Source organism: Hyperolius riggenbachi, chromosome 4 (genome assembly GCF_040937935.1).
Source record: "Hyperolius riggenbachi isolate aHypRig1 chromosome 4, aHypRig1.pri, whole genome shotgun sequence".
NCBI lineage: Eukaryota > Metazoa > Chordata > Amphibia > Anura > Hyperoliidae > Hyperolius > Hyperolius riggenbachi.
Genome location: NC_090649.1, coordinates 276,951,855 through 277,023,943, shown reverse-complemented (window position 1 = coordinate 277,023,943; position 72,089 = coordinate 276,951,855). Strand labels below are relative to the sequence as shown.

The following is a 72,089-nucleotide window of genomic DNA, read 5'->3' as shown; positions in this document are numbered from 1 at the left end:
GACTAAGACGGTGAAACCGCCGTCTAATAGGGTAGTACAGCGCTGCGATCAGCACGGCTGTCCCCCTGGGACATTAGAGAGCGATTGGCTCTCATAGGCAGAAGTCTATGACAGCCGATCGCCATGATTAGCCGGCTACGGGGCGGGAGGGAGGGGACATAATAAAAAAAAACAACAATATTTATAATAAAAAATAAAGCAATACATCTTTATAAAAAACAAACAAACACATCTGGGGGACGATCAGAGAGCTCTGTTGGTGGGGAGAGAGGGGGGGGGGCGGAAATCACTTGTGTGCCGTGTTATACAGCACTGCAGCTTAGCCTTAAAGCTGCAGTGGCCTATTTTACTAAAACTGGCCTGGTCACTAGAGGGGTTTAACACTGCGGTCCTCAAGTGGTTAATAAAAAGTTTCTCCCTGTATAGTCCTTAGCCCCACGTTTGCTGGTAGAGAATAGTCCACTTAACTCAAGGTCAAAAGGGATAGCAACAGAATTTAATAAATATTACACAAACTTTGATGTCACATGAGTGAGGCAGTTAATATTATTGTATTTTGTAGGTGTATCTCCCCTGTGTTCTGCAAACCAAGAAAAGGTATGTGGGATACATGTATGAAACGCTTGATCAGAAGGATCCAGTATTTGATGCAAAAGGCATAGAGACTGTACGGAGAGATGCCTGCCCTGCTGTTGGTAAGGTAAGCAAAATGATTGTTTCTTTGCTTAATGTGGATCTATCACTATATCAATAGGATATGTGTCTGACTTAATAAATAGTATTTTTCTTCTGTACAATCTTTTTTCTTCATGCGTTAGACACTTTAACTTAGAATTTCTACCTACTGATATGTGTGGAGGAAGGAGTTTTCTGATGTTAATTTATTTCCTGTATTTTGAATTGTATTTTATTGTGCTTTTCTAATCTCACTTAGCCCTAGAACATACTAGAACGCACAATGCGCTATCGCTAGCTATTTGTGATAGCGTTTTACAAGCGATTTTCCTGCACCTATACAATTCATTAGAATGGAAACGCTCCCAAAATGCTGCATGTCCTGCGATTGCGATTTACTTAATCGCAATCGCCCTAGTGGAATCTGTCCCATCCATTTACATTGGCAGAGCATTTAGGGATATCGCTAGTGATTGAAAGCGCTCCCTAAATGCTCAAAAAAATGCTCTAGTGGGTTCCAGGCCTTAACCACTTGAGGACCACAGTGGTAAACCCCCCTAAAGACAAGCCACATTTGTACTAAAACGGCCTTCAGCTTTAAGGCAAAGCTGCAGTGCTGCACAACACAGCACACTAGTGATCGTCCCCCCTCCCCCCCACACACACACACACACCACCACCACCAACAACAACAGAGCTGTCTGTTGGTGGGGTCTTATCGCCCCCAAGTTGTTGTTTTTTTTTTATAAATATTTGTTTGCTTTTGACAATTTTTTTTTTTATTTTTCAACCCCCCCCCCCCTCCCCAGCCAGCCAATCCTGGCGATCGGCTGTCATAGGCTTCTGCCTATGAGAGCCGATCGCTCTCTTGTCCCCCAGGGACAGCCGTGTCATTGCAGCGCTGTATTAACTGTGAAGACGGCGGTTTCGCCGTCTAACAGTCTCCCGAGCGGCGACAGCCGGCGAGCAGGAGATGCATGCAGCCTATGCGCGATCTCCTGCAAAATGGAACCCCTGGACTTGACACCAATCGGTGTTAGGCAGTCCTGGGGCTGCAGCCACGCCCATGAGCGTGGAGCGGTCTTCAGGTACTTAAACTGTATTACTTAAGCCTCGTACACATGCATGATTAAAGTAGACTGAGGTGGGCAATAACCACTACCTTAGCAGATAATCCAGCAAGTATACAGAGGCCCGTTGACGAGCAACCGCCACACTGGCTAAGCCCAGTGACGGACGATTGATTTGTGCACATCGCTTCCCAACCCGGGTCCAGATTCTCGAGAGGCGACATCCGTCATCCGTGTGTATGCATCTTTATGATACCCATAGATAGATGTAGCCAATGATAGTTCTCATCTTCAGCTACTTATACAGACACACGCCTAGCTTATCACTCTTGTTGGAACTTGGAGGAGCAGAGGAAAGCCAGTCAGCCATGTGAGATTTTTCTAGACAGTCTCTGGTGCTCCTGAGTAGTATTTCCTGTGTTCAGGCTGTCTGTTGAATGCATAAACACGAACAATCGACCTGTACTAGTGTGCATGTCTGGTGCCTATATTAAAACATTGTCTAGCGGTCAGCTTTTAAAGTCACTTTTTTCTTTTTTGACATCAGATACTTGAACGCTCAATTAAGCTGCTATTTGAAACAAGAGATATAAGTCAGATCAAACAGTATGTCCAGAGACAGTGCCTGAAGCTCCTGGAAGGGAAAGCCAGCATGCAGGACCTTATTTTTGCCAAGGAGTACAGAGGAAGCTTCTCTTACAGACCAGGAGCCTGCGTGCCTGCACTAGAACTAACCAGGTAGGTGAGGGTTCCGGAAACATCTTCACAATCTGGGAATATAGCCATTGAATTTCACAGTGAAAGCCTGTTTCTTGTAGTTCCTGATATCTTTTTAAATATTTTAATAAAAAAAACAAAAACAGTCAAATATACTTACCTTAGTAGAGAGAAGGCTCTGCATAGTCCTGAGGCTTTCCCCATCGTCTTCCACACCACCGATTCAGAGCTGGGCCCCTCTAAGCAAATGATCGGATTTGCTCTTGCGTCCATGTTCCCCTCCATGTACGAGGACAGCCACACTCTGCCTGCAGAGTCCTGCCAACACAGTAGCTCCATGCTCCTGTGCCAGTGGGGGTGCTTGGGCTTAAATACTTACCTGATCTGATGTCATTGGCTCACAGGTGACGCTCATCCCTCCTCATCAGCAATGCAGTCATAGCCATGTTTCTGAAGTCTGACAAAGCTCTTCGGAAACCTCTACCTGCTTTGCCATGGCCCAACCCCAGCTGGGAGTGGGCTGCGGCAATGGAGATGCTTGCTGCCAAAGCCTCTGCAGAATTTTTTCAAATTTGCCACAGTCTCAATATTAATGGGACGGAGTGATCACCTATCTGGAGGGACTTCTGAACAGGTAAGTATTTAATTCCCACCAATCCTCCTTCCCAATCTTTTTTTCTTAAAGAGGAACTGTAACGACAAAACGGCCCCTGGGGGGTACTCACCTCGGGTGGGGGAAGCCTCCGGATCCTAATGAGGCTTCCCACGCCGTCCTCCATCCGTCAGGGGTCTCGCTGTAGCCCTCCGTGCAGCGGTGACGTAATATTTACCTTCCTGGCTCCTGCGCAGGCGCTCTGACGGCTGTCGGCGCCGAAGTAAGCGGAAATACCCGATCTCCGTCGGGTCTGCTCTACTGCGCAGGCGCAAGTTTCCGGCGCCTGCGCAGTAGAGCGGACCCGACGGAGATCGGGTATTTCCGTGTAGTTCGGAGCCGAAAGCAGCCACAGCGCCCCCGCTGGAGCCAGCAAAGGTAAATATTGAACTGACAGTCGGCACAGTCGCCGGCTGTTCGGAGGGCTGCAGCGAGACCCCCGTGGGACAGAGGACGGCGTGGGAAGCCTCATTAGGATCCGGAGGCTTCCCCCACCCGAGGTGAGTACCCCCCAGGGGATCTTTTTGATGTTACGGTGTCTCTTTAAGTTTACAGCTCTCATATAGACAGATCTTGAACTTTTGACCCTTTTCATCCATTCCATTCATACTGAAAAAATGCCATGCCATGCAGGAGTTTTGTCATTGCAGGTACCCTGTACACTGTACCAGGTACAGTGTTTAGAAACTGTTCCAGACTCTCTTGCATTAGTGGTATCACAGGATTGTTGATTGTAGGTGCCTTTTTTTTTTTTTCCTCCTTCACCCTGTTTGTTATTCCTTTCAACAGAAAAATGGTAGCCTATGACCGCCGATCTGAACCCCGTGTTGGAGAAAGAGTGCCATATGTGATAGTGTATGGGACCCCGGGATTACCACTTATCCAGCTTGTACGGCGGCCCATTGATGTCCTGCAAGATCCCAATCTGAGATTAAATGCAACCTACTACATTACAAAGCAGATACTGCCACCACTAAGCAGGATCTTCTCACTCATCGGAGTGGATGTCTTCAGCTGGTATGATGAGCTACCCAGGGTAAGCATGCCTTACGGATGTCATGTTGCTCTGTGAATGGGGGTTATGGACAATGAGAGGAAAATTCTACTCTTGTAAAGGCAAGCTGAGAGCCTTCAGCTCAGTTTCTTGCAATGATTGATAGAGAGAGATAAGTGTGTCAAATTGCTTCCAGTCAATGGATTAGTCCAGGTGTTGTAAATGTGTAACAATGGCTGCTGCTGCTGCTTTGTGCAGCTAAGTACTTCGGGGCAGTTACATGAAAATATCAGATAGGAAAAATTGGAAACAATGGAAAAAATGAAAATTCTGCAAGAAATGTTTGTGTGAGGAAGTCACACAGATGTTCTTATCACAGCCGCGTTTCTGGCAATATATAGAATCCTCAGAGTCCTAAGGATATCAATTAACAGAACATAGCGGGTAACTTCCAAGCTACAGTACACCCTGTGCTCTATCACACACTGTGCCGGGATCAGTACTCCACCACATGCAGGAAGGGGGTTCACACACTCCCCCACCAATCCCCTGCTCACCAGATAGATTCTTGCAATGAGCGTGTCACAATACTTGCTGGTATGTACACTAAAAGTAAGCACAAACACCGCTCCTCATAGTGTAAAACTGTAAAAATGTTAATATGGCTTGCCAGCCCTGCTAAAAGGTATGCGTACCAGATAAACAATTAAAACAAGCGTATCTCACATAGCTGGCGGCTGCAGCTCTTTCCACGCTTCTCCAGCCGTCCTTCCGTCCTGTGTATCGTTCTATCCAGGCAGCGTGCGTCTCCCAGGCTCGGCCCCTGGAGCTGCAGCCGCCCGTCTTCGGGAGCACTCAGGCTCCTGAAGACTTTCCGAAGCCTCCTTTGATGTCTGAACAAGCAGTATTTGACCAAATTGGTTGAATACTGCTACTAGGAAGCCAGCACTGGAATGGGGACAGAGAGAGGCGCGGGAAGGCTCTATAGGACGCAGAGCCTTCTCTCTCCTTAGGTAAGTATCTGCTTCCATTTTTATCTATTTTTTTAACGTATCTCATTCACTTTAATGTCCATTTACTTTACATTTAGTTTTCATGTATGTCATGCTAGGTTTAAACAATGTTTATGGAGCTACTCTATATTTAAAGAATGGTTCTTATATGTCACAAAATACATAAAATGAAACCTTTTGAAACATTCCGCACTGCTTAGGCGCAAGTATGGGTTGCGTAGTAGCATGTAGCACCTTGTGCATGGAGGAAAAAAATTGTGCATAAGCAGCTATGTGTCAGCAGCTTTGTGCCACTGCGCGGGTGTGGGCTGTACTTGCCCAAGTGGAGTGCAGCTGCGAAAACCTATTTGACAAGCCCTTGTTGAATGTGTTCAGAGGGTCTCGGGGCTGGGATGATGAGGTTGGGTAGGATTAGGTGAGCTTCTGGACTATCCAGAGGCTTCTTTCTACTGAGGTGTCGGTTCCCATTTTTTTCCTACAGGAACCCTTTAAATGAATTCACCTATAGTGTAGGTCAGTCAGCTTCTGCTTTTTACTGACCGTTTTGGACTGTACCTTTTGAACTTCACCCTATTGCATCTCTTACCACTCTGATGTAACTCACACAGAGAGATTTAGAGACCGTCCACATGCCCCATAGTCGTCTTCCATACTAGTGCTTTAATCACATGACATGGTAGTCACATGACGTTTGGAACAATGTAAAAGTTTACAATCGCATATGTGATAGAAGTCTAATAACCATGTCTCTACTAGCATGCCCAAATTTAGACTGTGGAGACTCCCCTGCACCTATCAGGCCAGCAAGCAAGGATGGGCAATTGTGTAAGGAAGTCCAGGGACAATGTCAGGCCAAATGGGCACATAGAGCAGATTGGTTGTGGTGATAGGGTTCAGAGACAGGCACATCAGTAGCTAGGAAAATTGACCATCCGTGAATGGTTTGGGGATTAACATAAGTCTTTTTTTTTTTTTTCTCTTCTAGATCCAGAAAGTTTGCTCAATGGCAAGGAATGATTTGGAAGCGAGAAAAGGCACAATATCTCAGTATTTTACAACTCTTCATTGTCCAATCTGTGATGAACTAACTCAGCATGGGATCTGTGGTAACTGTAGGAGTCAACCCCAACATGTAGTAGTGATTCTTAATCAAGAAATACGAGAATTGGAATACAGGCAAGACCAGTTAGTCAAGGTATGTACAGCTCAAGATTCTGGACATTTTCTTTATATTCTAAATCAATCTTTGTACACCACTTTCCACCCAGTAAGGGTTTTGGGGTTTGTTTTTTTGGAAGGGTAGGGGTGGCATCATCTCAAACATCGCTCAGCTTCTCATCTGCTGTGTCCAGGTTGTCAATCTCTGAACCTAGAATTATCATATTATATTTCTCACATTGAGTTTTGCCCTAGAATCACTACATTTATTAACCGCTTGTTGCCCGCATCACGCCGACGGGCGTGGCCGCGGCGGCAGCCCCAGGACCAGCTAACGCCGATTGGCGTAAAGTCCTGGGGCAGCAGTTTACGGGAGATTGCGCGCATCTCCCACTTGGTGGGCTCCGCCTTCGCTCGGAAGACTGTTACACGGCGAAACCGCCGTGTATTTACATGTACAGTGCTGCGATCAGCAGCAGCGCTGTACTGGGGACAGCCGTGTGACACGGCTGTCCCCCTGGGGGACAAGAGAGCGATCGGCTCTCATAGGCAGAAGCCTATGACATCCGATCGCCGTGATTGGCCGGCTCGGGGGAGGGAGGGGATTTAGAAAAAAAAAAATAGCAAAAAATATTAAAAAAAAAACCCCAAACAAATATTTATTAAAAAAAAATAAACACAGGGGGGCGATCAGACCTCACCAACAGAGAGCTCTGTTGGTGGGGAGAAAAGGGAGGGGGGGTTACTTGTGTGCAGAGTTATACGGCCCTGCAGCTTGGCCTTAAAGCTGCAGTGGCCAATTAAGGTTACATTAGCCTGGTCACTAGGGGGGTTTAACACCATGGTCCTCAAGAGGTTAAGTGCTCAAGTTGTCTCCATAGAACTGTCAACTACCATAGTGACATAAAAATTGAGCCAGTGAGCCAATCTTCTTACACCTCTATCAAACAGTCCAGACAGTAATTTGATGGAAGAATGTAGTACTGTATAATATATACATAATTAATAGTGTATAATGTAGAAGCAAACACACTAATATTGCTAAGACTAACAGAGCAATGGAACAGTGTGAGATGAAGGTTGGGGAGAAGCTTTGTGTATACCACATGTCTCAAGACCTTCACATTACACTTTCTGTGTAGTTCCCAGCAAGGTTAGATTCCTGGAAAAGCCACAAAAGGCTTGAGCTTAGTACTGCTGCTGCCCTAGAAGGCGACTGCACATGGAACAGGGCAGCTGTATAGAACAGGAGACTGCAAATTGGGGGAGCAACACCTGGTAGAGGGAAGCTGCTGCACATGAGAGTAACGGACTGCTGCACACAGAGGGGACTGCTACACATGGAAGGGAATTCATATGAAAATTGGCCTCGGGTCAGAAAAAGTATAAATCCACCCTTGGTTCCTGGCCCTACTGACCTATTTCTGTACCTGCTCTCCCCAGGTGTTAGGTTGGTGATATCATATGGATAATCTCAATACTATATTTGCTTTATTGTTTTACCAGTCTTCATTTACTATCTACTGTAAATAGTACAGTTGCATTGTTTTACTGACCATTTGATAAAATAATAATTTAATTGAAACCATAAAATCTTAGTTGTATCTAATGCTACCTTAAAAGGGAAGGTCCAAGCAAAATAAAAAAATGAGTTTCACTTACCTTACCTACCATCCCCATGCAGCCATCCTGTGCCCTCGTAGTCACTCACTGCTGCTCCAGTCCCCCGCTGGCAGCTTGCCGACCTCGGAGGTCGGGGGCCGCATTGCGTACATTTTTACGCATTCCCGCTAGTGCAGGAACATTAAAACATATATTTTACGCGTTACTGGTTCTATGTGTAAATTTTTACGCGTTGAACTACTAACGCGTAAAAATGTATGTGTTAATGTTCCTGCACTAGAGGGAATGCGTAAAAATGTACGCAATGCGGCTTGCCGACCTCTGAGGTCGCAAGCTGCCAGCGGGGGACTGGAGCAGCAGTGAGTGACTACGAGAGCACAGGATGGCTGCATGGGGCTGGAAGAAGCCCCAGGTAAGTGAAACTCATTTTTTTATTTTGCTTGGACCTTCCCTTTAAGCCAAAAAGTGCAGACATACAGTACATGAAACTTTGTGTGCTGATAATGAATGTAAATGTATTATTGTGTATTATGACGATAGTCATGTAAGCATTCAGTACACACAAGCTTGTCGGTGTGAATCTGTCTCTCAGCTTAATGCACGAGCATAAAAGGCTTGCATATGGAGACCCACCCCCCAGCAACGTGAGCACAGCTGCGTCCCGCTCGCCTGTCCACCACCGCTGTCTGCAGTATATGCACACAGGGAGATGTTACTTACATGGCAGTTGGAAAAAGCTGTTATTTACCACAATGCAATGAGGTTCACAGACAGCAAACTGTCAGGTCTGGAAGCACGGGGACACACACACACAGGGACAGGACGCAGAGACACAGGGGGTTTTATTATATAGGATAAGCTAAAGAAGTTAATTAAAAGGGGAGAGAATAGAAAAAAAATAAGCAGTAAAGTTAAAAACAGTTATTACAGGCGATAAGGTGTTCTGTGTTTTACATTTAGATTTAGTATTATTATTCAGCTTTATGTATAACTGCAGGTTCACTTTAGTCTGTGAAAATACATAAATGCATTTCTACCTGTGATCAATAGGAGGCAGAACATCCATGTTTGGCATCCCAGGAATCTAGAGAATGTTGGTGCCAAAACAAAATCTGAAAGCAGTTTAAAAAATTGCAAATGTATTCAAAATGCCTGCCTTGAAGGCAGTGTTTACCTCCCTCCCCCCCCCCCCCTTCCTTAAAAAAAAAAAAATGTGTTAACATAGTAAAGCTATGCACACCAGTTTGGGGGGGAAAATAACAAGTTTAGCCTAAAATAAGAACACCAGACCTGAAGGAGTTGAAGGAAGTCAGTTTGCTATATTTTTTTTCTCTTTATATAAGATTAGTGACCTTAGCCCATTTAAAAATGGGCTAGGTCTGTCTCTGCGCGCCTGCTGTGCGCATGCGTGCACCCGCCACGCACGTCCGCCTCTTCAGTGTCTCTGCGTCCCTCCCTGCACATGTGAAGTGCTACAAAACACACACACAGGGACATGGGACGCAGAGACACTTGGGTTTTATTATAGAGGATTATTTAGAAAAAAAATATGATCTTTATTAGATTTAGATTTCAATTACAAGTTGCAGATGTTTGTTTTGATCGCCACCTGCTGGCTTTATTGGCACTAGAACTGCTTCCTATGTTACTTCCTATAAAAAAAAAAACCGGTTCACCAATTGTGGATTATACTAAACTCAATTCAGCGTCAGCTTTCCTAGGGTCAGTCAGGTGGGCAAGGTCATGCTTAACAGTATGTATGTGTAACTAGAGTATTGCAAAAATATCTAGCAACATAATGTTCTTTCTAATGACAATAGCAAGTTATATAATATCCGCACATACCACGCTGAGAAGTACAATAAATGGGATATGCAGCTAGCTGCCTGTTCTGCCTCTGAGCTTATAATTATATATAAGTCTTGGTAGAGAAACTCCTCTAATGCATGTGAAATTCACATGATTGTCCGTCGCATCCGCAGAGAGACACGCGTTTTCCTGCTGTAGATGAATGCTTATTTTTCCATTTTTTTTTAAATCCCCTATTATTGGCAAATCAGGAGTCATGCAAGAATGCAGACTGTATCTAATTATAGTACATTAACCTTATGCTGGGTACACACTATGAGATTGTATGGTCAATTTACTGTCAGATCGATTATTTCCAACATGTCCGATTTGCTTTCCAATCGATTTCCGAGCATTTTACAATTGATTTCCTATTAGTTAACGGAAATCGATCGGAAAGCAAAGCGGACATGTTGGAAATAATCGGTCTGACAGTAAATCGACCATAAAATCTCAGTGTGTACCCAGCATCACAGTTACTTGAGGTTAAATAATGACAGCTTGATTATAAAGCTATGACACCTATTGCTGCAGTGGAAAAAAAAAACCCATAAAAGATGGGTTTGGAAATAAAATGCAGGTGTGTTTCTCAGCCACCAAGTCTGAGGACTTATTTTTTTTGTTTCATTGCTGATTTTTTTTTCCTGCAGTATTGAAATATGAACCCCTTATTTGTGATAATTCATACGGTTTAAATTAAAATATTTTGTCGTTAGCTATTCCCACTGAGGTTTTTTACAGTGCTGTATAAATATAATGGATTGTATTTGTGTTAATATCTGCCCTGTCTTGTTTTAGTTATGCAAGAATTGCACAGGCTGCTGGGATCAACAGATCCAGTGTGTGTCCCTCAACTGTCCAGTACTTTTCAAGCTCTCCAGAGTAAGCCGTGAGCTCTCTAAGGCTCCATATCTACGTCAGCTTCTTGACCAGTTCTAAATTGTGCCAGGAGGTGATTGGTGCTATATTGCCTACTTCTTTATTACAATACAGACTTTTGTGCATGGTGCTGTTTTTTTTTTTCATTGTTTCACATTTTTAATGATTTACTTTTATTCAAGGTAACACTCATCTCCATCTGTGCCAGGGGGGTTAACCTACGTATTACTATCTTTATACAATGTACATAGTATTTTTTTCTTTTGTTTGAAATTTGTAACATACAGTTTTATACTTGGAAGTGTTGAACTAGTTAGAGGAATCATTGTGTAAATGCTTTTCTTACAATAGGCTTTGGTTACTTCCTGACCCATGGCTTAGGAAGGGGCACTGAAATCTGATCAGCAGAATGCTCATAGTTCTTGGTACATCCGTATCAAACCTGGATTTCATTCTAGAACACCTGTATTATTTCTAAGTTTAAGTGCAAAATATTTTGTAAATAGATCTTTTTTACTTTTGAAACAACTGAGTAAAATAATGTGCAATGGGATTTTATACAGTTGGTTGGTGTATGTCCTCCATGTTTGGCTCCACTCATAAAACATCTTTTGTTATATTGATCGGAAGGTGCAAATTGTATCTTTATGTAGCGTTTCAGAACATCATTTTCTTATAAAAAAAAAATATGAAAAAGGAGAAAAATATTACTGTCTTGCTTTAGCTGTTAATGGGGCATTGTGAGGAACTGTGCAAAGACATTTTCTTTGTTATAAAACAGTGGGACTGTTGCAATACTTTAAATATAAAAAATTTATTCCATTTTGCTTGTTTTGTATAGACATTTCTATGGTTTCTAAATATGCTTAAAATATTTTTTTTCTTTCTTATGTACAGTTAAATCTTATTTGCCATCATCTTGAACACAGCATTGTATTTAGAATATTTGTATAACTGTAAGAAAATACGATAAAAAAAAATGTGGTCAGTGTATTGTTTTCTAAACTGGAAATTGTTTGAAAAGTTTAAATGAAAACAATATTAAACAAGAATAAAATATAAAATAATGTTGTTGCTTAGATTTGTGTGTGGATGTTTCGAGACTAAAAATGATTTGAAAATGAACTATCCAGTATTCATAAATGCTTATGGTGGTGTTTTTTTTTTATTTTTAAAGTGGACTTTTAACCACTTAACGGCCAGCTAACGCCGATAGGCGGTAGCTGGTCGTTTGTGGTTTTGCATGGAAACGGCCGCTCGTTCAAGCGGCCTTTCCATGCCAGTTCACGGAGACTGTCTCCGTGAATAGTGTGCGAGCCACCGATCGCGGCTCGCACGCATAATGCAAACGCGGGGAAGAAATCCCCGCTGTTGACATCAAGACGGGCGCCGTGACAGAGATCGGCGATCCCCCGCCTCTGATTGGCCGGGGATCGCCGTCATTTGATAGGCTGAAGCCTATCCTATCAGGCGCAGGACGGATATCCGTCATGCGCAACTCACGCGGGAAGAGAGAGGGAGGTAGGGGGAGGGAGCGCGCAATATCGCTGCGGAGGGGGGCTTTGAGCCCCTGCTCGGCCACACGGAGCGGCGGCGATCAGACCCTACCAGCAGGTCATCCCCCTAGTGAGGAAAAAAGGGGGGAAGCCTGATCGCCCTGCTGTAATAACGATCTGTGCTGCAGGCTGGAGGGCCCACGCAGCACAGATAATGCAAAGTCTGCCCGGTCTTTAAGTGGTTAAATTATATTAAAATCAGTTCTTCACCCACTATACTGCAACAGTGGGTTGCAAAAGTATTCGGCCCCCTTGAAGTTTTCCACATTTTGTCACATTACTGCCACAAACATGCATCAATTTTATTGGAATTCCACGTGAAAGACCAACACAAAGTGGTGTACACGTGAGAAGTGGAACAAAAATCATACATGATTCCAAACAATTTTAACAAATAACTGCAAAGTGGTGTGTGCATAATTATTCGGCCCCCTTGATCTGAGTGCAGTCAGTTGCCCATAGACATTGCCTGATGAGTGCTAATGACTAAATAGAGTGCACCTGTGTGTAATCTAATGTCAGTACAAATACAGCTGCTTTGTGAGGGCCTCAGAGGTTGTCTAAGAGAATATTGGGAGCAACAACACCGTGAAGTCCAAAGAACACACAAGACAGGTCAGGGATCAAGTTATTAAGAAATTTAAAGCAGGCTAAAGGCTCATACACACACAGATGCTGTACAGACACAAAAGATCAGTATCTGCAAAAGATCTGTTCCTGCCAAAAATCCATTCCTGCAAATTGCAATGATAGTCTATGAGATCTGCAGATCATCATACACACATGATTCAACTGACATTCATCTGCAGATCAGATCCACCAGGATGGATTTTCAGATCTGCGGATGATTGCTTGATCTGCAGATGAATGTCAGTTAAATCATGTGTGTATGATGATCTGCAGATCTCATAGGGTATCATTGCAATTTGCAGGAACGGATCTTTGGCAGGAACAGATCTTTTGCAGATACTGATCTTTTGTGTCTGTACAGCATCTGTGTGTGCAGCATCTTGCAAAGATTTTTTTCTGATGTGGAGTATAGCTCCATAGAAAAGACTGTGTAGAGTATGGCTCTCATACTACATGAAGGGTGGTAAGATTGTTCTGTGATCTTTCATTTTCCAAAGACTATAGTCTGATGTGTGTATGAGCCTTTAGGCTACAAAAAGATTTCCAAAGCCTTGAACATCCCACGGAGCACTGTTCAAGCGATCATTCAGAAATGGAAGGAGTATGGCACAACTGTAAACCTACCAAGACAAGGCCATCCACCTAAACTCACAGGCGAACAAGGAGAGCGCTGATCAGAAATGCAGTCAAGAGGCCCATGGTGACTCGACAAGCTGCAGAGATCTACAGCTCAGGTGGGAGACTCTGTCCATAGGACAACTATTAGTCATGCACTGTACAAAGTTGGCCTTTATGGAGGAGTGGCAAGAAGAAAGACATTGTTAACAGAAAGCATAAGAAGTCCCGTTTGCAGTTTGCCACAAGCCATGTGGGGGACACAGCAACCATGTGGAAGAAGGTGCTCTGGTCAGATGAGACCAAAATGGAACTTTTTGGCCAGAATACAAAACGCTATGTGTGGTGGAAAACTAACACTGCACATCACTCTGAACACACCATCCCCACTGTCAAATATGGTGGTGGCAGCATCATGCTCGGGGGGTGCATCTCTTCAGCAGGGACAGGGATGCTGGTCAGAGTTGATGGGAAGATGAATAGAGCCAAATACAGGGCAAACTTGGAAGAAAACCTCTTGGAGACTGCAAAAGATTTTAGACTGGGGCGGAGGTTCACCTTCCAGCAGGACAATGACCCTAAACATAAAGCCAGGGCAACAATGGAATGGTTTAAAACAAAACATATCTATGTGTTAGAATGGCCCAGTCAAAGTCCAGATCTAAATCCAATCGAGAATCTGTGGCAAGATCTGAAAACTGCTGTTCACAAACGCTGTCCATCTAATCTGACTGAGCTGGAGCTGTTTCGCAAAGAAGAATGGGCAAGGATTTCAGTCTTTAGATATGCAAAGCTGGTAGAGACATACCCTAAAAGACTGGCAGTTGTAATTGCAGCAAAAGGTGGTTCTACAAAGTGTTGACTCAGGGGGCCGAAAAATTACACACACCCCACTTTGCAGTTATTTGTAAAAAAATGTTTGGAATTATGTATGATTTTCGATCCACTTCTCACGTGTACACCACTTTGTGTTGGTCTTTCACGTGGAATTCCAATAAAATTGATGCATGTTTGTGGCAGTAATGTGACAAAATGTGGAAAACTTCAAGGGGCCTGAATACTTTTGCAACCCACTGTATTTTGTAAGACTCCAACTTGAAGCTGTGAATGGGTTAGAAATTAAAAACATTCAAACAAAATGCTTAATTTGAAGACTGCTGTGCACACTAAAGCTCTGCCGGAAAATTTAATTTGGCTGCTTAGTGCAGCTAAACAAGAGGGAGGCAGTGAGCAGTTATAGTTACCTGTTCCAGACAGCTGCTTCTTTTCCTCTACCCATAGCTTTGAACTTCCAATGGGCCTTCTGGGTCCCGATCACATGATATGACGTGATCGGGATCTAGGAGACTTACACTGCCACCCGGTAGTGAAAGGCTTCCACCACTGGGAAAGACCTGTTAGGTTTAGATAGCGCTGTGGTGGATAGGTAACTGTAAAAAATCTCACTCTGCACACTTCCCCAGGGGAAGGAAAAAATCAGCCAAATAGGGTTTTACTTTATATAGCTCTGCTAAAGGGTTAATACAGATCTCAATTAATTCAAGAAGATAATTAGTAATTCCTGACCAGTTAGTTGTTGGTGCTTGTAAGGAATAATGGGTTTGAGGTGATGAGGCTTTTCTTGTTCGCGGGGTCATCCACAAAGAAAAGGTGCAACTAATGCCAGGCAACCATGGTGTTTAACCACTTGAGGACCTAGCCTTTACCCCCCCTTAAGGACCAGCGCTGTTTTTTCAGATTTGTGCTGGGTGGGCTCTACAGCCCCCAGCACAGATCAAGTGACAGGCAGAGCGACCAGATCGCCCCCCCTTTTTTCCCCACTAGGGGGATGATGTGCTGGGGGGGGGTCTGATCGCTCCTGCATGCTGTGGGTGGGGGGGGGCACCTCAAAGCCCCCTCCACCGCAAGATTCCCCCTCTCCCTCTCCTCCCTCCCTGCCCGAGAGATCGGAGGGTGCACAGGAAGGATCTGTCCTGTGCAGCCTCTAACAGGCTCCCCGCTGTCATGTGACAGCGATCCCCGGCCGCTGATTGGCCGGGGATCGCTGATCTACTACAACGCTGCTACTGTTGCAGCGTTGTAAAAATGTAAACAAAGCGGATTATTTCCGCTTGTGTTTACATTTAGCCTGCGAGCCGCGATCGGCGGCCCGCAGGCTATTCACGGAGCCCCCCGCCGTGAAATGACAGGAAACAGCCGCTCGCGCGAGCGGCTGTTTCCTGATTAATTAGCCTGCAGCGTCGCTGGTTCTGCAGCTGCCACTTTGCCGACGCGTGTTATGAGTGCGCGGTCGGCAAGTGGTTAAAATGCTTGCTAAGTTTTAAAGTTAACCACTTGAGGACCCACCCTTTACCCCCCCTTAAGGACCAGCGTTATTTTTTGTGATCTGTGCTGGGTGGGCTCTGCAGCCCCCAACACAGATCATGTTTCATGCAGAGCGATCAGATCGCCCCCCTTTTTTCCCCCCTATGGGGATGATGTGTAGGGGGGGTCTGATCGCTCTGGTGGGCAGGCATGTTGCAGGGGGGGGGGCACCTCAAAGCCCCCCTCCGCGGCGAAATTCCCCCCTCCCTTTCCTACCTGCTCATCCCCAGTGATCGGGGCTGCACAGGACGCTATCCGTCCTGTGCAGCCAGTGACGGGCTATCCCCTGTCACATGGCGGCGATCCCCGGCCGCTGATTGGCCGGGGATCGCCGATCTGCCTTACGGCGCTGCTGCGCAGCAGCACCGTACAATGTAAACAAAGGAGACAAATGTCTCCTACGTTTACATTTAGTCTGCGAGCCGCAATCAGCGGCTCGCAGGCTATTCACGGAGACCCGCTCCGTGATCTAACAGGAAACGGCCGCTCGCGCGAGCGGCCTTTCCTGATTAATTAGGGAGGCACCTGGCGACGCACAGTTGCGTCGCTGGTCCTCCAGCTACCACTTTGCTGCCGCACGGTATGAGTGTGCGGTCGGCAAGTGGTTAAATATGGTATTGTACACATAAATCATTTAAGAGCCAAAATAATTGTTCATGACAGCCCTTTGTAAGTACAGGCACCCCATCTTATGTGCCTATGAATAATATTTGCAGCTGTTTTATGAAAGAGAATTTTTGGTTAAATGCTTTGTCTGCAGACAAAGAAGGAAAGCTCATTATCCTCCCCCCAGAACAGTACCTGCAGGATAAAGATAGCCATACATCTGGCGATGTATGGGCAGATTCGACCAAGAGACAAATCTCGCTTATTGATTCTGATAAGATCAGCTGCCCATACACCACAGGCAGATTCCCAATCAATTTCAGCATGAAATTTCTCAGGTATCAGCGTTGTGGTTAGTGCTTTGATTGCCTACTTTGTCCTGGAGGAATTGTAAAGAGAACAGAGGCGCCAAAAGGATAAAAGCATGTAATTAAAAGTTTTAAAATTCCTCAGGAGGTGGTGGTGGACTCACCTCCCTGAAGTAGACAAAAAAATACCGTGGGTAAAGGTACAAGCACATTTATTCATATACTCCAACAAAAAGTGCAACGCATTTCGCAGGTATATTCCCGCTTCTCCAGGAAATAACCATAACTGAGTACACGCAGTAACGTCTCAAGGTCACGTGTAGCGCCTCTGTAGAGACTCTGCGAAACGAGTTGCACTTTTTGTTGGAGTATATGAATACATTTGCTTGTACCTTTACCCATGGTATTTTTGTCTATTTCACGGAGGTGAGTCCACCACCGCCTCCTGAGGAATTTTAAAATTTTAAGTACATGCTTTTATCCTTTTGGCGCCTCTGTTCTCTTTACAATACTAGCATCCACCCCTGGTGGAGGAGTTGAATCCCCTTCTTTTCTCCTATCTACCGAGAGTGACATCTTATTCCTGAGTGAGGACAGGTTTAATCTCACCTGCCTACACAGTCAGGGTCGGACTGGGACACTGGGGGCCCACCAAAGAAATTTCAACCTGGGGCCCACACATCCCATGATTGCTGTGAAAAAAGGGCGTGACCATGCACCGGAAGGTGGGCGTGGTCATTATGTATTATGGACACGGCCAAATGTACATGATCTTAGCAGCATTGTAATTCAGAGACACTGCTGCCCAGCAAAACTTTGCATAGAGTTCCCTCCTTCAATATAAAGTAATGTCCCACTTTGCAGAGGTTGCGACCGCAGAGGTTGTGACCGCGTCGGGGCCCTTGGGCCAAAGGGGCCCCGAAGGGCCCTCCCTCAACTACAGTATTACCTCTCTATTGGTTCTGTGCTCATAATAATCACTTCTATAGATACTTTGAACAGTGGTAATCATTAACGAGCTCTTCCCCATCCCCTTCTTGCACCTCTGACACTGTAGTTGCCATTGGCAGGTTTTGGTGCGTCGTATCAATTGTTATGTATAGAGTGCTTGGGGGGCCCCATTGTAAAATTTGCATAAAGGCCTATAGCTCCTTAGCTACGCCACTGCTCTCAGCATGAGTGATTACAGCACTGAGAAGAGAATTTTTGTGCTCCAGGCAGCAATTGGAGCTCTGTCAGACAAGGAGGGGAGGCCCACCAGAGACCTAGAGGGGGGCCCACCGAGGGAAAAAACTGTACTACTGTGGCCCAGTCCGACTCTGTACACAGTGGTTGCCTATGAGGTGACCCTGACTTGAGTATATTCATTATATACTTTGGTCCTTTACCCATTTCTTAAATTACTACACTACATGGGGCTCTGTGTCCCCATTTTTCTTTTGTCCTGGAGGAACTTTGCTTAACTGGTGCCTCAAACTGCATTCCCTATACCCCCCCTCCCAAAAAAAAACTTACCACCATTGACATGCATTTCAGCTGGCAACTGTCATTTGAAAAGTGAGGATTGTCTGCAGACTGGGGAAAAAAGTTTTGAAAATTAAGAATGCCACTTGCTTCAGTAGAGAAGCGGAGTGTTTGCTAAATAGTGTTCACTACATTGAAGCTGTGAAGAAAGACTTGTTTTAGTTGATAATCAGCCTTGTGTGCCACATATGTCTGCCTCAACAATGTGCCCCTCTAATGTAAATGTGTCCCGTGTATACATTACCTCTCCACTGCCTGTGTTTGTCCTCCGCTGGCTTCTAGGATTCCTCCGCATACACTCCCCACATGGCTTCCTAGTAAGAGCGTGTGTGATGTCACTTGCGCGTCCTTACTAGGAAGCCATGTGGGGAGTGTATGCAGAGGAATCCTAGAAGCCAGCGGAGGACAAACACAGGCAGTGGAGAGGTAATGTATACACGGGACACATTTACATTATGGTGAGCAGTATCGGCGGTTTTGTCACGTTAGTCTGGAAACTGTACACTGTTACCGCCGCAGACCCGATTGAGCAACATCTTCCAGTATGTGTGTTTGAGAATGCGACCAATTGTTGGTCATGCACTTGGCAGAACAGATTTTCATCCAATTTGATTATCGAATTGGATAGTCGATTGGCCATCAAGTCGCCTGATGCATGACCACCTTAACTGATCCATGTCAACCAACACAACTATTGCAGCTGATCACTGTTTCTATGATGGCTGTAGTGGAATAGCGCACTGGCAGATTGTTTCCTTAATGTCCCTGCATTCATTTTTTTTTTCCACCCAAGCTTAACACCTGAGTGTTTACAGAATGAATACAAACCTGTAGTGGGCAGGGGTGGAGAGTTAGATACCATAGTAGTTGGAAACCTTTAGATGGTCCAGTGACTTCCCACGTCCTCAAAGAGCCCACTGTTCGGGCCGGGTCCGTTTTAAACTTCTGACCATGGATGAGCCCGTCCAGACTGGGCAAGTGTGAGTAAGTAGAAGGGTGCATTTTTTCCACCTGCATGCAAGCACTTCATTGCACTGGGCTAGCACGGACTGTACTCAGGCATGCCCACTCCAAATGCTCTTGTTCACAGCCAGGAGTGTGGCCAAAAGAAACAAACAACTTTTATTGAATAAGTATAGAGGGAGCCTGGGCTTGGTGGGCTGCAGGAGGATCCAGGAAACCTCTGGACCATCCAGTGCCTTCCTGGTTCAGAGGTAATTTTTTCCCCTTGCTCATCTGCGATGGCCTTTAAAATGCTTGCAGCACTTTTGTCCTCCAAAAGTTAACAGATATACATTTAAAAAAAAAAAAAATGTTCAGTGTCCAAATTAAGGAGACATGAAGTTTTTATCCAATCGCTATGAATCAAACACTTCTGACTCCACTGGCTGCCTCCAGTTTTATGTGACTCAAATTACTGACACCAAAAGATCAGCCCAATAGACAAGTTACGGTTAGTTTTAAAAGGCAGAATAAATGTCAGCTTGCACAGTTCTACAAATTTGGGACAGTAAAGAAGATAAATAAAACCAAAAATACAAAAAACTTTATTAACAACCTTCAACGTGACACTTGATCATCACACTAAATAAAAAAACAATAGCGGACTGCACAACCTCTCACACACCATCCGTCAGGGATTTCCACCTTCACATACACACATAGGGCCCATAAATTGCATGCGCTGTGTGAGTAGCTATGAATACTACGCTGCAGCTGTGCTATGCACCAGTTTTGCTGATAGAACTACTGTTAGCTTCTTAGCATTAGTCCACGAGACCTCCAATCATCATAGATATTATAGATCCTGATCGATGCATCTGTGTGTAGTCAAGCACAATACTCTTAGATAGACTGCAAGTAATTCCTGTAGTTGCCAGTAGCAGATAGATTAGATTAAAGCAGCCAGGTAGTAGCAGCGGAAAGCCAGTTGGTTAGTTCAGCCACATGTCAGTGTAAAGTTTGCAGTCTAATGGTGGCCATACAAGGGAAAATAAAAACGTTCAATTATCCTGTTTTTTCGATCTAAATGATCGAATGAAAGTAGAAAATATTTTTTTTTTCGATCAAGAAATTCGAACAATTATCCCGTTTTTTTCAAAAAAAATCTGATCGGACATGACGGAAAAAAAAATCTTTATATTCGATCTAACTGAATAATCGAACTAAATTATCTAATCGAAAAAAAATGAAAAATTGTATCATGTATGGCCACCATTAGAGTGGCCACAACAGCGATGCTGCAGCACCTCAAAGCAGCAGTTACACACATGGGTCCACTGTGAGTGCTGGGTCAGTCCAAGCGTCTTTGATCCTGTGCCCACCGCAACTCAATCAGCCGCCCCCACAGTCTTGCTCAAGTACTCACAACTTGCAGGTCTCTTTGGGCACCTGTGTGTAATAAAGGGATCCCCAGATGGTCACGGTCTGTCCCGTGATCTAGCCGCACTCACAGAGTTAATCAGCGGGGATCAGCAAGGTACTATACAGCAGGATAAGTTTGGTGTCCTTAGCTCCACCTACCGCCAATCACAGCCTTTCTCAAGGTGTGGGGCGGGGCTGGAAGGCTCCAATCATATACCATATGACCAGGCTTGCCAGCGCCATTTTAAATCCTGGAAAAGCTGCCCATACTCAGCATTATTACACATATCTTTCACAGAATTGTTATTCAATTGCAAAATTCTTCTTTCAAGGTGTATATTGAAATATATCTTCCTTGGAGGAGGTTTAGGGTGCATTTGTGCTATTTTTCAATCATTTCACATCTATTCTGGTGCATTACTATATGATGCTTTTTCTGAGACTCGCAGATTGATATGCAAGATATTTTAGCTATAAAACACATTCGTAAGTGGATTTCTATTGTCACAGTATAAACCAGAGCAGTGTATAACATGGTCTGAATCATTCATCTGTGTATCCATCACTGTCATTCATATCCTACTCTTTTTTTTTTTTTTCTCCTTACTTGAGGACCCACCCTTTACCCCCCCCCCCCCTTAAGGACCAGCGCTGTTTGTTTGGATCTGTGCTGGGTGGGCTCTGCAGCCCCCAGCACAGATCCGCGGCCACACAGAGCGATCAGATCGCCCCCCTTTTTTTCCCCCTATGGGGATGATGTGCAGGGGGGGTCTGATCGCTCCTACCTGCAGGCATGTTGCGGGGGGGGGCACCTCAAAGCCCCCCTCCGCGGCGACATTCTCCCCCCTCCCTCTCCTACCTGCTCCCCCGGGAGATCTGGGCTGCACAGGACGCTATCCGTCCTGTGCAGCCAGTGACAGGACGTCCCGTCACATGGCGGCGATCCCCGGCCGCTGATTGGCCGGGGATCGCCAATCTGCCTTACGGCGCTGCTGCGCAGCAGCGCCGTACAAATGTAAACAAAGCGGATTATTTCCGCTTGTGTTTACATTTAGCCTGCGAGCCGCCATCGGCGGCCCGCAGGCTATTCACGGAGCCCCCCGCCGTGAATTGACAGGAAGCAGCCGCTCGCACGAGCGGCTGCTTCATGATTAATCAGCCTGCAGCTGGCGACGCAGTACTGCGTCGCTGGTCCTGCAGCTGCCACTTTGCCGACGCACGGTATAAGCGTGCGGTCGGCAAGTGGTTAAAGGGGAATACACATCTTTACACAATGTGACCCACAATGGATTGCAGGTGTATCAGAGAGGGCCACTACATTACTCATCATATACACTCTTGCCCAGAACCTGAGCACATTCCTGGGCATTTAACGGGCAACATGCCATATATAGATCACCAGTCACATCTGACCATCATGGTGAAGCTCAATCCAGGCACACTGAATAATCAATCTCTCAATTCAATCCACTTGGTGATAATGTGTTCAATCTGTATATCCACATTGTTTCAGCACGTCTTCATTCTCTTTCCACATTTAGTTTTCTCACACCCTTTTTGATGGACATTAGCACAAGCACCTTACTACCCCTAAATCTACCCCAATGATACTGTTTGTAATGCTCTCTTTAGAGGGCCATTATTTTCATTCTTGCGATTTACATTGGTCATATGTTCCATAATTCTGGTTTTGAAGGCTCGTGTAGTCATACCTACATAATGTAACCCTCAGGGGCATTTCACCTTGTAGACCACCCCCGTTGTTTCACAGTTCATAAAGTCTCCTATCCTATATTCCTTCTCACACTTTGTATCCCAGAAACTTTTAGTTTTATCCACATGGGGCATACTTTACATCTCCCACACCTATACATTCCCTTTGGTGGGGGTGTAACTGCTAACCAAGTCCTTCTTTCATCTCCCTCTTTTGTATTTCTGAATTCAGATGAGACCAAATGATCTTTTAGATTCTTAGCTCTCCTGGCTGCTATCGTGGGATAAGGTCCCACAATTTCAGCAATCTCAGGAGACGCCGTTAACACATACCATAATTTGGTCAGAGTTCCCCCTTAGCATTTCCCAATGTGAACCAAACTGTCACAATTCTTTCCCTTGGGGGCGGGCTCAATCCATCTCTCTTTTGGACCCAGGAGGGATTCACAGTCTCGATTGTTGGCTCCACGCCAGGACCTCCTTAGTAGCCTGTGAGGGTACCCTCGATCTCCAACTCATCTGAGCAGTTCCTTCTTAACCACTTGCCAACCGCACACTCATATCGTGCAGCGGCAAAGTGGAAGCTGGAGGACCAGCGACGCAGATCTGCGTCGCCAGGTGCCTCCCTAATTAATCAGGAAAGGCCGCTCGCGTGAGCGGCCATTTCCTGTTAGATCACGGTGCGGGTCTCCGTGAATAGCCTGCGAGCCGCTGATCACGGCTCGCAGACTAAATGTAAACGTAGGAGACATATGTCTCCTTTGTTAACATTGAATTGTGCTGCTGCGCAGTAGCGCCGTAAGGCAGATCAGCGCTCCCCGGCCAATCAGCAGCCGGGGATCGCCGCCATGTGCCCCCCAAACCTCAGGCAGGCAGGAGCGATCAGACCCCCCTGCACATCATCCCCATAGGGGGGAAAAAAGGGGGGCAATCTGATCGCTCTGCATGCACCCTGATCTGTGCTGGGGGCTGCAGAGCCCACCCAGCACAGATCACAAAAACCAGCACTGGTCCTTAAGGGGGGGGGGGGGGGGGAGTAAAGGCTGGGTCATCAAGTTGGTAAACAAAGGAACTGCCCATAGGGGATATTCCTCACCAGGTGACCGGGGTGATGGCTGGTGGTGTGGAGGATCATATTGCCTGCTGTTGGTGTTCTATATGTGGAACTTACCAGAGAAAGGATGTGACATGGAGCATGAGACACAGTTCCAACTGTCCTGTGTCCTGATCACCTATCCCAGTTGCTAGGCAACGTGAACAACAACATAGGAAATCCCATCATGCTCTGCACAGCATCAGGGGAAAAAGCCCAGGCTTTTTTCCTTTGATGGGTGGAGCTTAGATAAAAATGAGACTTTGGTAAGAAAAACAAAGTTCTGATGCTGTGAAACTGTTAAAGAAACGCCAAGCCTTTTCAGTTCTGCTGAGTAGATTTTTAGTCCGGAGGTTCACTTTAAGTACATCCCTGGAATCCAGGACATATGATGGAAGATTTGACCGATTAGCTCTGTGGGACCTCCCATTACCGAAATGATCGGGTGTCCCAGAGGCTTTTGTTTCTATGTAGTTTAGGGACAAAGTACAAGGTTGGTCTCACATAATCATAGATTTTCATGTATTCCTACTCCCCTTTTGAGATCAGATCTTCTCCATATGCAGCATCAAGTTTTTTTGTTGATTTTGTCAACTGGGGGGGGGGAGGAAAACGGGTCCCAGGAGAGGCATCTATACACATTTTCATTTGTTAGATGGCGATTTGCCCCCCCTTGTCACTCAGTTTTATAATTATTCCCCTGGCTTCTCTCAATTCTCATAAGGCAGTTTTCTCTTCTTTTGTTAGATTCTGTGCCACCACCGGGTCAATATCAATTGTCTTCAACTCTTTCCTACATGTTTCCATGAAGACTGGTATATACCTGTTTGATCCAAGTGGAGGCATGAATCTCGATTTTTCCTTAGTTTTGTGAATTAATATGTACGAACAGAGGCGCCAAGCAGAGTAAAACAATGTTCTAAAAATGATAAAAAGAGAGAAGTCGAGGTGGACTTACCTCCCTCTGGTAGTGGACATATACTCAAATGCAGAGTAAAAAATATACAATTTATTCACAGCTCCATAAAATCGCAACGCGTTTCGCGGTCAACAATCCCGCTTCATCAGGCAGTACAGGAGCATATAAAACTGGTTCAGGTCCATAAAGCGTGTGAGCGCCTCACACCCTTTATGGACCTGAACCAGTTTTATATGCTCCTGTACTGCCTGATGAAGCGGGATTGTTGACCGCGAAACGCGTTGCAATTTTATGGAGCGGTGAATAAATTGTATATTTTTTACTCTGCATTTGAGTATATGTCCACTACCAGAGGGAGGTAAGTCCACCTCGACTTCCCTCTTTTTATCATTTTTAGAACATTGTTTTACTCTGCTTGGCGCCTCTGTTTGTACATATTACAGCACGATTAAGTCCACCCCTGGTGGAGGGGTTCTTTCCCCATTTTCCTATCTACAGAGAGCGACTTTTATACCTGAGTGGAGTCAGGTACTAATACTCCCCACCTGCCTGTCAAGTGGTTACCTGATGGTAACCCACCTTTGTGAGTATAAGAACCTTTGACATTACATTATATATTGAGCTTACCAGACAATATTGCACTATTGGGCTCTTGGTTTCCTCTGTTTTGTTTTTACAATTAGTTTTGTGGATGGTATTTTGACAGCATCATCATTCTCTCCTCCCACTTTGTTGCCCCCTTCCATTTCTACAAGTCCTTCATCCCAAGGCTTTCAAGGAGTATTAGGGCCTCCCTTTCCTCCAGATTCAAACATTCATATTTAGTATTATCGTCATCCATTCCCTTCCCCTCCAAGGGGCCCTTGTTCTTAAACATTAATCTTAATTGGACCCGCCTCAAAAAAGGAGGACGTCCTTATCTATTGTAAACTCATCTCCCCTTTGGATGGGTGCAAAGGTAAGTCCCTTTGATAATAGGAAAATGTGGCGTTGCTCAAGTCTGAAATCTGTAAGGTTGACCTCATCAACTCCTAATTGCCCTTGAGCTTCCACAGTTCTCCCAGGTTAATATTCATAATTCTGTGAACTTTTTTTTTTTTTTTTCTGAAAAGTGCACCAAATGTTTTGAATGCTGATCCAACACCTCAAATCTTTTCAAATAAACAAAAACACATACAAGTTTAATTACAACAATTCAAATGTATTGTATTCAATAAATCTTACAACACAAAAAAACCAACAGGTAAAACAAAACAAAAAAATCCCAAGGTGCTAAGCAATAGAGCCATAATCTCTTCAGATTGTTGTGGGTTATTACAGATTGCTTAATGATGGAATATAAAACTGGCAGTACACCTGAAAGTGGTACCACCAAAAAAAAAATCACAGTGACATCATAGCACAATGTACAAACAGAATCTGCAATGAAAATCACAGCAACTGTTCCTAAAACTGACTGTAAGCAAAGCAGGTTCAGAACAAGTAAATTGAGAAAAGGGTAGTAGCATATAATGCTGATAACTGCTACATGTAATGGACTAGGGGAAATGCAAGACTTCCAAAGGACAAATCCTCTTTGCCACAAACTGAACACATGGAGATTGATGTAACCAGTACTTTGCCATTATTTTATTGTGTTGACAGCTGTAAACTGAAAATAAGCTCAACTCGTTACCCAGAGATACTGCACATCATCTTATTTGATACTCTAACAATTTTCTATTACATAAATCATCCACTTAAATTACATCATAAAAATAAATATTTTACTCTGTTACAAATTAGCAGTGCAAAAAAGTCATTTCCACACAGATGCCATCTCTGGTGCTTTAAGGGTTAGGAATTTATATACTGTATAAAGTGGTGGCAGTTTAAAAAATCAATGAGATGCTAATCCTTACAGCATGCATACAAATTGTAGGCAGTGCGGAATTGGGCCAATCAAATGCAGTTGCTGCAGGTTCTGAGTGACCTCATTCCAAAAAATTAGCATGTCAATAATAATCCCCACTGGCAATCAGATTGCTGTTGCCATATTCACAACGAGGCAATCTTTTGGTTAGTGCTTTGATTGCCTACTTTGTCCTGGAGGAACTTTGCATAACTGGTGCCTCAAACTGCATTTACAAAAAAAAGAAAAAAACCTTTGCATTGACATGCATTTCAGCTGTCAACAGTCACTTATCAAAAATGAGGATGGTCTGCAGACTGGAAAAAAAGTGTGTTTGAAAATGGAGAATGTCACTTGCTTCAGTAGAGAACTGGAGTGTTTGCCAAATAGTGTTAGTGGGAAGAGGCAGTTGCTGCTATTAGTCCTTCCGGCACAGCTAATTGCCACATCTGTGTTCTAGTAAGGTGCTGGACAGAAATATGCCAAAACGCAACATTTTTCTTCCAATCAATTGATCACCACCATTATAAATAATGCTTTAAGTGCATTAAAGGACAACCGAGGTGACATGTGACAAAATGAGATATACATGTGTATGCACAGTGCCAAGCACACAAATAACTATGGTAGGCTTGAAAGAGTTGCATCAGGTATGGAAGTAACAGTTTCTGTGTGGGTCAAACTATAGTGTGACCCTCACTGTTGAGGCATTACAGCCATATAACATTTTCCTGGCAGTAAATGGCTTCTGAGACCAGGAAAGAGATAAAAAGGGTGAATAGTTTTTAGCTCTGGCATACTTCAATGAATGTGTCATTGAGCAGAGACAATGAAACAGTAATAACTTAAAAAGTAGATTCACATTTAAAATAAAACCATGGGATGTCTTAAAAGTCATTTTTAGGAGAAGGAGGATAGATACAAATGTTTATCTCATCATTTTATTTTCACCTCAGATGTCTTAAAAACTGTGGGACTAACAGGCTCTGGCCCTATAAGGACCAGAGGTTTTTTGTTTACTCAGATCAGGGTGAATCGCTCACAGCAATCAGAGGTTCAGAAGCCAATGAAATGGACTCCTGGTTGGTGCACAGAACTCACCTGTCATTTGACAGCAGTTTAGCAGCTCTATTGAAATCTACATTCCTGGTGGGCAAAACAAACTGAGGGGAAATTGTTCTGCTATCGCTGCCAGGGTGTAGCTTTCAACTACTCCCACTGTATGGAGCTGACATTCTCACTGATCTAGCGTCATTGCAGCCCACTCACTCTGCCAAAATGACAGCAGAGCTCCGTGGACTGGTCAGGAGTCGCTTTCATTGGCTCCTGACCCAGAAATCACTGTTGGCCAATTACAGTGATCACAGCTTTAAAGCGAACCTGAACTCAGAACTTCCTCTCTGCTCTAAAAGATACGCAACAACAAAACAACCTTTGCAGAAAAACATTTCTTACAGCTGATACAAATCCTGCAATAAATTGGCAGTGTATCTACTTCCTGCTTGCATGGAAGTAGACATATTGTTAACATCTTGTTAACTAATTAGCTCTCTGCTGTGGCAGTCAGCTGACACAGCTGAGGGCTCAAGTTAAAACTTGTGATTACTCACAGATGTGGGGGAAATTAGACAGGCTAAACTCTCTTAAATACATACAGGGTGCATTTCTGTCATGTTTTCCTTCTGACCTGTGCAAGTGGTCAGGACCTCTTTAAGTCTCTGGTCCTGAAGGAGCAAGAGACTGCCAGTATGCAAACTGTTAAGGACAATGGTTTTATCTTTCAATAGAAGCTATTTAACCTATGTACACACTTTCGGTAATGGTCCCCTGTGGGGATTGGGACACAAGCGATGTGTTCTGTTGCTATGTAGAGGGGAAGAGCGACAACTGCACGGCAAATAAAGTGGCTTCTGGTGGGCTGTGTAAGGAGGGGACCAATGCGCTGGGTCGTTACGATCAATTGAAGATCCAACTTGTCAGCTCTTTAAGTGACGTCAGTGGAGACCTGTACACAAGCTGCAGTCTGGCCCGAGATGGTCCTGAACTGCTGCCTTGATTAAGTTCAATCTAGCTTGTGTACTAAGCTTCAGGGTACATTCACACTATGCAGGTTGCTTTGTGCGTCCAGAAAAATAGGATTGCAATGGTGTTGAAAAGTTGCACCGTGCATTATGAGTGCAATGTGATACATACAGTACATAATATGTCACACTGCATCTGTAATCACACATGTTGTCCGATAAACCCACAGCATCCCAACGGAATCCATCACTAACACCCAAATGAGCCATTACAATATAAGTCAATTATGTTGCAAGGCGATTATATTGCACCGCAACAGATGCAGTGTGAACATACTCTAGCTCTCTACCCGACTATCATTAAAACAGCAGGAATATAAATAAACCTTGAGGTCTATTTAAATAAATCCCATTATACTGGTGCTTTCAATAGCTGTAATATTTTCGGCAGCATTTCAAAACATAAGGAAAGAAAATGATATTCAAATATAAAAAATGACAGAAACTGATTAAAAGTGACATTTTTGATTAACACATCCTGGAGTTCTCCTCTTAAAATGACCTACAAGGAGACTCATCAATAAAAGGCAGTGAACTTGCATTCCTTGTACTCCAAAAATGACATTTATGTTTAAATCTAATTTTTAAGTTTTAAATGTTTTGTTGTTTTTGCTCAATGACACATTCATTGAAGTATGCCAGAGCTAAAATCTATGAACTATCAAACCTTTTTACCTCTCTCCTGCTCTCAGAAGCCATTTTCTGCTAGTGTTTTATAGTTTGAATTTCTTATCAGTGAGGGTCACACTGTAGTCACTTCCTGTCTGAGTCTGGACTGAGTCAGCCACTTGCATACCTGATATTTAACTCTTTCAGGCAGAGAAAGAAAAAAAGGAACACGGCATAGTTATTTGTGTGCTAAGCACTGTACATACCCATGTGTCTTCATGTCACGTCACCTCGAGTATCCTTTAAATGATGATCATGCAAGTCTGAAGAATTTGCATCGCACTAGCCTTCTCTAGGGATAACATCTGCTTGGGGAAAAGAAGGACAATATGGGCCAAGTAGAGGTTAACCGTTCCCTCCAAAGTCTTGAGCATAGCAGAAACTGAAAAATCAATGTAGCGAGTTTACTATCAGCATAAGCACAGAGCAGCAGCTGGTAATGTCCATATTGACGTGGACATGGCTGTACCTTAACCACTTGCCGACCGCACACTCATAACGTGCGTCGGCAAAGTGGCAGCTGCAGGACCAGCGACGCAGTACTGCGTCGCCAGCTGCAGCCTAATTAATCAGGAAGCAGCCGCTCGTACGAGCGGCTGCTTCCTGTCAAATCACGGCGGGGGGCTCCGTGAATAGCCTGCGGGCCGCCGATGGCGGCTCGCAGGCTAGATGTAAACACAAGCGGAAATAATCCGCTTTGTTTACATTTGTACGGCGCTGCTGCGCAGCAGCGCCGTAAGGCAGATCGGCGATCCCCGGCCAATCAGCGGCCGGGGATCGCCGCCATGTGACAGGGGACGTCCTGTCACTGGCTGCACAGGATGGATAGCGTCCTGTGCAGCCCGGATCACTGGGGGGACAGGTAGGAGAGGGAGGGGGAGGGAATGTCGCCGCGGAGGGGGGCTTTGAGGTGCCCCCCCCGCCACCCACAGCAGGCAGGAGAGATCAGACCCCCCCAGCACATCATCCCCATAGGGGGGAAAAAAGGGGGGCAATCTGATCTCCCTGCCTGCACCCTGATCTGTGCTGGGGGCTGCAGAGCCCACCCAGCACAGATCAATCAAACCAGCGCTGGTCCTTAAGGGGGGGTAAAGGGTGGGTCCTCAAGTGGTTAAAATGTGTGTAAAATGAATATGAACAAGTGTGTTAAATGACCACTAGGATGAAATCACTTAACACTGGACATATGGGAGGCACTTTATCATAGTAGAATTTGAATTTTGCAGAGAAAGGTTTCAGGTTATTAGTGTATACTAAAAACTAGTGACATAAATGAGCGCATTACATTTCTAGGTTGACAGAACAGAAAAGACACTGCTAAGCACCTCTATCTTCAGAATCTAGTCAGAGGCAATTCCCATATGTTCAGAATACTACAGTTCTAACCCAGTTTAATAATTTCATGTTCTCATATGGAGAATTCTGCAGCATCCAATGAAAACCATGTTCTTACTTCAAACATTCAATTGTACATACATGACCTCAAATTAAATGCAGTGCAACTATAAAAAAAAACCATTAAGGGTGTCCGCAGAGGTGTACATTATTCCAGTTTCACTGAGGCCTTTCCCTGGTGTGCGTACAAAAACTATGGAGAAACCCTCCATTCCCTGCCCTTGTAGACTGAACTGAGTACCAACAGATCATTGGATCCAGTTTTCAGGACTCTGTATAGGTAGCTATACACTACATTTGTTTTTTTGCCCAGTTTATGTGGTGCCTGAATACTATCAGTATAGACAGTGATGGCTAACCTTGGCACTTCAGCTGTGGTGGAACTACAACTGGAACTACAACTCCCATGAGGCATTGCAATACTCTGACAGCTCTAAGCATAACTCGGGAGGCAGAGGCATGATGGGATTTGTAGTTTTGTCACAGCTGGAGTGCCAAGGTTAGCCATCACTGGTATAGATGGACTCCAGACAAAAGGTTAACCCTATTCACACATCCTTGTCACACTATTTACAACCCCAGATCATGCAGCTAGCAGGACTGCCTACATCAATCAGCTGCAGTGAAAAAAAATGAACAGAGGAGAGGAAGTAGCAAATACTATTTACATTTTAATCAACAGTTCCAATGTAATTGGGGAGGGGGCTCAGTGACCTCAGCAACATAGGGAGAGTTTAGACACACTAAAATAGACAACAAAGATATGCTTCAGACAACCACAATGGGAAAGCCTCCAGAACCAGCTGCAACTCTTATAGGGCAGGCTGTTGAAATGTGTCTGGTGCGGTGTTAAAGGGAACCAGAGGGGAGTGGGATATGGAGGTTTACATGTTTATTTCCTTTTAAGTAATGCACATTGCCTGGCAGTCCTGCTGATCCACTGTCTCCAATATTTACGCAATAGACCCTGAACAAGCATGCGGCAGATCAGATGTCTATGACAAATCTGACAAGATTATGTACATGCTTGTTTCAGGTGTGTGATTTAGCCCCTACTGACCAGAAGGATCAGCAGGACAGCCAGGCAACTTGTATGGTTTATAAGGAAGTAAATATGGCAGCCATCTTAGGTCCTGCACCTCTGGTTCCTTTTAAACTGCAGAAACTCCCCTTTTCAGGGAATACAATCTGTATTGAATAGGGGAATATGATGAACGGAGGACCATTCATACAGGGAAACATATACAGTGGAGGCAGCACCAGGATTCTCTTTTGTCTGGAGTCCCTCTATCACCATATCCTGTGATATAAATTAGCAGCTCCGTTCAGGCAACAGTTTTGCAGCAAGCCAATCCAGCACTAATTAGATAAGCAATTTGAAGCATATTTTAATCATTTTTCTCTCTGTCCCCATTCAAAAGTTTTTTTAAAGGAGATCTATTGTCCAGCTGGTCACCTAGCGTGCCGTTCTTGGAGATTGCCTCACTGTTACAGTTTGAAGTGGAGGTCACCTCTGATGTGTCTTCTGCTATCACAGTGTTAGAGTCCTTACATCGATCATGCATTTCAATGGCTTCAAAGTCTGCGTCATTCCAGTTCTGAGCTTCCTCCTCCTCTTCCTCCTCCACACCAGAGCCTGAGAGCAAAGCCCTTCGGTCTTCACTTTCAACTCCACTCCATCTGTCCTTTTCCCGTGAAGATGTAGCCAGCTTGAACATGACTGGAAACAAGATAGCAGTCAGTACAGAAGATATCAGGATGGTATACATCAGTACTGGAAGATCAGGCCACAATCCCTGGAGGTAACCCACTGAAGCAGGAATTGCCATTTCCCCAAGCGCTGCTCCAACCACAAACAAAGAAGCAGACTTCCCTCCTATAGTTGTGTACTGTTGTGCCCAGGAAAATCCACTGGGAAACGTAGTAGCCATTGAGGCGCCATACAATGCGCTTCCAACCCAAAGCACTATGGGATTGGTATAAAAAAGTAGTAAAAATAAAGATGAAGCAGCGCAGCCAATCACACTTAGAAGCAACATTGTGCCAGGATACAAACACGTTGCAAAGCAAATGGCCAAGCCTCGAACTGCAGCAAACACTCCCCAAAATATAGAGTTCAGTCCTGCTGCCTTATCATGGTCCATCTGTGCCGTGGTGATGGCGTAAGTAAATATGTATGAGCCATAGGCAACTTCTGCTCCTACGTAGCTGAAGAAAAACAAGAAAAGAAGGAAGATAAGAGCATTGTGGTATCTGGCTATCCTTCCTTTCTCTTCTGAATCTTTTGCAGATGATTGTTTGGATTGAACTTTACAGTACAAGATAAATAAAAATATAGAGACCAGGAAAATGTATGTTGCAATAACAACATAGGATAACATAGACTTCTTGATTCCAAGAGGCATGTCCAGCTGTCCTTGCGATACATTTTTGTCATTGACCAATATGTAGGGTTGTAAGAAATGGATTTTCTCCAGGGGAAGAATTTCTGGGATTACTTTTGCCAAAATTGGAGCTAGAAGAGCCCCCAGTGCAAAACTAAAGTGCAGAGCTTGGACATGTGGGCCAGACTCCTCTCCCCAGGTGTTCATAATGACAATGTTCCCACCTGTCAAGCAAGAAGTAAACAAATATGTCAAATTAGAAACAAACATGGCTGAAATAAATATTACTCAAAATATCTGGCTATGGCAGTTATTTTATACTTGTTAACAAATGTTTTACCTAAATACCGGTGTACCAATAAGGCCGCTATATATCAGACAACTGACAGCTGTGCAAAACACCATCTTGCTGCCTCAAAACAGAATTAGGCCTGGTTCACATCGCTAGAGCTTTTTAGTGCTAGCGATTTGAAAAGCTCTTGCTAACGCAATGCTATGGGTGATGTTTATAAAATCACATTGCTCAAATGAAAATCACACACATAGCATTACATTAGTAAGAGTTTTTAAAATCCCAAACTCTCAGATAAAAGAAGCTCTTGCAGTGTGAACCAAGCCTAAATAAACATTTATAATGCAATGTCAAATACTTAAGCACGAGGTCTTTGGACTGCATCCCAATTCTCCCACTATTAAACCAAACCAGAGATCCAGGAGGAAAAATTTTTTATCAAGTCCAACACTGTGGTGCTACCCGAACAACTGCCTGCATATATCAGTACTGACTATGCATTCCTAGCTTACTAAAGACCACATCTAGGGCAATTTAGCTGCTCCTTTTTGCACCTCTGCTACCATTTTTTGTTACAATCTGAATATAATCAGACATCAGATATCTGTGTCAGCCAAGCTTGTATATTATAATTTATAGAAAGGGCAGGAGGTGAGTGCAACACCTCCCACAGTAGGAGCATACAACAGTGAGCAGTCCAAAGGATCCAAATGACTCATTACGGTTGTCCTAAGCAGTCAGTAGAAGACACATTTCTCCATTGCAACACAGAATGCTTGTGGTACAATCTTCAGGAGGCTGACCTGAGTGATACAAAGGATGCCCAGGAGCAAGATGGCTGAGTAACTGCAAAAAAAGGACACTTCCAGAAAAGGTGGTCTTTCCAACCAATCCTTTCTATTTTCTAATCTCCATCCACCCTGCTCTCAAGTCACCCCACTGACTGTCCCCTTTACCTAGTTTACCACTTCAGTATCCCTACTCCATCTTCCAATGCCACTCTACCTCTCTTTCCTACGTCCTCCTCTTTGCTCCTTTTTCTCTTTTCCTATCTGTTTAGCCCTGGTGCACCTACACTTTTTATTCTGTATTAAACCTCATTTTTATAAAGAATATTCACTCTGCAATGTACACTGTGCAGCAAGCACCATTTGCTATCTATATAAGGGAAATTAACCATATCATCACCTGTGTCTAGGAATCCCATTGATATGCCCACAACAGACATGACTCCAGTCATAAAGATGGCCTTTTTACACCATGGCAAAAGAAGAAGTCCTGAAGAAGTTGCCAGCATTGCTAGTCCTGTTAATGTAAAATAAAAAGCACACGAAATCATAATTGAGGATTTGCTGCTACAAAAAAAAGGTATGATTAAAGCAGAAAAGGGTGCTGGTTTGTCCTGGAAAGGTCTTTGAATAGCATTAGTATAGAGTATGTACAATGTAGCTTCAAAAGGTTAGCATGTAAACTTTGAGCTGCTTTAGATGGGAAGTGAAACAATACTGTGAGGTTTAGCCTAGGCCTCTTGCACACTGCAAGGGATTCCGATTCAGATTCCGCTTTTTAATCAGTTTTTACATTCGATTCAGATTCCGATTTGCAGTGTGCAGGGAGCAAACTGCAAATCGGAATCGGAAGTAAAAACTGATTAAAAAGCGGAATCTGAATCGTTTGCAGTGTGCAAGAGGCCTAAGGCTTCCTGTGTCCTGTCCATGTCAGCAAAGCATTGCAACAAGCTAGCCATTAGGAGAAGCTGGAATATACAGAGCTAAATGTTAACTCTTGCTCAACACACACCATACAATCTTGGTTGTACAGATTTACCAAATCTATGTAGTATAAGGGCCAACAGATTGAAAATACCTTGGATAATTGATTGTATAAGCTCTTATACTACATGAAAGTGGTAAGATTGAACAACCTAGATTGTATGGTGTGTGTTGAGCCTTACTAGCTAACTGAATAGAACTGACTAGTTTAGAAGTAATTCAGTTTTCTCTATCAGACTTGATTTAACACAAAAGCTGACATCATAATTTATACATAACAAAATTGATAAATCGTATTTACAAGCACACACTAAAAGGAATACAGTATGTGGAAATGTAAAAAAAAAATGATCAGATGTGTTGATTTCCAACATCAAGACACAGTCTAAGCTACACTATAGAACATTCTCAAATAAGTGGCTATACCATGAAGACTCCTGGGCCTCACCAATAATACATTTCAAACCATAGAAAGATTGATGACTCAGTACTCCTGTACCCACCCAGTAATCTTTATAGGTTTTTCAAGCCCAGGGTTCCACTCCCCATGTAGCCAATGCTTCTGAACAGCTAGTCTCTCTCTAATTGTAGACTGTGCTGCTCTCACCCCTATATCCAGTGCTCCTTACCTCCTGTAACCTATGCACTCCCACCCTAACAGGAACACATCTCTGCAAAGACTATATACTGTATGTTGCAGCCTACAAGAGCCGATGCCCAAACTGGGGCTGTACATGGAAGAAAGATGTTGCTGCTAAGGGTGGTTAAAAAATACAATCCATATCAGCCCAGGACTGCGGATAATGGACTAACACGGATTCACCATACCGGCATCTGACATGGAGCTCTTCAACTCAAACTTAAAATTCCAAAAATAAGGAGTTTGTGCAGTACAGACCAAAAGTTTGGACACCTCTTTTTTTTTTCCTTTTTCAAACTCGGTACACAATCCCAGGTTAGTGAGTACTCAACTAGTGGCGTAACAGCAGTGTCCCTCCCCTGTTGTACTCCTGAGTTGAATTGTGTGGTCATAATGGTTTGAGAAAAAAACAAAAACAAGCGCCAGAAAAAAAAAATCATTTTACACAGAAACAAATCAATGAAGTGGTGAAACAGGGGCCTCCTAGAACCCACCCCCCACCTATGAGTTGGCGCAGTATCTTGCTACCTCCACACAACCCGGGATCCACATACAAAAAACAATGAGGAACCTCCTCTTTATCCATTACTACAAACCTGTCTTACACTCCAGGTGGGTTGACTCAGGTATCTTTTAAGTGCAATTACAACTATATATTGGTCAATCTGCTCCTGACCCATCCCCGCCTCTTGTCCTTTCAATCAATCACCCTCTACCATATTACCAACTACCCATACAGTCATTCACTTGACCCCGTTGTGAAAAAGATGGTCCACCCCCCATTCACCCCCACCCCTGTCCAGAGGGACATTCAGTTAAAATTGTTTGTCATGTCTCTCCAGATTCTGTGTGCTGTATTTCAGCTTCCATGTTCCTCATTCTCAAACAACGCATTCATTCTAACAATCCACTCTTTAAGATCAGGTGGGTTGGGGCTCTTCCAATCATTTGCGATCATATATTTTGCTACAGTAGTACCCAATTCTTTAATCAGCGAACACCCGACACTATCCCCTCTGCCCGCGCAGCCAAAGAGGGCTTCCTCAGCAGTTAGTTCTCCTAATAGCTCGGGGGCAAAGAGGGAGATACTTGGACACACATTTTAATTCAAAGAGTTGTCTCTATTTTTATGACTATGAACATTGTAGATTCACACTGAAGGCATCCAAACTATGAATTAACACATGTGGAAGTATAGTACATAACCAAAAAGTGTGAAAAAACTGAAAATATGTCACATTCTAGGTTCTTCAAAGTAGCCACCTTTTGCTTTGATTACTGCTTTGCCCACTCTTGCCATTCTCTTGATCAACTTCAAGAGGTAGTCACCTGAAATTGTCTTCCAACAGTCTTGAAGGAGTTCCCAGAGATGCTTAGCACTTGTTGGCTCTTTTGCCTTCACTCTGCGGCCCAGCTCACCCCAAACCATCTCGATTGGATTCAGGTCTGGTGACTGTGGAGGCCAGGTCATCTGGCGCAGCACCCCATCACTCTCTTTCCTGGTCAAATAGCACTTACATAGCCTGGAGGTGTTTGGGGTCATTGTCCTGTTGAAAAATAGATGGTGCAAGTAAACGCAAACCGGATGGAATAGCATGCTGCTGCAAGATGCTGTGGTAGCCATGCTGGTTCAGTATGCCTTCAATTTTGAATAAATCCCCAACAGTGTCACCAGCAAAGCACCCCCACATCACACCTCCTCCTCCAAGCTTCATGGTGGGAACCAGGCATGTAGAGACCATCCGTTCACCTTTTCTGCTTCACACAAAGACACTGTGGTTGGAAGCAAAAATCTCAAATTTGGACTCATCAGACCAAAGCACAGATTTCCACTCGTCTAATTTCCATTCCTTGTGTTCTTTAGCCCAAACAAGTCTCTTCTGCTTGTTGCTTGTCCTTAGCAGTGGTTTCCTAGCAGATATTCTACCATGAAGGCCTGATTCACAGAGTCTCCACTTAACAGTTGTTCTAGAGAGGTTTCTGCTGCTAGAACTCTGTGTGGCATTGACATGGTCTCTAATCTGGGCTGCTGTTAACCTGCGATTTCTGAGGCTGGTGACTCGGATAAACGTATCCTCCGCAGCAGATCCTTTCCTGGGGCGATCCACATGTGAGCCAGTTTCTTTGTAGCCTTTGATGGTTTTCGAGACTGCACTTGGGGACACTTTCAAAGTTTTCCCAATTTTTGGGACAGACGGATCTTCATTTCTTAAAGTAATGATGGCCACTCGTTTTTCTTTACTTAGAATTTGTATTATGGCAAGAAAAAAACAGCTAACAGTCTATTCAGTAGGACTATCAGCTGTGTATCCAGCTGACTTCTCCACAACGCAACTGATGGTCCCAACCCCATTTATAAGGCAAGAAATCCCACTTATTAAACCTGACAGGGCACACCTGTGAAGTGAAAACCATTTCAGGTGACTACCTCTTGAAGCTCATCAAGAGAATGGCAAGAGTGTGCAAAGCAGTAATCAAAGCAAAAGGTGGCTACTTTGAAGAACCTAGAATATGACATATTTTCAGTTTTTTCACACTTTTTGGTTATGTACTATACTTCCACATGTGTTAATTCATAGTTTGGATGCCTTCAGTGTGAATCTACAATGTTCATAGTCATGAAAATAAAGAAAACTCTTTGAATTAGAAGGTGTGTCCAAACTTTTGGTCTGTACATTAGCAGAAAGGTAAGGATATCAGGTAGAGCCAAACTGTAGGAGCATAGTGGTGCAAAAAACATTGCCAGACAAGTACAATTTGACAATTCACCACACACACCATAGAATTCTTGGTAAAGTTGGTCTGAATTTTCAAACATGTCTAATCTCATTAACCACTTCCGGATTCTCGGAGCGTATATACACGCCCCTGAATCCAGAAGTGTATACCATGGAAACGGCCGCTCGTATGAGCGGCCGTTCCATGTCAGTTCCCGGAGGGTGTCTCCGTGAACACCCTGCGAGCCGATCGGCGGCTCGCAAGGTAAATGTAAACACACGGGGAAGATCTTCCCCGGTGTTTACATGTATACGGCGCTGCTGCGCAGCAGCGCCGTAGAGGAGATCGGCGATCCCCGGCCTCTGATTGGCCGGGGATCACCGGCATCTGATAGGCTAAAGCCTATCCCATCAGGCGCAGGACGGAAATCCGTCCTGCGCCGCTCACAGGGGGAGGGAGAGGGAGGGAAGGGGAAGGAGGCCAGGAAGCGCTGCGGAGGGGGGCTTTGATGAGCCCCCCCCCCCGCAAGCGCAAGCAGCCGGCGGCGATCAGACCCCCCCAGCAGGACATCCCCCTAGTGGGGAAAAAAGGGGGGAAGTCTGATCGCCCTGGCTGCTAGCTGATCTGTGCTGTGGGCTGGAGAGCCCACGCTGCACAGATCAGCATAAAATAACATGGTGTGGAAGTGGTTAAACAAGTAACACAAGTAAAACGGATTTCTCAAACAAAAACAACAAAAAAACCTTCCAATTTTTCAGTACAACTGATCGTTTTAATCGAATTGGGGTAACACAAATTGTAATGTGTGGCCACTTAAACTCATGTTTTACAGCATGATGTGTTAAGCTGGATTCACACTATACTGGATGAAAAACGCTGCTGCCACCAATTGGGGTCCCTGCACAATGGAAACACTAGCATATCAATCCCACAGTCTCAACAGAAGCATCACAGGCTCACATTGGTTTGCAATAGACCAATGGGAATCCTCCCTCCCCAATGGTGAATATTCAGTGGTCCACTACTCAGTGAACTAATGAGAATCCTCCCTGGGGAGGGACTATTCCCATTTGCCTATTGCAACCAATGGGAGCCTAAGATGCATCACCTCTGGCTCAGGGATCAGTATATCAGCATTTGCTCCGTGCAGGGACCTGAATGGATAGGTAGGTGGCTGCTAAACACATGTGACGAGCAGCCTAGTGAGAAAGGACACAGTCTGTTGTCATAGGCTAGCATTGAGTTCATCAGCTTCCAGCGCCATCCATTGCGTCCGGTCGATCTGAAAAAAACATGTGGGACCCATCCTGTTACTCTTGTCAGAATGCACCGTTATAAACGGATTGATGTGAACGGATCCTATTCCACAACATAGGATCCGCTTGAATCTGTTGCACTGCACTGTGGAACAAGATTACTGCCAGTGTGAAAGGAGCCTTAGCTTGTGGCATAGGAAGAGTAGGGTCCAGTCTCCATTTTGATAACTCTCAGCTTCTTTTATAGTGGTCAGTGTTATACAAGTTTTATATAAGTGGCATGACTGTATTCTGTAATGCGTTGTGTGAGTGGACAGTACTATACAGTATATTTTAATGCTGGCTATAAATGGAGTAGGTATGTAATGTCCAAGAGCTGTACTCTCCCCTACAACCTGTGAGCACATGGGTTTAGTCCCAGGCCTAGAGAATGATTATTATTTGGTATTTGCATAGCGCAGACATCCTGACAGGCAAATCCTCCTCCTTAATTGTATGCATGTAGCTACTAATCTCCTATTATAGCACGTTTAAACGTTCATCAAATAAAAAAGGGAGAACATAGTGCTAACACAAGCATTTGAGTTTTAGTTGTATGGTTTGGGACTGTGCACAGCTATACAGGCTAATTCACATTGCAAGAGCTTTTTGGTGCTAGTGACTTGAAAATCCTGGGCCATTCAGGACGGGGGTGGGGAAAAAAATTAAAGTAACGTGTGTGTGTGTGTGTGTGTGTGTGTGTGTGTGTGTGTGTGTGTGTGTGTGTGTGTGTGTGTGTGTGTGTGTGTGTGTGTGTGTGTGTGTGTGTGTGTGTACAGTGGCTTGCAAAAGTATTCGGCCCCCTTGAAGTTTCCCACATTTGGTCACATTACTGCCATAAACATGAATCAATTTTATTGGAATTCCACGTGAAAGACCAATACAAAGTGGTGTACACATGAGAAGTGGAACGAAAATCATACATGATTCCAAACATTTTTTACAAATATGAGTATGTGCGTAATTATTCAGCCCCCTGAGTAAATACTTTGTAAAACCACGTTTTGCTGCAATTACAGCTGCCAGTCTTTTAGGGTATGTCTCCAGCTTTGCACATCTAGAGACTGAAATCCTTGCCCATTCTTTGCAAAACAGCTCCAGCTCAGTCAGATTAGATGGACAGCGTTTGTGAACAGCAGTTTTCAGATCTTGCCACAGATTCTCGATTGGATTTAGATCTGGACTTTGGCTTGGCCATTCTAACACATGGATATGTTTTGTTTTAAATCTTTCTTTGTTGCCCTGGCTTTAGGTTTAGGGTCGTTGTCCTGCTGGAAGGTGAACATCCACCCCAGTCTCAAGTCTTTTTCAGACTCCAAGAGGTTTTCTTCCAAGATTGCCCTATTTGGCTCCATCCATCTTCCCATCAACTCTGACCAGCTTCCCTGTCCCTGCCGAAGAGAAGCACCCCCAGAGCATGATGCTGCCACCACCATATTTGACAGTGGGGATGGTGTGTTCATAGTGATATGCAGTGTTAGTTTTTCGCCACACAGAGTTTTGGATTTTGGCCAAAAAGTTCCATTTTGGTCTCATCTGACCAGAGAGCCTTCTTCCACATGTTTGCTGTGTCCCCCACATGGCTTGTGGCAACCTGCAAACGGACTTCTTATGTTTTTCTGCTAACAATGGCTTTCTTCTTGCCACTCTTCCATAAAGGCCAACTGTGTGCAGTGCACGACTAATAGTTGTCCTATGGACAGATTCCCCCACCTGAGCTGTAGATCTCTGCAGCTCATCCAGAGTCACCATGGGCCTCTTGACTGCATTTCTGATCAGCGCTCTCCTTGTTTGGCCTGTGAGTTTAGGTGGATGGCCTTGTCTTGGTAGGTTTACAGTTGTGCCATACTCCTTCCATTTCTGAATGATCGCTTGAACAGTGCTCCGTGGGATGTTTGGAAATCTTTTTGTAGCCTAAGCCTGCTTTACATTTCTCAATAACCTTATCCCTGACCTGTCTGGTGTGTTCTTTGGACTTCAGGGTGTTGTTGCTCCCAATATTCTCTTAGAAAACCTCTGAGGCTGTCACAGAGCAGCTGTATTTGTACTGACATTAGATTACACACAGGTGCACTCTATTTAGTCATTAGCACTCATCAGGCAATGTCTATGGGCAACTGACTGCACTCAGACCAAAAGGGGCTGAATAATTACGCACACCCCACTTTGCAGTTATTTGTAAAAAATGTTTGGAATCATGTATGATTTTCATTCCACTTCTCACATGTATAGCACTTTGTATTGGTCTTTCATGTGAAATTCCAATAAAATTGATTCATGTTTTTGTGGCAGTAATGTGAAAAAATGTGGAAACCGTCAAGGGGGCCGAATACTTTTGCAAGCGTGTGTGTGTGTGTGTGTGTGTGTGTGTGTGTGTGTGTGTGTGTGTGTGTGTGTGTGTGTGTGTGGGCAGAGGTCTGTGCAGCTGGCAGGCAGAGAGTAGGCAAAATCCAGACAGACGTCTGTGCTGGCGGCAGGCAGAGAGTAGGTGTGTAATATATACACACACACACACATATAATATATATATATATATATATATATATATATATATATATATATATATATATATATATATATATATATATATATATATATATATATATATATATATATATATATATATATATATATATATATATATACATATACACACATACATACACACACACACACATATACACACATACACACACACACACACACACACTCTGCCTGCCGCCAGCACAGACGTCTGCCTGGATTTTGACTACTCTCTGCCTGCCCTATTGTCACAGTTTCACAATTTAAGTTAGTTCATAAATGTAATTAATTCAACAATTTTGTGACCAGTCTTATTTAAATGCAGAATGTCTACCAGGCTTTTATTCTGATATATTGTGGCGAGTTAGGACTTAAAAAATTGGAGGCGTAAGATTCTTGAACAAAATGTACCGCTTTTGACTCAATTCCAAACAGAAATGCACCGCCAGGGAGGTTAAAAGGCATTCTAAAGAACCTAAAAGTAATTAGACCGTTTCTCACCTCCTGAATGTGGTGTTCAATGTCACAGAACACCATCAAACTCAAACACCTTTTCTTACACACTGAGAAGAACAGGACTTAAAGCGGACCCAAAACAAACTTTTTTAATTCAAAATATTTAGTTGCACCACTCTGACACATACAAAGATAAATAAACACTCCTTCAAGCATATGAGCATTTCAGTGCATACTTTTCACCCTTCTCTTTGCATAACTAGGGTTATACAGGTGGCAGCCATTAGCAATTCCTACTTTGCTGGACACCACCTACTCCACCAGTTTGCCGGATTCTGTCCTGGCAATATGAAAGGAAGGGAGGGGTTTCTCCAATAAATGTAAAATATTTTATATTTGGCATCATGCAGCTGAAAGAATGCAGCTATTTATTATAATTTAGAAAATAGATTTGATTTCTTTTATTTTTAATTTGGGTCCACTTTAAGCACTGTGAGAAGCAACAATTTAAATGTTAATGAAATTAATACACACCTAATAGTAAGTTTTGATTCATGTGGTCGAAAAGGATACCTCCCAAAACAGAGCCTCCAAGATATCCCATGGAGCGTCCCACAAAAATGTAGGAAATGTTTCCCACAGTGCTTCCCACATTTTCAGCCAGGTCCGGAAAGGTTGGTCCTAAAACAGAAATAGCCATGCCCTAAAAAGGAAACAGGTATGTGAATTCTGTCATCTTGTGTGCAATGTATCGATGCAATTTCTTAATGATGAATAAACACCTGGATCAGTCTCTCTATTATCTAGTGTGGAATAGAAACTTTTCCTGACAAGCAAATATCTGCTGACCCAGGAAGTTGAAGAAATCTGGCAAATCACAGCCACAAGTGACCAACCAATCAGCAGCTATTGGCTTTCACTTCTAAGGCCCCATACACACATCAGACCATAGTCTTTTGAAAATGAAAGATCACAGACAAATCTTACCACCCTTCATGTAGTATGAGAGCCATACCTTCACAGTCTTTTCTATGGAGCTGAACTCCACATCAGAAAAAAATCTTTGCAAGATGCTGCACACACGGATCTGTACAGACACAAAAGATCAGTATCTGCAAAAGATCTGTTCCTGCCAAAAATCCATTCCTGCAAATTGCAATGATAGTCTATGAGATCTGCAGATCATCATACACACATGATTTAACTGACATTCATCTGCAGATCAGATCCACCAGGATGGATTTTCAGATCTGCGGATGATTGCTTGATCTGCAGATGAATGTCAGTTAAATCATGTGTGTATGATGATCTGCAGATCTCATAGACTATCATTGCAATTTGCAGGAATGGATTTTTGGCAGGAACAGATCTTTTGCAGATACTGATCTTTTGTGTCTGTACAGCATCTGTGTGTGCAGCATCTTGCAAAGATTTTTTTCTGATGTGGAGTTCAGCTCCATAGAAAAGACTGTGAAGGTATGGCTCTCATACTACATGAAGGGTGGTAAGATTGGTCTGTGATCTTTCATTTTCCAAAGACTATAGTCTGATGTGTGTATGCACCTTTAGTCCAGAAACTCACTAGGAGCAATTTCTAATCACTAGCTATTTGAACTCTTGCTAATGAAATGCTATGGAGGATTTTTATAAAATAACATCGCTCAAGTGGATTCACACCCATAGCATTAAATTAGCAAGAGTTCAGAAAATCGCTCCTTGTGAGTTTCTGGCCTTAGATTATTTTACCTTCCTTGGTCAATGGAGGATTGCATTTTGCTAGAATTCTCTGACACTAAAAAGATGCAAAAAGTGACGGCAACATACCAAACAAAATATCTTCAATACACATTTTAAAGGCTTTGTTAGCTTCAAAATGCCAACACCACTTAGCACTGCATTTAAATTACAGCTTCATATTAAAGATACAGGGGTAAATGAAGTATTCTTATACAAAGCCTTGCTAGTCAGAGGCTACATGTACACTGCAGTGTTCTCCCCAGAATTTTTTTCCAGCCGGGTGGCATGAAAAAGTAGCTGGGTGGCACGAAAAGGTAGCCGGGTGGGGCGAGTTGAGAGAATGCAGGGCCAGTGCTTCTGTGCGCAACCTTGCCTACAGCATAGGAGGAGGTGAGCTGATGACAGCCGGGTGCCCAGCAAAAGTAGCCGGGTGGAGCACCCGCCTAAAAGAGCCTGGGGAGAACACTGCACTGGAACTGATCGTCGCAATTATCACCAGGCAAGTCAAAGAGCACTAGGAGCTTTTATTCACTCTGAACTTGTGTCAGCCAAAATAATACAGCAATCTGTTGTCCAAAATGGTCAGAAACAATCATTTCAGACAACAACATAGAGTTTGTACTGTATAATGCTAGGTACACACCATACAATTTTTACAGATAATTGTATGGTGTGTACCTAGATGTTTTTAATAAAAGTAGGTGCATGCTAGTGCATTTACACAACCACCTTATTTAAAATAATCAATCCTGCCTATGCCTCTGCTATGACCCAAACAATGGATGTAATTTTGCTACTTAAAGGGAAGCCAAGATGAGAAGGATATGGAGGCTGCTATATTTATTTCCTCTAACAATACCAATTACCTGGCAGCCCTGCTGATCCTTTTGGCTGCAGTAGTGTCTGAATTACACCAGAAACCAGCATGCAGCTAATCTTTTCAGATTTGACAATGTCAGAAACACCTGATCTGCTGCATGCTTGTTCAGAGTCTGTGGCTAAAAGTAATAGAGGCAGAGGATCAGCAGAGCTGCCAGGTAACAGGTACTGCTTAAAAGGAAATATGGCAGCCTCCATATACTGTACCTCTCACCTCAGGTACACTTTAATAGCTCATGTTTAATAACTCAATGCCAGTTTTGCCAGATTAAGTTTTCCGATGTACTTAAAGGGGAACTTCAGCCTAAACAAACATACTGTCATTAAGTTACATTAGTTATGTTAATTAGAATAGATAGGTAATATAATTTTTTACCCACCCTGTTTTAAAAGAACAGGCAAATGTTTGTGATTCATGGGGGCTGCCATCTTTGTCATGGGGGCAGCCATCTTTTTGGTTGAAAGGAGGTGACAGGGAGCAGGAGACACAGTTCCAACTGTCCTGTGTCCTGATAACCCCTCCCAGCTGCACACGCTAGGCTTCAAATGTCAAATTCAAAATGTAAAAAAAAAAAAAAAAAATATTTGCACCAAAACAGCAGAACGAGAGCAACATCATCAGAAATCCCATCATGCTTTGCACAGCATCAGGGGAAAAAAGCCCGGGCAGTTTTCTTCTGTGCAGCTAAAAATGAGGCTTGGATAAGAGAAACAAAGTTCATGCTGTGAAACTGTTAAAGAAACACCAAGCCTTTTCAGTGCTGCTGAGTCGATTTTTAGTCCGGAGGTTCACTTTAAGTGATCTTAAAGGACATCCGAGGTGACATGTGGCATGAGGAGATAGGCATGTGTATGTACAGTGCCAAGCACACAGATAACTATGTTGTGTTCCTTTTTTTCTTTCTCTGCCTGAAAGTGTTAAAAATCAGATATGCAAGTGACAATTTCTGTCTGGGTCGGGACCAAGTCGGACTAAAGTGTAGCCCTGACTGATAAGAAATTGCAAACACTTTCCTGGCAGAAAATGGCTTCTGAGGGCAGGAAAGAGATAAAAATAGTCAATAGTTAATAGATTTTCTGTCATACTTCAATGAAGTGCCACTGAGAAGAGGCCATGAAACAGTAAAAAAACGTAAAAAGTAGATTTAAATATAAAATAAAACTGTGAGATAATTAAAAAGGCCGTTATTAGAACAAGGAGGATAGATAAAATTGTTTATTTTATTTTCACCTCGGATGCTCTTTAAAGAGGTACTTCAACAAAAGATATTAGTGTGGGGGGGGGGGGGGGGGGGAATACATTGCAAAGTGAGATAATAAACAAAGATTAAAAAAAAGATTGATTTTTGCTGTGCAATTTGCTCATGTTTTCAGATCCCCCAGGAATATATATATATGGAGAGCCTTAGTAAATTAGGCACTATGTAGTTCAAAACCAGGGTTCATGGGCATCCACATGTTGGGCAAAATGGGGCATGCGCCCCCCCAGCCAGCTGCTGCCTACGCCAGAAGGTGAGTAATTCCTCTCCGCCCGCTGATGCTCTATTCTTTTTGCCGTTGCTAATTTGGAGGGGGAAAGCACCAGGAGGGGACCCAGGTGTGAGGGAGGTGGAGCGGGGGGTTCTGGCAACTATACTAGCCATACTGGGACAACTATACTAACTATACTGGGGCAACTATACTAGTTATACTGGGGGCAGCTATACTAGCTATACTGGTGGAAACTATACTCTCTCTGCCTTTCTGATGTCCCTTTCTGCTGTCACGCGCTCTCTCTCTCTGCCTTTCTGCTCTCTCTTTTTCTCTGCCTTTCTGCTCTCTCTTTTTCTCTGCCTTTCTGCTCTCTCTTTTTCTCTGCCTTTCTGCTCTCTCTTTTTCTCTGCCTTTCTGCTCTCTCTGCTCTCTCTCTCTGCTCTCTCTCTCTCTCTCTGGCCCATATGCAATTACATTTTTCTCCTGAGTTTTCTCCTAGGTGGTATTTTTAAACTTGTAATTAAAATGACTTTTAAGCCACCAGAAAGCAAAAAATACTCAAAATAATTTTGATAGTACTTTTTCAATTACTTTTAGGCGATTTTTTTTTAGTTGAAAAGTACTAGAATGTTATTTTAAATAGAAAATTAAAAATTATCTCCTAGGAGAAATCTCAGGTGAAAAAGTGAATTGCATATGGCCCTCTGTGTCTATGCTGTCCCTCTCTCTGCCTTTCTGCTGTCTTTCTCTCTCCCTTTCTGTGTGCTTCTCTCTGCTTCTATGCTGTCTCTCTCTCTCTCTGCCTTTCTGTGCTCTCTCCTCTCTTTCTCTGCCTCACTGCTGTCTCTCTCTGCCTTTCTGCCAGGGCTGTGGAGTCGGTCCAAAAATCCACCGACTCCGACTCCTCAGTTTAGGATTCCACCGACTCAGACTCCTCGACTCCGACTCCTCTAATTTGCAGATTACAATTTTGTTGATTAAAAGTATGTAACATGAAATTCATCTCTTAACTGCCAACGCTTAGGAATTTTACAAGACAACTGAAGTGAGAAGGATATGTAGACTACTATATTTATTCCCTTTAGACTAAAACTAGTCCTTGGTAAGAGTACTTGTAAAAGGTACAAACCGGAACAAAGAACATCTATCAGGCCCTAGGCAATGTAAGTGTGGGTACATGCAAGAATGATGTGCAGGTACTCTGCAGGGGAATGAGGAGATTGTAAACAGACAACACCTCTGTATTCAATGTGCACAGCATTCTCAGTGGATTCCCTGCAGCTCTGTGGGGAGTGCATATGTAGAGTATAGTACTACTGTGTAACAAAGTAAACCTGAGACAGATGAAATTAAAGTTTTATACATACCTGGGGCTTCCTCCAGCCGCCTTCAGGATAATCAGTCCCTCGTTGTCCTCCTCCACCACCTGGATCTTCTGCTATGAGTCCAGGTACTTGAGCCATTGGGGCGTAGCGCGCCTGCACACACTCCGTCGCCAGGAGCGTACTACACCAGCGCAGCACTATTGCGCAGGTGCAGAATGTTCCTGGCTGTGGGAGCGGCATGCGGCCGGACAGCGCTGACTGGCTGAATTACCAGGACTCATAGCAGAAGATCCGGGTGGTGGAGGACAGCGAGGGACTGATTAGCCTGAAGGGGAATGGAATAAGCCCCAGGTATGTATAAAACTTTACTTTTCATCCGTCTCAGTTACCCTTTAATTTGTAGTCACCAAACCAAATTTTAACAACATATCAAATTATTTAATTTCATCAGCAAAGGGAGTGCATACATTTGCATAAATCAGCATCAATGCAGAATTATTTCCATCTCATTGACCATCTCTATTTGTGACACAGCTACACATCAGGCTTTATTCTTACAGCATAGATGTTATTTAGTATATATAAGAGATTCCTGTGTACACATCATATATACAGTCACAATCAGATGTGTATATCTGACCTTAAAAATACGGGGACTGCTTTATTGAAGCAGCGCAAGTAACTAATTTTGATTGGTTTATTTCATTTTTGTGGACTAAGCACAGCTATTACTGTATATATACATTATTTTTAATGACTATTATCTGAGAAATAGAACATTTTATCAAATTAGTTACAAATTCATTAGGAGTCGGAGTCGGTGCATTTTTTCCCGACTCCAGGCACCCAAAATTGCCCGACTCCACGACTCCGACTCCACAGCCGTGCCTTCTGCTGTCTCTCTCTCTTGCTCTTTCTCTCTCTCTCTGCCTCCCTGCTGTCCCTCTCTGCTCTCTCGCTCTGTGCTGCCTCTCAGTTGTCACTCTCCCTCTCAGCTGTGTCTCTGCCTTTCTGCTGCCCTCCCCACACACTGGCACCTTCCTCCTACCCACTGGCACCCCCCTCCCACCCACTGTCACACTCTCCCACCTACTGGCAGGCTCCTGCAAAATGTAGGGTGTGGATTAATGCCACACAGGGGGCATGGCTTAAGTTTCCCTGTCACTACCTAAACTGGGGGGGGGGGCACCTGTGTCGGAGGCACTCGCAATCTAATCCCTACCATAGCCCTAGTCTAATGTCCCACCATGATCACACCCACATCATGGTTAATGGCCAAGCCCATTTTTCAGCCCCCCCCCGGAAAATTTTCGGCAGACGCCCATGGCTTTAGAATTTGTCATTAATATGACTGTGCTGTATGTAATGCTGCCATCTTTGACTTTAGGTCTGCCTTAACTTATCCCACTGATCCTCTCTACCCTGGCCTGTGCAATGTTCAAAAGGCACAAATTACTGTAGAAATGTTCCAAGTCCCACTTGGAGCAGATACATATATGTGACCTCTGGAGGGTTATTAACTACTGTAATGTCAGACGGGAGTGATCTTGATATTGCTGGTGCTATTATTATACTTAAATTAAATACAAATAAAAAAAAACCTTGCAAGTAAAGGCACAGATTAACTGAACTACTGCTATATCGAACACACTGACAGACAAGTACTGACTTGGCTTTAGTAATTGCCATGGTGCACAGTATTATTTAGAACAGGTTTCACTACTATTAGTAGCAGACCAAACAGATCTGCATACAATACATAGGCATCTAGAAATAAGGATTCTAATAACCTGGATCTCTGTGCAAAGCACACAGACACTGGGAGAGCGGCAAGCTCAGACTGAGCATGTATGTGTTTTTTCTTTGCCTGGATATAAATAACCATTTTCTAGTATGGATCAGTTTACATTGAAGGAAATATTCCCCCGTTAATCTGCATACACACTTGAGAAATTTTCCTCAGCCACAACATTCCTGATCATCACAATGTATAGCTTGTCCTCCAATATCACTGACCTTCTCATCAGTTATTTGTAGGGACAGATCGCTATTCTCCGAATACTACTATTCCTATGAGAACTTTCATGGAAATTCTGGCGGCAGAGCACCACTCATTTGTCTCGACAATTTCTTTACCACATAAAAGAACATTCTGACCAGCCGGGGGCTGAGCACTTAAGGTGCTCATACATTACTCGATTTGTGGCATCAATATCTGGCCAATTCGAGAATGATCAAATCTGACAGATCGATGACACAACATGGCTGCCCGATCGGGTTGATAGATTTCTGCCTTAAAGAAGACACTTAAGTCAGAAAAAAAAAAAAAGTTTTACTCACCTGGGGCTTCTACCAGCCCCCTGCAGCAGTCCTGTGCCCTCGCAGCCACTCACTATACCTCTGGTCCCCCGCTGCCAGCTAGTTTCGTTTTTGCCGACAGGCCCGTCAGGACTGGCCACGCGTAGCTTTTTCCGCATTCCCGACTGTAATTAGCGGGCAACGCGTACAAAAATACGCGTTGCTGCATTATGAACGCATAGATATGCGGCACCGCATATTTTTGTTCGCGTTGCGGCCCTAATTACAGTCAAGAATGCAGAAAAAGCTACACGTGGCCAGTCCTGATGGGCCTGTCGGCAAAAACGAAACTAGCTGGCAGCGGGGGACCAGAGGATTAGTGAGTGGCTGCGAGGGCACAGGACTGCTGCAGGAGGCTGGTAGAAGCCCCAGGTGAGTAAAACTCATTTTTTCTTCTGACTTAAGATTCACTTTAAGGCTGGTTTCACAGTGGGACGTTAAAGTCCCACGTTACAGCAGCCAGTAACGCAGCCTAACTCACAGCACTGTAAAATCAATGTGCTGTTCACAGTGCACACGTTGCGTTACATAGTAACACAGCATGTTTAAACAAAGTGCTGCGTGCTGTACGTTATACTGGGCTAAGCAGCATTAGACTGTTTGCACATGCTCAGTAATGTTGGAGGAGGAGGTCTCTCCTCCTCCTCTGTGGCCAGCCACATGGCTAATTAAAATTCACTGCACTGTGGTGACTCATGGTGGGACTGTAGTGTTGTCCTGATAATGATCGGGATTCATTTGATCTGAATCTTTTTTGTGAGTCGAATCATCCGGATCATCACAATGAAAGATTCAGTTCACAGTGGATGTCTGTCTGGCAGAAACAAGAACATACAGAATGTACAGTGCAGGGAAAGTCCTGTGCTGCTAGTCATTTCACCCCCAGTCTGCTTCCCTAGTAAAATGATTCAAATGATTCGGTTCAAAGATCCAGATCTTTTCAATGATCTGATTCAAATGATCTGAATCCTTAAAGGAAAACTTAAGTCAGAAAAAAAAAATGACATTTACTCACCCGGGGCATCCCTCAGCCCCCCGAAGCTGGATGGTGCCCTCGCAGCCCCGCTCCGATCGTCCTGTCCCCGCCGGCGGCTACTTCCGGGTTCGGCGACAGCCGCCGACAGGCTGGGAACGCGGCTGATTTTCCGCGTTCCCAGCTTCTATATCACCCTCTATGCTGCTATAGCATATGTATGTATGTATGTATGTATGTATGTATGTATGTATGTATGTATGTATGTATGTATGTATGTATATATATATATATATATATATATATATATATATATATATATATATATATATATATTTTACTTTAAAAAGATCTGGACTTCCTATAACTAACCTGGAGTGACTGCGTTGAGAGCCGTATAACGTGGCTCAATCTGACGTCCAACTTCAACACCACCATGCGTTGCGTTAGGGGCACGTTATGCGACCATAACGTCCCCTAAAACGCAACGTCTTGGTGGGAAAGTAGCCTAAATTGTTTGAAAGGATCAATCAGGCATGCTAAAAAGATCTTGATTAAAATGGCTCAGTCAGGTGCACAGTAGTAGCGGCATTCGACTTCAAAAACTGACTGTCCACCGGCCAGTTCCCCCCCCCCCCCCAATATAAAATGTGTACCCCCTGGGCACATGGTGAGTGTTGCAGGCTCACCTGTCCACTTGTGTGTATTCTGTGTCTTTCTCCACTGCCCCCAGGGATGCCTGTACTCCATGACCCTGCTGAATGTACTGTCGTCACATACATGCAACAGGGTTCATGGGGCGAAGTGTCCCCATTGGTAGAAAGAAGACACGGGACAGACACGCCACCGGATAGGTAAGCTGCACAGCTTCCTTGCTCACCACAGGCCCTGGGGACTCATTACATGGGTGGAGGGTACGGGAGGCTTAAGTTCTAGGCAGTTTTTTCAATAGATTTCATGCTGAAATGTATGGGGGAAAAAATAAAATAAATTAAAAAATATAAATAAAAAAATTAAAATCGGCCTACAGTGTGTTGCCAGGTACCCCTCTCTGATCAAATTCAATCAGAGAGGGATCTGATTGTTGATCTGGTGGGCATGAAGTAATATATGGCCACATTTTGTCTGTACAGACTCCTAACATGCCGACATGGTGGCAGCCATATTTATTTCCTTTTAAACATTATCATGCCTGGCAGTCCTGATGATCTTTCTGGCCGCAGTAGTGTCTAAATCACACACCTGAAACAAGCATGCAGCTAATCTAGTCAGAGCTCAGAGCACCTGATCTGCATGCTTGTTCAGAGTCTATGGCTAAAAAGTATTAGAGGCAGAGGATCAGCAGCACAGCCAGGCATTTTGCATAATTTAACAGGAAGCCTCCATATCCTTCTCACTTCAGGTGTGCTTTGAATCACTCATGTCACTTAAATAGATCGTAACCACCTTAAATATCCCCGAAGGCACAATCACTTATGCTTGCCATGCATGCTTCAATTGTCATTTTAGATGGCATTTCCAAATTGAAAAAAGGATTATATTTATGAAAAATAAAGCTGACATCAGTCAACAAACTTTTCTTTCTCAAATGGTAAAGAGCACCACCTGCGTCATATTTGAACTGGATGGATTCAAAACATTTAAATGATCACTTTAAATCTTTTTATGACGTGTTAAAATGTGATAGTTGAAGAGAACTACATAAAAATCCATCTGTATGTGGCCAACATTACCCTTATTAAATGATCAGCAGTGTGGTCTGAAGTTTTCAGCTTTCCTTAAAGGGAACATCCAGGCTGGAGAAAAAACAAACAAAACAAAATCCACTTACCTGGGGCTTCCTCCAGCCCTGGCTGCCATCCTGTGCCCTCGCCGCAGCTCAAGTGGCTCCCGGTGTCCTGTGCTGCAGAAGCCGACCTCGCCAGGTACGAGGTATAATAATAGGTATGGAGAATAACTATATACAGGTAGTCCCCGACTTACGAACGACCCGCCGATACGAACGGCATGGATTCTTTTTCCATGGGAACAAGCCCCAATTTTTTTTTTTCAAATTGGACTTTTTGAGAAAATCGATTTAAAAAAAAACAAAGAAAAAATTGCTTTTAAACTTGTATAAACAGGTACAAAGGGCAGAGGTGACAGAGGGGGACACTGGAGGCATGGGGGGCACAGAGGAGGTACAGGGGACAAAGATGGCACAATGTTCCGACTTAAGAACAGATTCAGGTTAAGAACGAACCTACAGTCCTCATCTCGTTCGTTAACTGAGGACTACCTGTAGTTGTATAACTTGTACTGCTGCCAGCTAATAATATTCCGTTATCTGTCTGCTGTAACAGATATTATGAGATGGAACGTCATCATACCCTACCCAGACTTGTGAACACTATCAAGCTTTGTTCTAGTTCACCAGGAAGCCCAGATCTATAAACTCCCAAATTATTGCTAAATTATCAATTTCTGACCATGTTAAAAAAATGCAGTGTTTTTGGGAACTGGTGTGTATGCATGCTGTTTTGCAGGAAAGCAGCAGTAGACACACATACATAAATAAAGACCCGGATCTTTCTGTGTCGTCACTCAGTAGATGTGATTTTATGACGCAAATATTTTCTATTTGCAAATTTACCAATGTCAGGTCTTTCAGGTTTTGCATCCATCAGTGTTTTACATGCTCTTGTTTACCATGTACATAATGCATGCAAATCTGTCACAGAACCAGCCACGCTTGGTGCTTTTCTGTAAAAGTTGACAAACCTGTCCCCAGGCACCCCTATGGTCCTCATTCTGCTACAAACCCCTCTGAACCACAAAAGTCACAGGGAAATCCATTTGTTTAATTAATTAATAAAGTAAAGCTTCATACACATGCTAGACCAGAGTTCCCTAACCCTATCCGCAAGGCCCACCATCAGTACATGTTTTGCATAAAACCACAAACATGCACAGGTGAGATAATTAGTGTCTCAGCAAAGATGATGACCTACCTCTGTGGATTTCCACAAAACATGCACCGTTAGTGGGCCTTGAGGACAGGGTTGGGGAACATTGTGTGTACAGGTGTCCCACAAGGTTGCTTAAAAGGTCCCACATGCTGGATCTTTAAATACGAGCAACGACATAGTACACTGTGACATTATCCTTCCTCCCCATCACCAACTCGTAGCTACAGTACAAGTCAACCAACTCAAGCGATGCACATGTATGAGACTTTGGCCAAAACGGTCACCTTCGGAATGGAGTCTCGATACCTTGGGGCAATGGTAGTAGTGCGCGTGTATGCATCCTAGTAGATAGTTTTCCCTGTGACTTTTGTGAAGATCCACAAAACAAAGCTTTGTACACACGCTAGGGTACTCAGTCAAGGTGGGAGCTGTCTCTACTGAGAGTCTAAAGTGTGTACAACTGCCTCAATGTGTCGCCAAGAGATCCAGATTGCATTGGCAGAGCCCATTGTTCCCCTACTCACACCACCCACGCAAAGCCACTCTGTCAAGGGACACCTGGGGTGTGACAGTAACTGTCTGTACCTTATCTGTGCCTGAAGACAAATGTGAAAAATCTTGCCATAAAGCTAAGATTTTCTATTGTGAACACAATTCCTTCTTCAAAAACTGTGCTCAGAGAATAGTTAAATTGTTTTGTGTGTTTGTTTTGTTTTTATAGATGGCCAGTAAAAATATTTTGTGTTATTAACTTGTGCTGAGGAGGGCTAAGCTGGGAGCCAAACAAGCAGAACAACACTGCACACTTCTGGTACTTTAGCCTGTTTGCAGGAGATGGCAAGCTGAATGATGACCGGTTCTGTCCTATCATTAAAGCCTAGAAGCACCACTCCAACAATCTTTGGCCCAAAGCTCAACAAAGAGGCAGTGAATGAAGATACTCAATTCACCATTAACTGCATTCACTGGGAGGGGACTGTGTGGGAGATGCCTACATGCGGCGGTCCCTGTAAAAGATGTAATCAACAATTACGTCCAACCGAGCCTCCCACCTGAATGCTAATTTATGCAGTAGTTAGTGTATTTGGGAGAAGCAAAACATACAAAAAAATCCCTGCAGGTGCACCACAAACACCAAGCTCAAAGTCTAAATAATTAATCAGGGATATACCAAAGACACGGAAGATCAAAAATTGAAAAATACTTTTTCTTTTTTATTTGCAAAAAGGTGCAGAAATATGTACACAAAATCTTTAATCACGTAAAGTGATTCTCTGTGAACATCTGCATGGAGACCCTGTTTGGATGTCCGGTCTCCATGCGGCTCTTTGTTTGATCTTGTGGTGGTCTGCCCTGGCTTTATATTTGACCAGATGAGTTTCTACCTTATATTCCAACTGTGCAGATGTTCACTATATTTAAAGGCCTGAAGAAGGGTTACTAACCCGAAACAAATCGATGTTGTTGCCTTTTTTTCAATCAATTATAAGCACTTTTTACGTGATTAAAGATTTTGTGTACATATTTCTGCACCTTTTTGCAAATAAAAAAGAAAAAGTATTTTTCAATTTTTGATCTTCCGTGTCTTTGGTATATCCCTGATTAATTATTTATGCTAATTTATGCAGATCCTGCTAGATCGGTATGGCAGGCAAAGGGTGTATGACCGTACACCTGATTGGCTGACTGGCGTCTGCTGGCCAGATAGAGGTAGGAAATTGCTTGAACTGTTAGTGAGCAAGTGTGTGTTGCAGTTTTCATTCAGTTTAGAGGTGATGGGGGTGAAGTCCCTGGCGGTGAGAGAGCCAGGGCTCGCCCACATTTTCCTCTGGGTGTCGCATGGTGGTTTTGGGGGCCCCAGTAAGTGAGAGAGACTATGGCCCCCGGCTGTCATGCGAACCAGTGTTTGTGATTAAGTGCATTCACCAAAGATAAAGGACGTCAGAAATTTCGCAAAAACTATTCATTAGAATAACCAAAAGCCAATGTTTCCAGACAACATGGTGTCTCTTTTTCAAGGGAACCTACTCACTGGCTTTAATTTAGTAAAGGAAAAAGCCATCACTGCCAAATTAATATTGGCAGGTTACAAGGGTGTGACTCACTTCTGGACACTTGTACATAAGAGCGATGTGCACTGTGCGAGCGGATTATGCAGAAGCTGATCGCAAGTTACTCTTATGAACAAGTGGACACACTAAATAATTTGCAGAATTTAGCTCGCACTATGTCAGAGTGGGAGCAAGTCTGTATAGTATGGATACCTTGTGCAATTACGCAGTCAATGGAAGTGTCTGGTGCACTATTCTACAGCAATACCTCTGTTATCCGAAAAAGTTTTGCAGGTTTGTGCATTGTGGAATTCGCACAGAAACCCAGCCACAGAAGAGATAAGCCTGAGACACACTGCACAGCGCTTTGCTGTAAAAATTGTGGTAAAATCACAGCAAAACCACAATTGCGGTTTTTCAAAAAATTGCTGCGATTTATATGCAAGTCAATGAGAGCTTTTTTTTTTTAATGCAAACCGTGCTGTCAGCAAAGCGATCGGCCAGTGTGTCTCTTCCATTTTGAAAGCATGGGACCCATGCTACATGTTTTGGTCCACTGCCATCTGCTCTAAGAAGCAGTTCAGCAGTAGACCTAGTGTGATCTGGCCCTGAAACAATACACAGATACCATTAAAAACTCAATCTCACATTAGTAGCATTTTGAAGGTTTTGTTTATCTTATACTGCATTGTTCATTTTTGTTTTGCTATGTAGCCTATTGCTTCAATGTATGTCATATATTCGAGTGTTGGATTTAACCACTTTATCTACTACTACAGTACATCTACATCGTCTGTGACTTCATATAAGCCACGAGGACGTAGATATACCCTCTTGCAGCAAAAGCACAGCTGTGCACCATTGGGCTTGCTCCTGTGCACACCTCTGGCACTATCGGATGCAGCACCAATTGGTAAAAGGAAATATATGTTCCCTAAACCAATAATATTGATTTTTACCATTAAAAATACTTTTATTTTCTCAGTTCATGGTGAAAAATACACACTGTAACATTATAAAAGGATCAAATATCTTCACCATAAATTGTGACAGGAACATAATTAAGTTTTGTGATAAACAGTAGAAATAGCCAAACACAATTCAAGTTTTTTATCTACAGTAGCTCTTTATTTTTAAACAGGAATTGGTAAAACTAAGAAATAATGTGTTTTTTCTATTTTTTTCCCATTAAAAAGCATAGAAAACAAAATTGTTCAAGGGAAAAAATGCCATTCATTGGCTACCGTTCATAAAGCATTACCGCAAGCAATAATGCAGAAAACAGCTGACTTTACTGAGCACTTAGCAAAACGGCAATTCAATAAAGCAGTTACCGCATGAAAAGCTGAAATTCCTGAGCAGTGTGGTAAATTACCGACTTGTGCGGTAATTACCTCAACACATGTTAGTAAATGTCAATTCATAAAGATGCAGGCGGTTATGGCACGGAACATACCGCTTGCTTTGAAGAGGTGATAAGAGCAAAGTTAATGGAGACTCACAAAGCAGAAGCAGTGAGATCTCCCCAGGCAGCAGCAGCAAGAGCGGAACAAACAAGGCTTCCCCTGAATACCTGATGCTTCATACACACTTGAGATAAAAGTCTTTGGAAAATGCAAGATCACAGACCAATTTTACCCCCTTCCATGTAGTATGAGAGCCATACCTACACAGTCTATTCTATGGAGCTGCACTCCCCATCAGATAAAATCTTTGCAAGATGCTGAACACAAAGATGCTGTAGACACTCAAAAGCTCAGTATCTGCAAAAGATCTGTTCCTGCAAAAAATCCATTCCTGCAAAATGCATTCATAGTCTATGAGATCTGCAGATCCTCATACACACCTGGTTTACCAGACTTCATCTGCATATCTGGCAATCATCTGCAGATCTGAAAATCCATCCTGGTGGATCTGATCTGCAGATGATTGTCTGTTAAACCAGGTGTGTATGAGGATCTGCAGATCTCAGACTATAAATGCATTTTGCAGGAATGGATTTTTTGCAGGAACAGATCTTTTGCAGATAATGATCTTTTGAGTGTGTACGGGCATCTTTGTGTGCAGCATCTTGCAAAGATTTTTCTCTGATGGGGAGTGCAGCTCCATAGAATAGACTGTGTAGAGTATGGCTCTCATACTACATGGAAGGGGGTAAAATTGGTCTGTGATCTTTCATTTTCCAAAGACTTTTTATCTCAAGTGTGTATGAAGCATTAGGTTGTGTGTTCAACATCGTGGGTTCCTGCTTCTAAGATGTGTATTTCACATCAGAAAGCATGGCATGTGTAAAGTTTTTTGAAGTTCTACACTGTGGCAATTAAATACATTGTTAAGAAAGACTAATAAGACAGATACAGAGCAGATTCAGGGCAAGGAGAGACAGTATAACAAAAGATGCACATCTAAAGGGAAGTTGGGGATGCTTTTTTTAATGTAATGCTGTATCTGCATGGAGAACAGGAATGTAGCAATGTTGTAACAATGTTACCCAAAGTTGGGCTTCTGTAAAACACTGCACTTCTATCGCAGCTGTGAAAATGTTTATTAATTAGCACACAAAAGTCTAAAATACTGAATGCGGTATTTTCCCGACCAGATTTTTCTTCATTACTGCACATGCTTTTATGAATGATAGCCAATGAAAGTCTAGTTTGTCTTGAAAAAAAACAATATACATTTCATTTGGGTGTCATAAGTAGGGATAAAGTTATTACTGATTGATTAATTAATTAGGGACATGGCTAAAATGTAAAAACTGCTCTGGTCCATAAAGGGAGAAACAAGGTCTGGATGCAAAGTGGTGAAGACATTTGTTAAGACATGCCTAAGGGCCCATTCACACTTGCGTTTTGCCGGCGATTTTTGTCTGCGTTTTGCAGGAGTGACTTTTCCACGGAAAAAAAGAAAATCACTGAACACTGCGGAGATCTTTCAGCGATCGCGTTTATTTTCCCGGTGATCGCGTTTCAGTGCTATAGAAGCTATAGCACTAAAAAAGCGATCACCGGGAAAATGATGCAGGCGACGCGTTTCGCGATTTTGGGCGATTTGCACAAATCGCCCAAGTAAGAACGGGCCCATAGGGTTTTATTATACTAGCCCTCTTAAAAAGCGCTAGCTTTTGAGCGTTTTGCTGAAATCACGGCAAAACACTCTAGTGTGAGTGGGCCCTTAGTTTTCATCATTTCTGGTTCTGATTTCTTATGGAGTATTTTCTGTATGGCTCTTGCTCTCAATTCAATAAAATGGGAGTTTGAAAAAAAAATAAAAATAAAAAAAAAAACTGATTCTCACCAGCAAAGCCAGCCATTATGCTCCCCCATCCTACTAACACCCCCTCTGTCTTGCAGGGTTGCATTGGTGAATGGCACACCTCCATTACATCCTGCGGTACAAGACATGTTACGTACATGCCATGGGTCATGGTAAACAGGCGCCAGGGAGGATGAAGACAGAATGACAAAGCTTACACTCCAGAACATGCACCTGGTTCAGAATATTTATTGTTTTCTATGATCCTCTGCGACCCTTCTGCTGCCGGCCAGGACCTTCTTCCTCTTCATGATCGCACTACCCTCCGTGTACAAGTGTAAAGTATGGCCCAAGTCTGAGCATTAGCACGGAGCTGCTCTTGCATGGAGAAAAAAAAGCTGTGCACAAAAACCTCTGTGCTACTGCACATCTTTATAGGTGCGGTAAACATACATCCGACTCCTATTTTGCTGTCTTCAACACATTTAATATTCCATATCAAATGAGGGCCCCTTCAATGGGTCAACAAAGCTCTTTCTCTTGCCCTACACTGAGTTGCAGCTCCCCTGGGCTGAACAGGAACTTTGTATAGCAGTAATCAGATTTGGGCAGCTAATGATTGATACCTGTTAGCTTTATTAATCCATGGACAAGTAATCGATGGTTTCCAAATCGGATTTGCCCTGTGCAAACTTCCAGTTCTGCCCACTGTAATTCCACATCCTGTGAAGCAAGAAAAACGCCTAACGTCACCTATAAAGACTGCAAGTAGAAATGGCCAATTGGATGCTAATAATTCCAGCTTCAACGCAAATTTAAAGTGGACCTGAACTCTTGCACAGGAAAACAGAGAAATGCACCCTGTATGTACATACAGGAAGTAGATACACTGCAGATTTATAGCAAGATTTGTATCAGCTGTAACAAAGAAATGTTTTTCTTTAACCCATTCAGGTTCCGTGGTTTTCACGAGAGAAATGTTCACCTCCCATTCATTAGCCTATAACTTTATCACTACTTATCACAATGAACTGATCTATATCTTGTTTTTTCCGCCACCAATTAGGCTTTCTTTGGGGGGTACATTTTGCTAAGAGCCACTTTACTGTAAACGCATTTTAACAGGAAGAATAAGAAAAAAATGGAAAAATTCATTATTTCTCAGTTTTCAGCCATTATAGTTTTAAAATAATACATGCCTCCATAATTAAAACTCACGTATTGTATATGCCCATATGTCCCGGTTATTACACCATTAAAATTATGTCCCTATCACAATGTATGGCGACAATATTTTATTTGGAAATAAAGGTGCATTTTTTCCATTTTGCATCTATCACTATTAACAAGTTTAAAATAAAAAAAATATAGAAATATTTCATCTATACATTGATATTTAAAAAGTTTAGACCCTTAGGTAAATATTTACATGTTTTTTTTTTTTTTTTTATTGTAATGGTTTTTTTTATTTATAGTAAACATTTTATTTGGGTAGTTTTTGGAGGGTGGGGGGTAAACAATAGATTTATAATGTAAATGTGTGTTGATTTTAATTTATTTTCATTTTCAGGTGTAGTATTACTTTTTGGCCACAAGATGGCGGCCATGAGTTTGTTTACATGACGTCACTCTAAGCGTAACACACGCTTAGAGTGGCGCATCAGGAAGGGAACGGCCAGAAAAGGCGCAGCTTCCGAGAGAAGCTGTCGCTTTTTCAGCGGGGGAGAGGAATCAGTGATCGGGCTTCATAGCCCGATATATTGATTCCCTGACTACCGAATCCGCGGCCGGGAGTGCGCGTGCACGCGCGCGATCGGCCGCGGGGGCGCGCGGTAGCGCACATGGTTTCTGGACGTAGTTTCTACGTCCAGAAACCAAAATAGGTTAAAAGTCGTCACGTTGTAGAGAGGAAGTTCTGAGTTCAGGTCTGCTTTAATGCAAAATATATGCATCTTGAAATATGGCCAGAACTATAAACATACTGTCCATATCCATTTGCAGCTAGCAATGTATTTTTTGCTCTGCAATGAATATAAATGTCCCTGAGTTGATTTGAAACTTTACAAGGGGCTAAACAGATTCAGTAGGCAATTTAATGCTTGAATTGGGGCAGGATAGTGTAATGGTTAAAGGAAACCAGAGCCGATTTAAACTAAATGTTTTATACATACCTGGGGCTTCCTCCAGCCCCATCTGCACAGATCACTCCCACGCCACAGTCATCTGCCTTCTCCTGTGCCGGTACCGGGTCCCGTAACTTCCTCCAGTCGTGGCCAGTCTGATGCAAGTGAAGTGCGTTATTTAGGTATCTATCCAGCATAGCAAGGCACAGCACTCGACCTGATGAAGCGGGTTACATCGCAAAGCGCATTGTTATTCATTCATACTAAGAGTACTCTGGACGCCTCCTACCTCCTCCTGTCTGAAGACTAATGATGACATTTAACCTCCTTAGCGGTATGCCCCCACTGTGTCGGGCATAACGCTCTGTGGCCCCAGGAGTCCCCCATAAATAAAAAATTGTGCCTAAAGGCTATAAATCCTCTAGCTAGCACTAGGCTAGCCAGTAAGAGTGTCTGGCACCCCTGGTTCCCCCCAGTTTATACGTTACCCCCCCCCCCCCGGATCCAGCGATCGCGCAGCCTCCCGGCACAGCTCCGGTCTCTCTATGGGGAGGATCGGGTTTACGCATGATGTTGGCAACGTCATGACGTCATCTGCGATTCTCCCCATAGTGAAGACCGGAGCTGTCCGGGGAGGCTGCGCCGATCGCTGGATAACGTATAAAACAGGGGAGCGGCGGCGATCGGGGGGTGCCGGAGACTTCTTCTAGCTAGCCTAGTGCTAGCGAGAGGGTTTATAGCCATTGGGCACAATTATTTAAAAAAATAAAAAAAAATGGGCAAAAAGTAACAAAACCTCCTGAGCGGCGTAACGCTCAGGAGGTTAAGGAGACTCTGCAACAAAATTTTCAGCCTTATTTCTTCTATCCTATAAGTTCCTATATCTGTTCTAATGTGGTATGGATTACTGCAGGCTTTTCTAGTTGCACTGTCTCTGTAATATATCTAATCTACTTTTCTTTGTCAAGCTTTGTCGACCCAGGAAGGAAGGAGCTGACTCTGTTGTAATGGGGACAAGTTATGCACGCCCCCCTCCACGCTGTGTGCTTTGTTTTTTCCTCACAGACAGCGTCCCTGCTCTCAGTTTCAGCTTGTCTGTGATGCAGTTTGTGAGGGTGAGGTGGAGGGAGCTTCCTGTCACATGCTGAGAAACTGACTAATCCCAGACTGGGGTGCAGAAACATATAGGACAAAATAGAGGAAACACCTGACATTTTTGGCATCATAATCTTTGAACATGGTTTAAGCAATCAAAACTTGACATGTAAAAAAAAAAAAAAAAATTAAAATAATTGTTTTTTTTAGATATTTAAACAAAAGTTGGTTATAATTTATAAAAATGGCAGATCTCTCAGACTTTCAAAGAGGCCAAATTGTTGGTGCTCGTATGGCAGGCGCTACTGTAACAGAAACTGCCCGAACGCTTGGCATTTCAAGAGGTACTGTCTCAAAAGTAATGACTGCCTTTGAAAGCGAAGGAAAAACGTCCTCAGCAGAGCACAGTTGTGGCCGAAAGTCGAAGTTGTCTGAGAGAGACTGACGGACTCTAAATCGCATTGTTAGAAAAGCTCGCAAGACCACGGCTCCTAAAATCACTGCAGAACTGAATGCACACCTAAAGAACCCAGTTTCCACAAAAACGGTTTGTCGGGAGCTGCACAGATCTGGATTCCAAAGAAGAACTGCAATTAGAAAACCTCTGCTCTCAAAGACAAATGTTTCAAAGTGTTTATAGTGGTGTAGAAACCACCAGAATTGGTCCTTCGAGCAGTGGAAAAATTTGATTTTCTCTGACAAATCATCGTTTACCTTATTTCCGACCTACGGGCGAGTGTACGTTTGGAGACAGCCGAAAGAAGCATTTCATCCAGACTGCCTTCTCCCAACCGTAAAACATGGCGGGGGTTCTGTGATGATCTGGGGTGCCATTTTTTTGGAAATCCGACAGGACAATGTATTTCCCTTCATGGAAGAATTAACAGCCGAGACTATTTAGGAATTTTGGGCGACAAAGTTCATCCTATGGTTCAAGAACTGTTTCCGGAGGGGAATGCCATCTTTCAAGATAGTAATGCCCGAATCCATACAGCTAGAATTGTTAAAGAATAGCATGAGGAACAATGGCCTCAATTCACTAAGCTTAACTCCTGCCTTTAATAACTCTTCTGAGCTGTTTTACAGTTATCACCATGGTGATATAATTGTGATAACTGTAAAACAGCTCAGAAGAGTTATTAAAGACAGGAGTTAAGGTTAGTGAATTGAGGCCATTCTAATGAAGTTGAGCATCTCATCTGGCCACCACAATCCCCAGACCTCAATATTATTGAGCATTTATGGTCATTATTTGAGATTCAAGTAAGAAGTTGATTTCCGCCACCATCGTCTCTAAAAGAACTGGAGGGTGTTTTAACTCAAGAATGGGCTACAATTCCTTTGGAAACAATTCACAATTTGTATGAATCAATACCTCGGAGCATTGAGGCTGTATTTGTCGCAAAAGGTGGACCTACACCATATTAAAATATATTTTGTTGATTTTCAAGGTGTTTCCGTATGTATGTATGTATGTATGTTATTTTTTTTATTTTTTTTACACATACATCACTTCCTGGTTAGCGGCCATGTTTTTTGTTTGTAAACACTGCCACTGGCAATTAAAATCCAGGATCGCGGCGGGGAGCGCCAAAAACGGCAAAGAGGGATTTAGGAGTTTACAGTGACTCGATTGGTATATGTTTTTATTGTACAAATCGGACAATACAGATCCTTTTTAATACCAATGAAGTCCAACCATCGTGGGCCGAACCATAATTTTGCAGGCGCTAATCAGATCTGGAAGCTGTCAGATAACAGAGCTGACAGTCCTTAGTCCAAATCTGATAACAGCTGTACAAAGTTCCTGATCAGACTGAACTTTACTGTTCAGTGTAAAGCAAGAAAAAGTTCACCAGACCAATATTATATTTCACAATCAAAATTAAGACTTTTCTGATTTCATAATTTTGTAGCCTGTTTAAAAAAATTGAAGTGCCAGATCTCACACTAGTATACCATATGCACCACAAGCCATGAATCAAGTTAGTAAATAGGAAGTAAAACTGTATCCAGCCAAGTGTAGCATGCTTAGTAACACTGATGACTGCAGCTCAGTGAGTTTTAGACAAGTGCTGACTGTATAGGATATTTCATATGACTATTGCCACTGGCACTGCATGTGCATCATACACACTGGAGAAGAATACACGCCTGCAGCAGCAGCAGCATCCATACATCACATGGTGAGGCAGCAGCAGCACATGACAGTATGGTCGGGCTCACTTCCTCTCTTACCAGCCCCAGGAAGGCGGCGCACATGACAGCGGTGACACAGCAGCGAAGCCCCTGGTACTTCTGGCCGCCGGACACCAGGCGCACCTCATCCTCCGCTCCCATCTTCCGTCCCTCATCCCCCTCTCCGTCCTCCTCATCCTCGGGGCCGCCTCTCAGCCTGGCCGGACGCTTCTCGAACAGCGTGTCCTCCTCTTCTTCGTCCCCGGCCTCGTCGTCGTTCGCCCGCGCAAAGCGCACCTGTTTCTTCTTGCCGTTCCCCACCATGTCCCCCCCACTGTTATTTGGTGTCCGTCAGTGCTGCGGCCTCATAGTGTTATCATCAGATCCGGCCTCCTCTCTCCGGGAACAACCCGGATGTGGCAGCCGAGAGCTGACAGGCCGGGTGCACCTGGGTGGGAGGAGCAGGAGAGGCGGCCCCTTAGCTGGGATTCCCCATATAGGGATGGCAGATGAATGGAGCCTCTGCTGCTGGTGGCTCACCTGGACCAGCATGGTGCTCCTCCTGTTCACCACAGTAACCTGTCCTTCCAGCTGCTGTCATGTCACACCTTATGCCTGATTTCAGCATGAGAACATGTAGCCCTGGAATTGGCTGGTTGTCTCAGAGAGATTGTGGCTTAGTTAGTACTTCTGTTATGGGAGAACTCTACCCACAACTATTTGGCAGGAGGAGTGGATAAGTGCTTCAAGGAGAACTGTAGTGAGAGGGAAATGGAGGCTGCCATATTTATTTCCTTTTAAGCAAAACCAGTTGCCTGGCAGCCCTACTGATTAATTTGGCTGAAGAAGTGTCTGAATCACACCAGAAACAAGCATGCAGCTAATCTTGTCATATCTGTCAAAATTGTCAGAAAAACGTGATCTACTGCATGCTTGTTCAGGCCAGGGTCTATGGCTGAAAGTATTAGAGGCAGAGGATCAGCAGGATAGCCAGGTAACAGGTATTGCTTAAATGGAAATAAAAATGGCAGCCTCCACTCCCCTGAGGATCTCCTTGTCGGCCGCTCATTGATGTGCGCACATGAGCAGTAGCGGTTCTCCGCTCGGGCTCCAGTGGAAATAGCGGAGCCCAACTGGGTCCTTGCTACTGCACAGGCATGAGCTATATGCGCCTGTACAATAGAGTGGACCCAATCAGGCTCGGCTAAAGCTGCTACTGCACATATTAGCAGCGGCAAATTAACATATAGCTGCTCTGTGTCATGGGCAGCCAGCACTGGATCCAGATGGCTGAGCAGGTTGGGGGAATCCTCTTTAGGATCCAGAGGCTTCTCCTTCCCCAGGGGCAAACACATGATTTTCAAGGGGGGGATTCCAGAAAGGTCTCCCTCAGCCACGCACAATACAGTATAATAAATATGGTAGGACATCATGCTCGGTACACATAATGCAATTTCCCGTTCGACCGATCGATCAGGAGCAGTTTGGATACAACTAATAATGAGGACTTGGTAATGAAGGGGAAAGTGAAGCATTCACACAGCAGGGCATAAAGCTGTGCTCATACCTGTCTCTGTTAAGTTCCCCAGAGCCTCTCCATGCTTTGTACACATGCTTCTGCTACATCCAAAGTCAACTGTAGCAGGGAAAGAAAGGGGGCAGTGCTGTGAGCTGCAGGATGCCTGCAGATATTCTGGTGTCTCAACTTGTGCCTGTCCCCAGACACTGCACCGGCCTTTGTCTAAGGGGGGATTCTGGGCAGCTGTAATCCCCCTGCCTTTGCCTATGCTCCCGAGGTAAGTACCCCATAGTGGTATCTCTGTAATGCTGGGCATACATGGCAGTTTCTCCCCTTATCGATCGAGCCGCTGATGGCTCGAATGATAATATCCAACAGGTCCTGCCGGATAGACTCCCCGCTCGATCCTCGCCGGCGGACAATAGTGGGGAATTGAGCGGCTGATAAGGAGCGCCGGCAGGGACGAGCGGGAATCGATCCGTGCGGACGAGCGGGGACGCGGCGGGAGTCGGTCCGGCGGCTAATTGGCCGCCGGATCGAACCGTGTATGCCCAGCATAAAGGTTTCCAAGCACAAGACTTTTTTTTTTTTTCAATTCAAGCTTGCCTCAAGAGGGCATGAAAGAGGATGGCAATAGGAGGGAAGATTTCAACAAGCCTGCCTCTTCTTGTTTCAAAATTTGGTGTTAGCCAAAAGTCAAAATTTTCAAGAAGTTCGGAGACAGGGGACAGGAGAGTAATGGACAACACACAATGGTATGTGGATCCAGCATAAACATACATCTGTGCTTACCTTAGGTAGGTTTGTCTCAGATCTGATATACTTTACCGACACTACTCCGTGTAGTGAGTATGGAATACTGTAGCCATAAGACTGTCCAGAAAGCCCCACCTTGCTGTAGGAGTATTTGATAGCACAGGGAAGGAGCCTCTGCTATATTTATTTTCACCTGCCTGTCAAAGAATTAAGCTGTTCTAACATTTGCCATTAATATTTGCACCATACAGAGTTGAACTAAAAGCACAAAGATTTTCTCAACAAATGTGGAATTTCACTATACGCTAACCCACCAGTTATGTCAGAGCAAGTCAAGCGAATCCCCTGCCTACCAACAGAAAAAGCAGCCATTGACTGATGTAGGAGTGGGGTTAACAAAACAAAGGTAGCTCTGAAAGGAGGATGGAAGTGAGCTCAGCTCAAGCATTGTCAGTTTTTAAATTTTTTTCTTTTAAACCACTGTACAACTTCCTTGGTCTAATAATGTAAGGTAATTGTAAGTACCCTTGCTTTCGTTAAGGGGCAGTATGAAAAAAAAACTGTAAAATTTAAAATGCATGTCTACACATTTGCAAGATTAAGACAGTAAAAAGCATTGTAAATGACTTCCTATATAGCTGTGACTTTCAGCAATTGATTTTTTATGGTTCTGGCATGTTACTGACAGGTTTTGGACTAGTCCATCTCCTTATGGGGGCTTCTCAGTATTTTCAAAAGCATTTCCTGAACAGCAGTTGCTCAATCCAAATACCAGAATAGGGTATGAGCAAGTAGGCTGGCTGTCCGACACCTTGCTAGAGATCCTTGCTAGGAGAGGTGATCTTTTATGTGTTTACTGCATTGCTTTCTTTATGTTTTCCACTCTGTGGCTTTACATCACTGTGTCAATGTACTGGATACTTGGTATAGGAATGTATGTTGCCATTTACACTGCACAGGGAAGACTTTTCGGAGACCAACAGACGTGTTGGATTGTGTCGCCAGGTGTTTCCCCTATGGAGAATTGACAGAGTCCCCTCTTCCTCGGGTGATGCTACAACTGATGAGAATGTTGATGCATGCTTACTCATAATTACTAAACCCTAAACTATGATTCTGCAAATACCTTCTTAAAGAGTAACTGTCGCAAAATTCTTAAAATTTAAAACACATACAAATACGATTCTTCCCGAGTAAAATGAGCCATAAATTACTTCTCTCCTAAGTTGGTGGCATTTACAGTAAGTAAGTACAGTGAGTAGTAGAGATCTGACATTACCGACAGGTTTTGGGCTAGTCCATCTCTCCATAGGGGATTCTCAGAATGGCCTTTATCCTCTATAATAAAAAATAAAACCCCTTTGTCTCTGCATCCCATCCCTGCACTTCCGGTGCGTGTGTGTGTGTCCCGTGTTTTGCGCTACTGCGCATGTGCAGGGAGGGACGCAGAGACTGAGGAGAGCTGAGGGAGGACGGACGGGCGGAGTGTGCGCGGGCAGAGTGCGCACGCGAGTCGAACGGGCTCGTGCATGCTCGGTGACTGTGCGGCAGTCACGGGGAGAATGAGAGGGAAGGGAGGGGAGGGAGGCGGGTTTCAACACACACCTAGAGCCCGTTTTGAAACGGGCTTAGGTCTACTAGTTCTTTATAAAGACACTCCCTGAAAAAGATTTATACTAAGATGCTGACCAGCCTCCCTGCTCCCCGTACACTTTTTTTTTGCAGTTTAACGGAGCCACTGCCATTTACTAAGTGCATTTTGAAACTAAACAAAACCCTGTAGGACCCAGAGGGACGAATTTTAATCTTAAAAGGGGTCCTGGCCGGTAAACTAACAACCTTGCTTAATTGTTATGCCCCCAATACAGCTCAAGCTGACTTTTTCATCACACTAAATTCTCTATTGGAAAAATACTCCTCTCCCAACTTAATCTTAGCAGGCGATTTTAATGTGGTAGCCAACCCAACATTAGATAGGAGCACTCTCTCACCTTTTGCCCGTAGCTTCCCTAGAAAGTTGCAGAGGCTGCTGTCTCAGAATCAATTGGTCGACATTTGGAGAGCTTTTAACATGGGCTCTCGGGAATACACTTTTTATTCTCATGCCAGAGGTTCTTATGCTAGGCTGGACTATATATTTTTGACTCCACATTTTTCAGCCAGCATATCAGCTTCCTCCATAGAAATCTGCCCCTGGTCGGATCATAATTTTGTCTTGGCTCAATTTAATTCCTTTGGCCTTCCCCCCTCATATAAGCGCTGGCGCCTCAATGATAGTTTAATTGCCTCAGAGGCAGACCGTTCTGAGATAGCAGCCTCTATTGAAGATTATTTTTGCTTTAACTCATCTCCTGATCTCTCCCCAGGGCTACTATGGGCTGCCCATAAACCCTCTATCAGAGGCATCCTCATATCAAAAGCTAGCAGTAGGAGAACAGAGGCGCCAGCAGGATAAAAGTGGATAAAAACTTTAAAATTTGCTGGGAGGAAGTGGTGGACTTACCTCCATAAAGCAGACACGAAAGACTGTCTGAATAGTAGTCACATTTATTAATTAGTACCCCAAAACAGTGCAACGCGTTTCGCAGGCCCAGCCCGCTTCATCAGGCAATAAAAATGGGGACAAGACAGAATTTCAGCAATAGCAGGTGTAGCGCCTCAGAGGCGCTACACCTGCTATTGCTGAAATTCTGTCTTGTCCCCATTTTTATTGCCTGATGAAGCGGGCTGGGCCTGCGAAACGCGTTGCACTGTTTTGGGGTACTAATTAATAAATGTGACTACTATTCAGACAGTCTTTCGTGTCTGCTTTATGGAGGTAAGTCCACCACTTCCTCCCAGCAAATTTTAAAGTTTTTATCCACTTTTATCCTGCTGGCGCCTCTGTTCTCCTACTGCTATACCGTGTCCACCCCTGGTGGAGGGGTGATCTACCCCCTTTCGCATCTACAGAGAGCGACTTCTTATCCCTGAGTGAGGACAGGTCTAATCTCCTCACCTGCCTATACAGTGGTTGCCTGTGTGGTAACCCATGTTTGTGAGTATAATTTTCTCACGATAACCTTTACTTCATTTATGCTTAACATACTACACTATATTGGGCTCTCGGTTTCTCTACACTTCATATCAAAAGCTATTAAGGCAAAGAATGACAGATCACAAAAAATCGCCTCCCTTACCTCAGAGTTAGAAACACTATATAAATTACATGGCTCCTCGATGGACCCTTCCTTAGTCCAGTTGCTCCAACATAAACGGACCGAATTAAATCTCCTATTAAACAATAAGGCAGAAAAGGCTCTCAGATTTATAAAAGCTAAATTCACACTATATGGTCAAAACCCCTCCACCATGTTTGCCAGAAAACTGAATAACTTTTACAAACCCCCTCACACTTATAAACTGAGGAATGATGGTGGCCGCCTAGAGGTTTTACCCCAGCAAGTCATCCGAATTTTTGAAAAGTTTTATTCTAAACTTTTGGGTTCACCGGCCCCTATCGAAGCCAGTCAGGCATTATCCTGGTTATCTTCTTTGAACTTGCCTAACCTTTCTCCTGAACAATTATCACGGTTAAACGCTCCTATCACCCATAATGAACTAGCTACAGCAATTAAGGAACTCAAATCCTCTTCTGCCCCTGGTCCTGATGGGTACTCATCTACTTATTACAAAAAATTTGCCCACTTATTAATCCCTCATTTGATCCCTGTCTTTAACGCCGCTGTAAAAGGAGAGACCTTTCCCCCTGAAATGCTCTTAGCCAACATGTCCCTAATCCCTAAGCCAGTCCCTCCCTAATAATTTTCGGCCTATCTCAATCATTAATAATGACATTAAACTATTTTCCAAAATTCTCTCTGTCAGACTGGCTTCGATGGTGCACTCTTTAATCCAAAAAGAACAATCTGGCTTTATACCAGGCCGCCAGGGGTATGACAATGTCCGCTTAGCCCTTAATCTTATCCAGGACTCCCAGCTCACTGACTCTCGCTTTTTGATGTTAAGTTTAGACTTCAACAAGGCTTTTGATTCAGTGGGCTGGGAGTATCTACATATGGTTTTACCCTCCTTTGGTATACATGGTCCTTTTGTGTCAGCTACAAAGGCTCTTTACACTGACCCAGTAACTCACATTCATATACCAGGAGCTTGCTCTAACCCCATTAGGTTGTGCAGGGGCTCCCGTCAGGGGTGCCCACTATCTCCTTTGCTCTTTGCCTTGGCTGTGGAGCCCCTGGCGGAAGCCCTGCGCCAACACCCTGACATACACGGTTATGATGAAACCTATAAAATGTTGCTTTACGCAGATGACGTGTTGTTATTTTTGTCTCAGCCTGTCACTTCCCTTCCAATATTGCTCCCTCTGTTGGGAAAATTTGCCTCCTTCTCAGGACTAGAGGTTAACACTGCCAAGTCTGCGGCCATGCCAATCAACCTTCCCAGACCTGCTGTTAAACTATTAGAAGCCAATTTCGATTTTAAATGGCAGCATCATACATTTAAATATCTGGGGGTATTCCTGACCCCCAAATATTCATCCCTTTTTGAAGCAAATTATCCCCCTCTATTTACAACCATCTCTAAACACCTTAAAGACTGGTCTACCTATAAGATTGGCTGGCTAGGCCGCAGCCTGGCATGTAAGATGATCCTCTTACCCAAACTGCTGTATTACTTCAGGACTTTGCCTACCCTCCTTCGGAAGAGTCAACTAGCTCAACTCCAATCCCTTCTTAACAAATTTGTATGGGACAATAAACCCCCTCGTATCAGTTCCAAAATATTATACCGGCATAAGCTTTCTGGCGGCATAGGTATGGTCAACTTATGGTTCTATTATTTAGCTGCCCGTACCTCTCAACTATTGGACTGGAACCAAAGTGTGGATCCTCCATTATGGTGCCAGTTTGAATCAGGCTCAATTGAACCTTATCATTTACCTACATTAATAGCGTCTCCCAATAAACAGATAATCTCTA

At 43.7% G+C, this 72,089-nt stretch overlaps 2 protein-coding genes across 4 annotated transcripts in view; one reads left to right on the top strand and one right to left on the bottom strand.

Moving 5' to 3' along the window:
- Positions 1-11,609, top strand: part of REV3L (REV3 like, DNA directed polymerase zeta catalytic subunit) — a 235,884-nt gene extending 224,275 nt beyond the window's left edge. For all 3 annotated transcript variants that reach the window (XM_068231311.1, XM_068231310.1, XM_068231312.1), the window contains 5 exons: positions 563-700; positions 2,293-2,483; positions 3,904-4,150; positions 6,107-6,316; positions 10,549-11,609. In XM_068231311.1, coding sequence (XP_068087412.1) covers positions 563-700; positions 2,293-2,483; positions 3,904-4,150; positions 6,107-6,316; positions 10,549-10,689 — 927 coding nt within the window. In that variant the 3' untranslated portion in view covers positions 10,690-11,609. The remainder of the gene's footprint in view (positions 1-562; positions 701-2,292; positions 2,484-3,903; positions 4,151-6,106; positions 6,317-10,548) is intronic.
- An 18,140-nt stretch (positions 11,610-29,749) lies between these two features.
- Positions 29,750-65,268, bottom strand: MFSD4B (major facilitator superfamily domain containing 4B). Its single transcript, XM_068231307.1, has 4 exons — positions 64,893-65,268; positions 42,972-43,140; positions 34,222-34,338; positions 29,750-32,965 (listed from the first exon to the last, which is right to left on the bottom strand). The coding sequence occupies exons 1-4, from the start codon at positions 65,154-65,156 to the stop codon at positions 31,746-31,748; spliced, it is 1,770 nt and encodes a 589-aa protein (XP_068087408.1). The 5' UTR covers positions 65,157-65,268; the 3' UTR covers positions 29,750-31,745.
- Between the last annotated feature and the right edge of the window lie 6,821 nt (positions 65,269-72,089).

What these genes read in the sequence shown, in the direction of transcription:
- MFSD4B (XM_068231307.1), bottom strand. Translation starts at nt 65,156, where the DNA reads ATGGTGGGGAACGGCAAGAAGAAACAGGTGCGCTTTGCGCGGGCGAAC. An exon ending in GCGCCGCCTTCCTGGGGCTG is followed by an intron (nt 43,141 to 64,892) that starts GTAAGAGAGGAA and finishes TTTCCTTTTTAG; the next exon opens with GGCATGGCTATTTCTGTTTT. An exon ending in GAATCAAAACTTACTATTAG is followed by an intron (nt 34,339 to 42,971) that starts GTGTGTATTAAT and finishes TTACATTAACAG; the next exon opens with GACTAGCAATGCTGGCAACT.